Below are 65,308 nucleotides of genomic sequence, written 5' to 3'. Positions count from 1 at the left end.
CTCTAAGGTGTTGAATGACTGTCCCACTTCTGTCACCTCTCTGACCTCATCTTCCCTGTGCTCCCACGACTCACTGTGTCAACCCCTCTGACCCCAAGCCACCCCTCACCCGTACACGCTCGCCTTGTCTGGGGGCCTTTGCAGTCACTATTCCGCTGCCTGGGACGTGCTCCCCCCAGACGTCCACCTGGCTAACTTGCTCACAGCCTTCACATCTGTCCTCCAGGAGGCCTTCCCTGCCCATGCTGGCGGAAACTGCATGCCACCCTCTTGGTGCCATACTCCTCTAACAATGCCCATTCTCTTCGCTCTACTTTTAAATTTTGCCATGGCACTTACTACTTCCTAAGATATAATGCAATATACTATTTCTGTGTCTATTCCTTGCTATCTATATCCCCTACTCTACATGGGCAAGGATCTTTTATTTTGTTCACTTATAAATCTAATTGCCTAGAACAGTGCTTGGCATATAGGAGGGGCTTGATAAATGTTTGGAAAATGAATGAACAATGAGAAGGAATCATGGATGTGTTAAGCCAGAGGGTGGGGCCAAACACCATGAACAACAAGGTGCAGGAGAAAGCCTGGTAAACAGGGGAGATTTATAGGCAGGGGCTCAGCAAAATGCCTGCAGCCTCCCAAAGTCCCACTTCTGGCCAGGGGGGGCTGGAGGAGCTGTGGGTGTGTGCTCCAGGAGGGGTCCCCACTCTGCCCCACCATCCACTTTAGGTAAGAGGAGTTGGGGCAGACAGGGAACAGCTGGCCCACTGATCAAGTACAAAGGTGGGTTTTCCAAGCGGGGATGGCCTTATTGGCCAGAGGAACATTCTGGTCTCAGGTTGTAGTTAAATAGGGGAGACAGATGCTGCCCCAGGGCCATCCAGCCACTATGCAAAATTTCTCTCTCAGGATGGTTTCCAGTTCTTTGCTTTGAGCAAGTAGGTGAATGGTAGTGCTGTTCAGAGACATGAGGAAGACTGAGGCATGGGAAGGATGGGGGTGGAGGGCTGCGTAGCCAGAATTATTCCGTTTTGGACATGCTAAGTTGAGATATCTGTGAATTGCTTGTATGAATGTGTCAAGTAGGTCACTGGATATATGCATCTGAAGTGCATGGATTTACTTCTGCATGCGTGTGCTTCTCTTATGTGCCAACTTGCTTTTGGCATCCTAGGCATGTAGCAGGCTGGGGGCAAACAGTCAAGCCACCCCTCCCCATCCTCACTCCCCAGCTTTCATGCACCGGGAAACATTCATTCATTCATTCATTCCACAACCATACACTGAGCTTTTGGCGCTCTGCTGGGAACTGAGAGTACAGAAATAAATAATACTAAATATCATCACTCAAGAAAATCATGTCTAACTGGGGAGATGTGCTGACACATAGTTGAGACTCATGTGCTTGAAGTATGTGTAACTTGAAGGAGAAATTAATACTTCCCTGCCCCTCACCTTCCTTCCTACTAGAAAGAGACCTCAAAAAAGGGTGTGGATCTTATCAATTCCTTATAAGCCCTTCCAAGTGATTCTTCCAAAACGTTTTCTATGTCTTTGTATCCTTAAGAGAGGAATTATGTGGTGTATGTATCAGTAACGAACCCATTTCTTCTGCATGCCCGAGGGTGACATTTTGAAAGGAGATGAGATAAACAATTAAGCCAAGAAGACTGATGGACTGGACATAAATACTTGTGAGTCAACACGGTCATGGGTGGTCACAGAACCCATGTGTATGATCTTCAAGGTCCTGGATGGGCTCATCGTGGGACAGGGTGCAGAGTCACACAAGGCAGCAGTCAGAGGAGACAGTACACGCCCCCCCCCCAGGGGGAACACCAACATTGAAGGGCTGGGCAGGGAGAGGGGGTCTCTGAAGGAAATAGGGGAGTGGTCTGAGGTAGGGGACCTGGAGAATTGCAGGTCATTGGTACCAGAGGAGAAATGCAAGGGAGAAGGAAAGGTCTCAATGTCAAATGGCCCAGAAAAGCTATTCAACCCGATAAAGACCAACCTGTGCTGGACTTCATGAATGATGATCAATTTCAGAGAAAGTAAATGTCAATGAGTGGAGTGAATGGGAGGGAAGGACGTGAGCACTGCATGGAAAGTAGAGAAGGTAAATGCCAATAAGTGGAGTGAATGAGAATGAAGGGTGTGAACACTGAGTGTTAAATAATTTGCAAAGGCAATTTGTAAAGGTAATGAGAGATCTGGGGCGAACTTGGAAAGCAAGATCGGATTGATGGAAGCTTTCTTTTTGTTCTCGTCACAGAGACGTGAGCATGAATTTATGCGGAGAAGAAGGAGCCAGGGGTGAGGGAAAGATTGAAATCACAAGACAGAGTAGATGGCAGAATGAAATTCTCAAGGAAGTGAGAGACCTGGCCCCCAGTACAGGTGACAGGATTAGCCTTGGGTGGAGGGTGGGAGGGAAGGAGTCAAGAGTGGCATTTTCCAATGAACAATAAGCTTCTTCTCCTAAGAATTAAATCGACTCCTATAACCCCACTTCCTCCATGGCAAACACCTCTTATGAATTCACAATCTGGTGGCCTCCAAGAAAGGACTCTACAAAGAGCAGAGACAACACGATGATGAACAGACATTGTCTACTCAGAAGCAAGCTCTAGACATTATCTAAGGAGGGGCAATAGCCCTGCATTTGTACGGGTGAGGTAAGAATTTCTTTCACTTGAGTTTTTACGCTGTAGGGAAAACAAGGGCAGCCCATTTGACAAGAGGCAGTTAGGTTGCAGCCGGGTCTCCGTGCTGTTTCTAGGGTTCAAACTCATGGAGTTTGCTCATCTAAATTCCAGGCAGCAGCATGTACCCTAGGGACACAGAGATTATGTCATCGCCACTTTGCTGAGCCATCGAGTACATTATAAAAGGAGGAGGAAGGACCCACCCAGCGCACTCACTGGTAGATTCACACCCTGTGTTTCCTTTCTTGCCAGCCAGGGAAACCAGCCGTCGAACTGAGTGTTTAGTGCACACTGCAGAGCGCATAAGAGCATGGGCTCAAATTCGGGCTCTGTCTCGTACCACCTGCGTAGCCTGGAACATGCGAATGAACCTCCCTGAGCCGCCCCCGTTCACCTGCAGAGACGGCTGTGCCAGTGAACACCTCACAGGGCTGTCGCGTAGGATGACTGAGGCAGTTCATGCAACGAGTCTGCACAGTGCCTGGGACATGGCGAATGCTCAATAAATGTTAGCTATCAACAGCTCTTATCTTAAAAAATTCCAGCCAGTCTACATTAATAAAACTGAGCAGCTACTGTGCACACATCCTTGTGCTATGGGGTGAGGTGGGGATTGTAAGTCACAGAGGAAGAGTGGTGTTCTTGGAGGGATCGGGGACAGATTCAAAGGCTTTAGGCTGGACTAGAGGGATGGGTGGAGGGTGGATGGAGAGGGACAGAGGATTCCAGGTGTGGGTAAGAGCGTGCAGGAGGGACAGTGGGAGCGTCCTAGGGGCACTGACAATGATCCAGGGCTCCTGGAGGATAAGGAACCCGGAAGAGAGGAAGAGGCATGCTACGAGAAGAGGCTAGAGTTTGAGCCAGCTCATAAAATGACTTTGTCATGAGGGTCTAATGAATTCATTCCCAAAGACAGACGAGGTGTTTTTCCCTGAAGTTTGGTTATGAGCTAGCTCTACACAACCCACACCAATTCTTGCCATACTTTTAGTCCATTTCTGCCCTACACTGTTTGATTCTTGATTCTGCATTTGTGGATATTGTATGGGTCTGTCCCCAGATTCCCACAGAATAATGTTGCTATAGAAACCAAAATATTCCTAAAGAAAAAGCCTAGAGCTAGTAAAAGATAAAAATTAAAAGCCAAAATCCATGGCATTCAATCAAATACACACCCATCCGTGTGGCACGCTATAAAACGTTAATTACTGTGCTCAAGATCAAAGTAACATTACTCAAGAGTGAGAAGCCAAATGTAAATTAAGGTCTTTCTTGAACAAGTGACGACTGACTACCTCCCTGAGCTCAGCCTGGTGCTCCGTCCCCTGTATTTACACACACATTCACCCTGGGACTCTGAAGCACCACGCAGGCATGTCAGTGTGGTTCTGTGCTGTGGCACATACAAATGTTACTGCTCCTCAAAACATGTGAGGAATATTCGAGCCCCAGGAAGAGGGCTTCTGGGGAAAGGCAAAGCCTCCTCTTTTTTTGTTATTATTTTTTTCTTTTTTTGAGACAGAATCTCACTCTGTTGCCTGGGGTAGAGTAACATGGTATCAACCTAGCTCACAGCAACCTCAAACTCCTGGGCTCAAGCGATCCTCCTGAGCAGCTGGGACTACAGGCACGTGCCACCATGCTCGGCTAATTTTTTTCTATTTTTAGTTGGGCTAATTTCTTTCTATTTATAGTAGAGACGGGCTCTCGCTCTTGCTCAGGCTGGTCTCGAACTCCTGAGCTCAAGTGAACCTCCCGCCTCGGCCTCCCAGAGTGCTAGGATCACAGGTGTGAGCAAAGCCTCCTTGTAAAAGCAAGTCTGCAGAGGCTGCGGCTTTAAGGCTGGGGTCCTGAGCATTAAACCCAGGCTGCAGTTTAGATATTAATATTTGTACTTTTCTGGTTAGTTTTCCAACTTAATTATAGAACGATCTAAAATATTAGCCATCTGCTGTACTCCAGACCCTAGGGAGAGGAGGAGTGAGATGCAGCCAGAGGGTTTTTTCATCAGCTTGTATTTGGGGAAAGATACTGGCAAGAAAATGGGTGGGAAAAAAAATCACCTTACTTGTCCACAGATGGGCAGTTAGAAACCCTGGTCTCTCTGGTTCTGTTTTTCATTATTAAAATCCAGAGTGAAGATAAACTCCCTTCATTTCCTTAGCTCCAGACACCCCTTTCTGTTAATTCACCCTCTTATTTTCAGTCAGTTACCCACTGTGGCCTCACTATGGGGTGGGGACTGAAAACCACCCTCCCTTCTTCTTGCTGACCGTGCTCCACCGTTTTGGGTTTTCAAAGGGGGAGGGAGGAGAGATGGGGGGAGCGGGAGCCCCAGAGCCACCTGCCTGGGCTCAGAAGGGAGACTGTGGATTTAAAGTCTTTGAGGTCCCCAGTGATCTGGCCTCAACCCATGTCTCCAGCTGTCTCCCACCGTCCCAGACTCTAGCCCCCAGGAACACACAACTTTTCATCGTCCCCTTGCAGAAAACTCTGTTGATTAGTGACCCGGAAGCCATTCTGAACATCCGCCTCCCCTGCTGCTCCTGGCTGTGGAGCTGCAGAGCCCAACACGCACTGTCTGCACCGTTCTCGCTGCTGTAGGTGGCCCTGCGTGTCAGTTTTGGCCCGTGATGGGGGGACTTCTGGGAACGCCTCTGTTTCTCCATCAAATGGGACAGCTGCAGCTGAGACAGCCTTTGCTCCTCTCCCCATGTTCACTGAACACGGATGGGACGGCAGGAGCCACACCGGTCATCCTGCAGCCCGGAGGGAAAGAGCAAGTGGGATGTCGGCATCTACCCGCTGACCCTACCTCTGGATTTCTTGCCGTGTGGCGGAAGAAAACATTCTTGGTTTAAGCTACTCGTGGTTAAGTTTTCTGTTACAGCTGAGTGCGTTTCTAAATGACACATCCCTGAGCTGCGTGCTGGGCACACAGGTACGGGCCTCCTTCTTACCAAATGCACCAGCTAGCAGGACAGACAGAAAAAATGAGGGAAACTCGAATAAGCCCCAAATTATGGATGGTGGTTTGTGTTATTAAGATAAACAAAAATAGGCCGGGCGCGGTGGCTCACACCTGTAATCCTAGCTCTCTGGGAGGCCGAGGCGGGCGGATTGCTCAAGGTCAGGAGTTCAAAACCAGCCTGAGCTAAAGCGAGACCCCGTCTCTACTATAAATAGAAAGAAATTAATTGGCCAACTGATATATATATATAAAATTAGCCGGGCATGGTGGCACATGCCTGTAGCCCCAGCTACTTGGGAGGCTGAGGCAGTAGGATTGCTTGAGCCCAGGAATTTGAGGTTGCTGTGAGCTAGGCTAACACCATGGCACTCACTCTAGCCTGGGCAACAAAGCGAGACTCTGTCTCAAAAAAAAAAAAAAAAAAAAAGATAAACAAAAATACAATGCTGTGATGGAGAGCTATACGTGGTGTCCTACTTTAGCTAGAGGGGGCACTGAAGGCCTCTTTGAGAGCAAGGGGGCCAAGTTAGGACCTGTGGGGGAAGAAGACCCAGCCATTTGGAACGGAGGTGACAAGGGCTCCAGGCAGACATAACAGATAGTGCTGGGACCAAGGGCAAAAAGGGCTCGGTGTGTTCAAAGAAGAAGTTCTCTGTGGCAGGAGGGTCGTAAGGGAGAGATGGGAAAGAAAGTTGGAGAAGTGGTCGGGGACCAAATCACACAAGCCTTGCGGGTCATGACATGGAGTCTGAATTTTAGTCCAGGTGCAAAATGAAGGTTCTCACGGAGACAGTGGACCACGGGGAGGTAGGGGGAGACGTGGAGACCAGTGAGGAGGCTGATGGAGGAGTTCAGGTGAGAACGATGGTGACATGTTCTGGGATGGACCAGCAGAGACGGGCCCAGGATTATTCAGGACTCAGGTCAGCAGCACATACCAGGTAAGTGTTTAACACCCTCTCATGGCCTCTTCCTTTGGATTTTCTGACATCTCTTCTGTACCACTAGCTGTTTCTTTTTGATCTTCGCCAGGCTCGTTGCCTCTGCTTGTCTCTGAATATGAAGGTTCCTCCAGTCACAACCTCTTCCAGTCTATTTTCCACACTGTGGACAGAATCTTCCTTTTATTTTTTTTTTTTTTTTTTTTTTTTAGAGACGGGGTCTCGCTATGTTGCCCAGGCTGGAGTGCAGTGGCTATTCACAGGCGCGATCCCACTACTGATCAGCACGGGAGTTTTGACCTGCTCCGTTTCCGACCTGGGCCGGTTCACCCCTCCTTAGGCAACCTGGTGGTCCCCCGCTCCCGGGAGGTCACCATATTGATGCCGAACTTAGTGCGGACACCCGATCGGCATAGCGCACTACAGCCCAGAACTCCTGGGCTCAAGCGATCCTCCCATCTCAGCCTCCCGAGTAGCTGGGACTACAGGCGCGCGCCACCGCGTCCGGCTAGAATCTTCCTTTTAAAACGTGATAGTATTATCACGTTCCCGCTCGAAGCCATCCACGTACTTTTCATTTTTCTTAGGACGAAATTCAAACACTTCGATGAGTCTTTTAAGGCCCCTGTGGCTGCAGTTCTGTCTTGGCCCCGAGTGCAGCGTGGGACCCGGGACCCCTCAGCTCCCTCATCTGTGTGTGGAATGGCAATGGTCCCTCCTTCCTAGAGCCGAACGTGGCCAAGCGGGTGACACAAGCTGACAGTCAAGGCTTGTGGCCGGTGGTCTTTACTTCTCATCGTTTTCTTTTCTTTTGTTTTTTTAGGCAGAGTCTCACTCTGTCGCCCTTTACCCTTGATCTTGAAAAGGTCACGGCAAACCTCTCAGAAGAAACCGCTGAAAGGCCTCCAGGAAAAGGTGATGGCAGCTGTCATTCTTCTCCTTAGGAAACCCCACTTTATGCTTAGTAAGAACTCTTCATGGTGAGGATTAAAGCTCATTTTTCTGTTTCTCACAGTAACGGCAGATGGGCCACAGGGGGTGATGAGGTGGGTTCCCCCTGGAAAACCTCTGCGGCTGTCCCAGGGAGAGCTTGCGGCTGGGCTGGGCCCTGGAGCGCCCTCTACATGCTCTGGGGCCCACCCCGCTCTCCCGTCCTCGCCTGCTCCCCACAAACTGCTCCAGCCCAGCTCCGGTCCCCTGTGCCTCTCGCAGCCTTGCGTCCCTTCTCTGCAGGCCAAACTGCACACTGTTCCTCATTTCTGTCCTCTTCAGCTCATAAAACTGGACCCCAGGTTCTTACCCCGCTGCCCTAGTCCAATCCTTCTAGCAAATTCCCCACCTCCAGGGTCATCTGTATGTCAGAGTGCAGTGGTTTTTCTCCTCTGTGTGCTCTTGGGACCACAGCTGCAAACATGATCCTCAACTTATGATCACGTAATGGTATGTAACAGTCACAGTAAGTGTCCAGTTTAGGGACATTCAAGCTTGTGGTGCATGTCATCCCTCCCCGGGACCTTTGGGTTTATATTCTGAAGGACTTTGGAACTGTAAATGTAAGATCCCTGCGGTAGTAAACGCATCAATAGTACTCATATCTGTGTGACTTATAAGACTGTAGAACCTCGGAAATAATTACACGTGGGATTTGTCTCAGCTGTTTAAGTCAAAGATTTTTATTTCTGTTTTCTTTTTAGACAAAGCTGTTGTAAGAATCACAGAGGAGAGATCACGCACAAATCACAGTTGTCCCTCAATGACAAAAATACAAATTCAAAATTTTTTTTAAAAATCAGTTTTTAGTGACCCAGATGGCTGGGAAAATGCTGACAGGGTTTTCTGGTCTACCACAGAACTTTCTGAATCAGTGAGAAGGATGCTGCCTGTCCTGGCTGTATTATTTCCCACCATGCTTCGAACAGCCTCAGTAGTACGGAACATGCTTATTTCAGAAAATTGGCAGGAGATGGCTTTGAAGGGAAGGCGGTTAAGTTGGGATTGCTGTTGGAACTCAGGGTGCACCGTCCCCACCGCCCCCCCCCCCCCAGTCGGGGACACAGAGGCACACTTCCAGGGAGTTCCCGGCCCAGCGTGTCACTCATGTCTTCAACAGCCAGATCTCGTTGCGCCGCCCGTAGGGCTTCATGGGAGGGTCGTACCCGGTGCAGAAGTAGACGTCCTTGTGGTAGGAGGCTGTCCCCTCCAGGGCGGCACGCAGCTGGGCAGCGTGAGCCACGTAGTCTGCTTCCTTGGCATAACCACCAAACTGCCTGGGGACACAAGAGCAAGGGCTGGTCAGGAGAGGACGTGACCTCTGAGAGAGGCGGAATCATTAGAACAAAGGAGTCCCTCACCATGCTTGTTGGGGCAAGCACGCTACAGTGGTGCCATGGGGGACGGATTCGCCACTTCCCAAGCACGGGTGGATTTGACCTCTCTGAGCCTCAGTTTCCTCATCTGTTAAAAGAGGACATATTTTCTCTTTCCTCCAAAGTGGTTTCGAGCATCAGATGCAATAATGGATGTGAAAACACTGACACAGGGCCTGAGACACAGTCGTCACCCACTAAATGCAAGCTTCCCTTTCCTTCCTGCAGTCTCCCACGGCCACGGTGCGCTGGCTGCCCCACGGCCGCGCCTTCTCCCCTCTCTCTAGCTCCCTCTACAGCCCTGCTTCTTCTCTGCCTCCGCCACCCGTCTGGGGAAAAGGAAGAACAAAGTGGGGTTAGGGCGGAACCGCGGCGTAAGTGAGGTTGCTGATGCTCGTTCCACGGCAGAGCAGCTGTAAGGACCCCGCACTTCGCAGCAGTGACATGTGCAGCAGCTTCACTGGATACCAGAGCTAACGAAGGCGAGGACCCAGGGAAGTCTCGGGAGGGACCCTGTGCAAGCTTTAAACATGCCCCAAATAAAGAGATCACTCGTAATGAATCCCTCCTTCTGCTCAAATCATGAAAGCCTGAATAGGAGACATTTTCTAAATGTGGCATTTCTCCTGATGGCAGAACTTGGGGACAGAGAACCAATAAAGCCTTTCTTTTCAAGATTACTATTCTCCCTCTTATGTCATCTGCCTCCGTTCCAAAGTTCATCCCGTAGCCTGCCCTAAACATGCCACTCTAAATCTGGGTCGCGCTAAAATCTTTATTAGAGTCAAATACATCCCCATTTCTAATGAGCTTTATGACTCAAAAGTCTGAATTTGCACCAGGCCGAGATTAGGCCAAATAATGCGTTACTTTTGGTGGAGCCCTCTGAATCACGCTTTGCTCTTTTATGAGTGGTTAGTCATTCTCGGCAAGCATTCAGCACGCTGGGTACAGGATCACCGAGGTGAAAACACCCAGGATTGCATTTGCAAGAAATTGGTTATTCTAACGTCTAGACCACAGCTACAGAGCATGGATGGAGCCGAGACCAATCTCGAATAGAGGAGGCTCGGTTCTTCAAACACACTGAAGAAAGATCTTAAGGCAGATGAAGACAGTTGGGCTAGAGCTTCACTGAGGCTCAAATAAGAGGAAATGGATTAAGAGACAGAGAACGAACATTCAGGAAGGATTGTTCTGGCAATAAAAGCCTGAAAGACAATGGAGTATTTTTTGTTTTGTTTTGTTTTGTTTTTTACAAAGAATATCTTTAGACCAAAAACCTCTGTCCAAAATGAAGCAGACGCTGGATGGGGAGCAGGTGTGCAGTGCTCCCCACTTCTGCCGTGACCCTGAGCTGTGCTCCTTGAAAAGGGACAGTGCTGGCTCTTTAAGTACTGATTTTGTAAAGGTCCAAAGAGCTGGTCCCCAGATCTCTTCACCCATCAGTGGGAGGCAAAATGGCTAATGTGTGCTCAGATCCTAGCTCTGCCCTTTCAGGACTATGATCTTGGGCAAATTCTTTGATTTCTCAAACCTTCAGGTCCTTCATCTGTTACAGCAGGATGGTGACCGCATCAATCTTCGATGGCTATTGTATAGTTTAAAGAGAAGACTGTGTAAACTGCTCAGCCTGGTGCCTGTGACATAGTGAGCTCACAGCAAGCCGGAGCTATTATTGTTACTTTGCGATTTGCTCAGAACAGCCTTTCAATTCCCCGACTCTGAGCTGGAGGACATGATGGTCATCTAAAGTAGTACCAGGAACCGGCTCAGCTAACAATTCTCATGTTCTCAACAGGCCTGCTCTCAAAACTCGTAACCCCACGCCCCAACCCCATTCCCAGTCTCCTTCCTTTGTTCTACTTTTTCTTTCTTTCCTTTTTTAATTTATTTTATTTTATTTTTTATTTTTGAGACAGAGTCTTACTCTGTTGCCCGGGATAGAGTGCCGTGGCATCGGCCTAGCTCACAGCAACCTCAAACTCCTGGGCTCAAGCAATCCTTCTGCCTCAGCCTCCCGAGTAGCTGGGACTACAGGCATGTGCCACCATGCCCGGCTAATTTTTTCTACATATTTTTAGTTGTTCAATTAATTTGTTTCTATTTTTAGTAGAGACGGGGTCTCGCTCTTGCTCAGGCTGGTTTCGAACTCCTGACTTTGAGCGATCCTCTCGCCTCGGCCTCCCAGAGTGCTAGGATTACAGGTGTGAGCCACTGAGCCCAGTCTCTTTCCTTTTTTAAACAGCACCTATCAGCACCTAACACACTATACACTTTACTTACTATGTTCATTTTTATGGTCTGTGTCCCCCTGGTAGTATACAGGCTCCACAGTGGCAGAGATTTTTGTCATTTTGCCCACTGCTGTATCGTGAGCACCTAACACAGTGCTGAACACGTGTTAGACCCCTCAGCTAAGGAATGATTCTGAAAGAAACAATAAGAGTGACTGCCTTCAGGTTGGCAAACCCAAAGATGATAGCACTTAAGACCTACTAGTGAGTTAAATGTTTCAATGAGTCTGTCTGCCCCCACACTCACTCACTCACTCACTTGCATAATAAATGTCTGTGCGTGTGCTACAGGGCCTGGGTGGGAACGCAAACAGGACAAGTGCATCGGCTGGAGCCAGATGGCAAGAGCCTTGAACGCCAAGCTAAAGCATTTGAACCAGATCCTAGATGCACAGGGGCCCTATGAAAGGGCTTTAAAGTAGGACAGACTGTGTTCAGAAGGCAGTGGAGAGACGGAGCAGTGGCAAAGGACTGAGAGATGAGGAGTCGCTGGAGCACAGGGACAGCCAAGGATGGCGGCCTGGACAGAGGAGGGGAGGTGACAGAGAGGAGTCAGGGCTCTCAGGGGCTCCCAGCTAAGCCTCCAGGTGGAGGCAGATGCCTCTGACCAGAACAGGGATTGTGAACAGGAGGGGTATATAGGGGTTTGGTTTGGGGGCATGTTGATATTAAGGTGCCTCTGTGAAATGCATTCATGCGCCAATTACTGAATACATAAATGTGTGTCTCCTTAAGACTTGGGACAGCTCTGGGAAGCCAAGGCGGGAGGATTGCTCAAGGTCAGAAGTTCAAAACCAGCCTGAGCAAGAGCGAGACCCCATCTCTACTAAAACATAGAAAGAAATTAGCTGGACATCTAAAAATATATAGAAAAAATTAGCTGGGCATGGTGGCGCATGCTTGTAGTCTCAGCTACTCCGGAGGCTGAGGCAGTAGGATCGCTTGAGCCCAGGAGTTTGAGGTTGCTGTGAGCCAGGCTGATGCCACGGCACTCTAGCCCGGGCAACAGAGTGAGACTCTGTCTCAAAAAAAAAAAAGACTTGGGACAGAACTGGCATCAGAGCCATCGATTGGAGAAAGTGATGATCTAGGGAAAGAGAACCTGGGAGCCCCAGTGAGCAGGTACTGGCTATAGTTATGGTAAGGAGTGATACGAGGGAGAGATGCACAGACAGAGGGTCAGAAGGTCGCTCTTTGCACAGTGGTGCATTTGCACAGTGGCACACACCTGTAATCCCAGCTACTTGGGTGGCCAAGGCAGGAGGATTGCTTGAGGCCAAGAGTTCAACACCAGCCTGGACATACTGAGATCCCATCTCTACAAAAACTAAATAAAATTAGCCAAGTGTGGTGGTGCACACCTGCAGTCCCAGCTACTTGGGAGGCTGAGACAGAAGGATCGTTTGGGCCCAGGAGTTTGAGGCTGCAGTGAGCTATGATCATGCCCCTGCACTCCAGCCTGGGTGGCAGAATGACACCCTGTCTCTAAAAAAATTTTAATTGCTCTTGGGAATCCTAATACCTAAGTGGTGGGTGGAAGAAGAGGACTTGGCAAGGGACACTGAGAAGGGGCTGTCTAAGAAGGACAAAGACACTAGTAGAGAGCATAATGGAGAATGTCATCATTCAGGGGTTCCTAAAATTCCCTTCTGGAAAACCCTTGACTCTTGCTATTTATTTCCAGGCAGACGGAGATGCTTGTAATGAAGACAAAAATTTCCCTATTGCTTCATCATGGGAGCATTGTACTGGAAAACACACAGCTGGGGGGGCTGTGGGACAGACACATGTGCTCCCCGCTCTGCTAAGTCAACCGCCTCCCCCCGCCCTCCCCCCACAGAGCCCCACACATGCCAGGAAACCAAACCCTCCCAGGAGCATAAAGGAGCCCAGCTCTGGCCGACTCAGCTTGTGTTCACGGACCAGCTGCCTCTCTCCCTCCTGCCTCAGCCCCCAACCTGTACACGCGGGATGAGCAAGCGCCCGCGGCTCCCCAAGCTCGCGAGCATGCTGAGCGTGAGGTCAGGGATGCTCGTAAAGTGCTTTGAGGTCCCAAAAGGAAATACAAACTATGCACATTATTTTTTGTGAGCCTGTTAATACGTTTCCATCTAATCCCTCATCTTCAAAGAAGCTCTCCTCCAGGGAGCTGTATTTTATGTCACCCAAGGTCAGAGCTCCATATTCCGAATAAAGAATTTGGTTACCATGGGAACTGAGAAATCGCACACGCACACACACGCGTGCTCTCTCACATGCACACACACACACGTGTGCACATATGCTCCAGATTCCAGAAACCCAAAGGGGGCTGGGAGGGTTAGAATGGGAGATGACAGAGGGAGGGGCTTTGGGTCCAAAGAGGCAGAAAACCCTAACGTGTTATTTCCAGGGAGTGTCTGGTGCAGGCACAGTGAGGAAGAAAGAGAAATGGTATGACTGGGCTTGACTGTCCAATTCTGCCTGGAACTTTAACAGCCAACAGGTCAACACAACCCAGTGGGGAGTCGCCCGTGCACGCAGCCCTGTGCCAGGCGAAACCAGCCTCAGACTACGAACTGACAGCCTCGTGGCAACTGGAAAAAAGGCTGAACACAACGAGCGTTTCGTTCAGCCCGGCGGGGCCAGCGCTTACCGAGCTAAATGTCACTGGGCACACAGCACAGCCAGACACGCCAGGGTTTGGGACGATACAGACGCCTCCTCGCCCTTGCGAAGTGTAAGCGTAGCAGTCAGGACAGAAACACGACACGCAAAGATAATGCTGGCACAGGGAAAGACTGGAATGCAGGTGGAAGGCACAAAGAGAATGTTCTGGGGGCAGGGAATAGGAATGATCAGTTCTGACTTGGAACATGAAGAAGCAGTATTAGGGAAGACATGATATTAGGCATTTATTGAGCACCTTCTTGATGCTGGCAATGAACGGCACGACAGCGTTCCTGTCCTCACGGAGCTCCGAGCAAGCAGAGCCAGGGGAGGGGGCTGCAGAGAGCCGGGGAATATGGGCGAAGGTCTGAAGTGGATGTATGTCCAGGGCAGAGGGGAGGGCGTGTTGGGAGGCAGCGGGTGAGATGCTCTGAGATTGGAGGACAGTTGGAAATGGGGCTCTGTTGTGCTTTGACAAGGCATTTTTACTAGGCTTTCCTGCCTGGTTAAACATTGGGGGGACCCAAAGTTTACCCACCTGTCTCCTCAAGGGAGTGGAGTGTCTCCATCCTAGCTTGAGCTTTGGTCCAAACCCTAACGTGTGCCAAGGTCAGGGACAGCCCGAGGGCCCCAGCCAGAGCTGAGCAGCCTCCTGGGAGGCTCCGTTTCTGAGCAGGGGGAGGTGGTGTGAGTGGTCCTGAGCTTCAGGCTGGTGGTGCTAAAAGGACAATCCAAGGAGGGGTAGAGGCGGGAGAACCTGAAACCAATCAGGAGGCCACTGCAATCGCTCCGGCAAGAGGCGACATCGGCCTGTGATGGTGGGAAGGAAGAGGCAGCCAGGAGCTAACGGGGACTGGGCCGATGATCAGATGTGGGAGGTGAAGGAGTCAGCATGACACCTGACCTGGCTGGGTAGGAGGAAGGAGGAGACCACAGTAAGAGGGAGAACACAGAGAGGGTTCGGATTTCGGGAGGAAATCTGAGTTCTCTTTCGGGCACCTTGAGCTGGGAGACGCTTGAGGAGGGAGTTGGAGACATGGGCCGGACCCGCTGACCCGGCATCATCCATATGGTTTAAATGGCGCCTGAAGCCCCTGTCTAGTGTGAGATTATAAAAGACTCGTGAGACAATTGACAGCTGTGGGAGGAGATAAAGTGGTGACTAATTAGGCTTAGAGACAAAGTGTTATCATTGGCAAGGCTTTCAGAGGTGAGGTGGATTAAATATTAGAGATACTCCACAGATGTTTATCAAATTGGTCCCCACTTCCCACCTAGTACAAATGTCACATGGTATAACTGTCACACGTCTCCGGCTGGTGCTTCAATCCCTCTGGGAACAAGGACTTCATTCCTTCATAATGTCTATTTCACTGCTAGACATCTTATGCCAGAATGTTTATTTTTGCCTAGAAATATGCCTATAATTTCAATCCACAGATACCAGGGGTTTTTTTTTTTTTTCATCTCTGGAACAATATAGTCCTTAACTATCTTCAGGCATTGAGGTTTTTGTTTTTGTTTTTCTACTCTTTTTCCCAGTAAAATTTCCCCCACTTTTAAGGGCAGAGACTTTGTTCCCTGTTATGTCTTCAGCACCTAAAACAGCTCCTGGTTCGGAGTGGGCGAACACTGAATCCATTCTCTTTTGAATGAAGGAACGAACGAACAAATGGGTCCATGACGTTGCCTCAGTCTCCACGTTGAGTCTGATGGGATAAGACATTCAAGGGAGGCAGACACGGGTCAGGCTGCAGAGTTACCAACACAGAGGGCCTAGCTGAAGCCAAACGAGGGGACCAAAATCTTTAGGGGAGACAGCAGGGAGAGGGAGACACACAGGAGAGGCAAGGACCAAGACCTTGCATCCATTTACCCACTCACCACCTTCCTACTGAGCACTGACTTGGGTGCTAGCGGGAGAGAGGACGATAAATAAATGAACAAACACACATATAATGCAAGTGATGATACGTGATGCAAAGGAACATACAGCAGGATAAGGGGACAGAGAGGGACAAGGTGCCATTTTTGATGACAGAATGGCCAGTCAAGGCCCCTTTCAATGGAAATAAAGGAGTGGAACAAATAGGTGCTGTATAAGACTGAAAACCCTCGGCCCAAACTCCTGTGGTTACAAACAAGGGACGAAACATCTAAGAAGCTGGCAGGAACCTGGCCAACACTGGTCTGCAGATCTCCTGAGCAGTAATGCGCCAATGCCTAAGGGTTTAGCGGACGGGCTCTTTCTTCCAAACTTCTTTTCCTCCAGGCTGAACTCCCCAAGCTGCTAGTGGCCCTCACGAGGGCATGGTCATGTGGAGGAGAAATAACTTCAGCAACCTCTCGGTGCCTACAGCTGACAAAGTTTCTTCACATGCACAACGTCACTGGCCTTCACGATAATGCATAATACATCCTTCTCTATGGATGAGAAAACTGAGACTCAGAAAGATATAAAAGATATATCTTCCAAAGACTATATCTCCCAAAGATTTATATCTCCCAAAGATATAAAACTCATAATTATTAGAGTCAAGGTTCGAAGCATATCTTTGTAACTTTGATTTTTTTGTTGTTGTTAATTCTAGCAAAATCTCATTTAATTCTCAAGGAAGGTGAAGCCAGGAAGAGGAGAAAGGGCTAAAGTTTACTAAGTGTCAACCTCCTGCTGAGATTCCACAGGCATTTACAGATATTATCAGACTTCCATCCTTACCCTCAACCCTGAAAGCTAGGTACTCTTATCCCCATCTTACAGATGAGGAAACTGAGGCACAGCGAGGCTTGGTAACACGCCAAAGGTCTGCCAGCCATTCAGGCATCAGCTGGGATTGAAGCTTTGGGTCACCCTGACAATGAACCCCTAGTTCTCAACTCTTTCTTTTATACCCAGACATTTCCCATCAAAACTGTGAAAGTTTCATTAAAACCATCAAAACTCTCCTGCTGTTGGTCTCCGTTGAGAACCCGGTGTTGAAATGAGCCAAGAAGGCCCAGTTCTAACCTAAGTGTCCTTTATAGACCACCGAGTGAGGACAGTGGTCTAGAACATTCCCACTGGCCTAAGTGTGAGGACAATTCTATTGCCTCTCATGAATACTAAAAATATTCTTTTATTTCTCTCTTTTTTTATTTTATTATTTTTCATCTCTATTTTTTTCTTTTTTAGACAAGCAAACACCGAGGGAAAAATATTCTGATAGTGTTATTCTTTCCACAGCATTCTATTCATCCAAACAGCACTAATAAGTAATACTGCTAATAAATGTATAATCCCTTTGTAGACATCCCTTCACAAGGTCATAAAAAAAAGGAAGACTGAATTAAGGATGCAAGGCTTTCATTTTAGAATTAATTTTGCCATCTAATGCACTATCTGCATTATTTGAAAGAGCACTTTTGCATTTGAAGCAGCACACTTGCCTTCTACCGGCTCATTAACGCTGCTTTCAACTGAATCAGAAATAGCGCGAATTACCATAGGGTACTTTCAGACACACACTTGACTGCGCAGTGACCCCTAGTGGCGAGCTGGGGAATGATCACATGCTAAATTAGAACTACATGTTAAGTGAAAAACATTTCACAGAGCCAGGTTAGACACCATTATTTGGCACTTTCATCTGTTTAGATTTCAGAGAATTAAAAGAAAATTGCCACAGACCTGGATTTAATATTTCCCTTTAAATAGATACCTTTCCCCACCATAAGGAACCAGGGTTTCCTAGAGAAATGGCTAATTCCAGCTCTGAGCAAGAAATGTTAAGATGTGCTCAAAATGTCTTGTCACATCATAAAGCAAGGATGCTACCAAAGAGTTCCAGAGTTGTGTCAAAAGGACTGAGATTCCAACTTGAAGAGCCTCCCAATGGTCAAAGCTAGGACAACTTGAGCTTCAGTAAGAATAACTGCAACAAACCGAAACATATCAAATATGTTTAAATTCTTGTGTTTATAATTACACTCATAAAACAGAGGTGCAGACCACCTCACCTTCAAAGGATGTTGAGGAATGAAATTGTTATTTTAAAAACTGGTCAATAGGCCGGCCCCGGTGGCTTGTGCCTGTAATCCTAACACTCTGAGAGGCCAAGGCGGGCGGATTGCTCAAGGTCAGGAGTTCGAGACCAGCCTGAGCAAGAGCAAGACCCCCGTCTCTACTATAAATAGAAAGAAATTAATTGGCCAACTAATACATATAGAAAAAATTAGCTGGGCATGGTGTTGCATGCCTGTAGTCCCAGCTACTCGGGAGGCTGAGGCAGGAGGATTGCTTGAGCCCAGGAGTATGAGGTTGCTGTGAGCTAGGCTGACGCCACGGCACTCACTCTAGCCTGGGCAACAAAGCGAGACTCTGTCTCAAAAAAAAACAAAAAAAAAACCTGGTCAATAAAGAGAAGGTATTAAGTATGTGTCTTACTTTTTCTATAAGACTCAGGGAAACCAAACAGTAGATGAGGGGAAGTTTCTCTTCACTGAAGTATTTCAACTAATAAACGAAGAAGGAAAAGCAGAGAACATTATCATTTTACAACCTCCTGTGACACTAGGCATCCAGGCAACGATGATCCACGGTGACTAAAACGAGAAGCAACCAGGCGTTCGGAGCCCCTGACGGAGGTACACCCCACCGCCCAGGCAATGTTCCCACCCAAAACTCAAACAACTGAATCTGATCGCATCTCTAGTTCCAACTCCTAATTTACAGGCAATACAGGGAAGGAGGATCATGGCAAGATGCCATGGAAACACAATCGGCAAAATCCAGACTGGGGGAAAGAACAGGACCAACGATCCCTAAATGGCAAGGGAAAATGAAGGGGTGCATTGGTGAAGACATTCACAGATTCATAAAAACTTAAAACTGTGGAAACCAACTGAAATGGATCGACCTCCATTGAATCTAGATTCAAACAGAATGTTAAAACAAATTATAAGATAGTCTAACAATGGATATTTTATACCATCATAACATTAATGAATTACTGTAAACATTTTTAGAGAAATAAGGTATTGTGATTATATATATATTTTAAATCTTCAGTAGTCACACCAAAATATTTATGAATGAAACAATATAATGTCTGGAATTTGCCTAAAAATGCTCCAGGGTAGGGGCCGGCTAGAAGCTGGGAAGGTACACAGTGACAGAGCCTTGGGCTGATCATCATTGCAGGTCGGGGATGGGTACATACAGTTTCATTATCTTACTCTCTCCACCTCTCCGTAATGTTTGAAAATTTCCACACTACAAAGTTAAAGACAGAAGAAAAAAATTGTACCACCTCAATACTCTCGATCTGATAAAGCAAATGATTGGAAACTTAGCCCCACCTGCCTGAAGTCTTTTGCGAACTGATTCAATTATGCCAGTGTCATTGCTTATGAAATAAGAATGAGCAAAGAGAAGGAGTTAAGTTTTGAAACCCGCTACAGGTCATAAACATTAAGTAACTTATAAATAGTATCTTAGGCTGGGCACAGTGGTTCACCCCTGTGATCCTAGTACTTTGGGAGGCCAAGGCAGGAGGATTAGGAGTTCGAGACCAGCCTGGGCAACACAGTGAGGCCCTGTCTTTACAAAAAAAAAAATTTTTTTTCCAGCATATTATGGGGGTACAGATTTTAAGGTTTCCATAAATGCCCTCCCCCCCCCCCCACTACAAAAATTTAAAAAAAATTAGCTGGGCATGGTGGTGCATGCCTGTAGTCCCAGCTAATCAGGAGGCTGAGGTGGGAGGATTACTTGAGCCCAGGAGTTCGAGGCTGCAGTGAGCTATGATCGTGATACTACACTCCAGCTGGGCGACATAGTGAGATCCCGTCTCCAATTAATAAATAAATAAATAGTATCTTAATAAATACTGAAAGATACTCTTTAACAATAATCCTATGAGATTATATTATATGCCCCACTCCGACACACACGAGGTTATTTTATCAACACTTAACAGATGGAGAAACTAAGTATTACAGAGGCTAACTTCCCAAGCATCATCCTGCTAGTGAGTAGCAGAGGTGGATTCGAACTATAAAACGCCTGCTCAGTGTATCACACCTGGATACTTCCCAAAGCACAGGAACGAGAACAGAAAAGACGGCAGGTGCTAGGGTGAGACCAGCAGACACCCAGCCACAAGGTTTATAGAGACGCTCACACCCAGTGCCCACCCCGCACTTGGACGATGTGAGAGTGAGCATTCCCTTATGGTCTGCACCTTGGGTGCCTCGCTCGCCCAACCGAGGAAAAGACACCGTGCAGTGAGTTTGCTTTCTCTGCAGCCTCTGCGGCAAAGCTGCGGAGTCAGAGTGAGGACTGCGGAAGAAGCCTGGAACTGAGGCTCTGGTTCCAGCTCCCAGGTGCATGACATTCACTGTCCTCGGGGAGGCCCTACGGTCCCCTGGCTGCCCACAGCAGCGAGGCTCACATTCCCAGCACCTTCACACAGCTCCAGGGAAAGCTCAGGTGCAGAGTTGGAGCAGGGCAGCCAAATGACTAAGTCTGGAGGTCCCTGGGAGTGGACCAAAACTTCATCCAGTGCAAAGTCATGTGTATATTTATCTTTCATGAGCTTGTTCCTGTTCCAGCTGCCACCTATGGTTACTTCTGGTGAAGATCCTAATCTTCCCCTGTGTGCTTTGGTGCCTGTCACATAGTAGGACTTTAACAAATGGGGAGTCATCAATGATCTAGAAGAGACTTGGTTTCCAAGAGGAAGCTGGAGACCAAAGGATAGAAACGTGCAAGTGTCTGCACCTGCTGTTCTCCACGGCCTGGGGAACATGACCCCCAGTGAGGTCCTGGCGACAGGGACAGAATGACAATGGGATGGATGTGTGCTCGGCTCAAAGAACCACAGAGCAGGAACAACAAGAGGGTGGGAGCCCAGCTCTGGCAGATGCTCCCTGCCGAAAGCACTCAAAGGGTGGGAGCATGGGATGGAAATCCCATATCCCCAGCCCTTCGTGGCCTCCCACGTGTCCACCACCCACACCACAGTCTGACTTAGATACCTGCTGCATCCCCCAGAGCCCTGCCGTGGCTAATGCAGCGTTCACCTTAAGCTCAAGCTATGGGGTTATTCTCCCGAACCACCAATTTGGCAACTGGCTAAGGCACTTATTCAGGTAAAATGCAAATGTTAGTATGCTGCAACCTGCAGAAATCAAAATGAGAAACCATCAGGACTCAGAATTTCCTACTTAAATTACACTTAACAGATGGAGAAACTAAGTCTTAATTAATTAAATTAATTCAGCGACCACAGAAGTTCAGGGCGCATGCTCGCTGGAGATGCTGCGAGGAGAGGTTATGGGAATGAACTGAGCGCCGGCCTGGGAAGCCCAGAGCCGCGTTCCCCTTACGTGGAATAGACGGTGATGCTGTCCCGCTCCTCGATCTTGATGCTTTCGTCACAGGGGATTGGCGGGTTGCTCTGAAATTGGTTTGGAATCCGGAACCAGACTTTTATTTTCTTCTGCAGGGAGCCATCTTCACTGGGGAACACGGCGAAGGAAATAGGGACTGTCATCCCCATCCAAGCTCCTGAAAATGTAAAAACACATAGTGCTTGCTCAGGGCTGGGGAAGATACGCCAGTCTCATTCTTCTTCCAGGGCCATGTTTTTTATTCTTGACATTAACAATGAACATTTCGGGTGTTTAAAAATACACAGTGAGGGCTGGGTGTGGTGGCTCACACCTGTAATCCTAGCACTCTGGGAGGCCGATGGGAGGAGGATGGATTGAGGTCAGGAGTTTGAGACCAGCCTGAGCTAGAGCAAGACCCCGTCTCTACTAAAAATAGAAAAATTAGCTAGGTGTGGTAGCACACACCTGTAGTCCCAGCTACTCGGAAGGCTGAGGCAGGAGAATTGCTTAAGCCCAGGAGTTTGAGGTTGCTGTGAACTAGGCTGACACCATGGCACTCACTCTAGCCTGGGCAACAGAGTGAGACTCTGGTCTCAAAAAAAAAAAAAAAAAAAAGAAAAAAGAAAAAAAACCAAAGCCACCATAGTGAGACATACATGAACACCTTTTATTTTTATGCCTTGGAAGTAGGACTATAGTGGTATGACTCTTGAGAAAATTATCTGGCAATATATATCAACACTGTATATTATCAGTACCTACTTATTTCCTATCTAAACATCTATTTTAAGGAAATAATCCAAAATATGGAAAAGGCTATAGGTAATAGGACATTCATTGTAGCAGAATTTATAATTCTGTTCAAAACAGTAATATGTCCAAGTAAATTAAAGGCACATGATGCAGCATAATGTAGATATGAATAATTATGCTTAAGAAGACTATTTAGCAGTAGTAGAAAATAATTATGAAATAATAAATAACAGAAGCAGGATATGCAATTGTAGGAATACTAAGATTACATTAAAAAGCTCTAAAGAAATCTAGTCAAAAGACAACAATGATTATATTAAAATGGGGGAGGGATTAGGGATACTGTTTTGTTATTTTCAAGATTTTCTTTAATGAGTTTTATAATTATTATACATATTTACATATTAAAAACATTATGACAGTGTTAAGAAGGCAAAGATTTCTTCTTGACCTCCTACTGGTCAACTCATCTTCCAATGCCTGATTACTTTGGTCCTATAGAAAATGCTATTAAGGCTAATATCAATTTCTAACTTTCTAAATGATTAGCTTGGAGAAATATCTTAAAAATTAAATACATCTCTTTTCTCACCTTGGTTCTGACCCATTTTTCGGTTTGCAATGATTCCAAAGAGCCGCCCAAATTGAAAGCTTCTTAAGAGACAAACTCCTATTTAAGTACGGTTTACGTGCTAACGGGTATACCTTTCATGAAACTTTAGGCCTATCATTTTGAAAACAGGGAGGTAGTCAGCAAGAACTGCCAAGTCTGCAAGAGCAGGACGGCCTAAGAATTCTCAGACCCTTTGTTTGCCAGAACGGGGTCTGGGCCCTGCCTGCTGCACTGAGCCTCAGTACCCTGCAGAATCGGAGCTGCCCGGGCCGGTGCTGGGGCTTCCCAGCCGGGTGCTGGAGGTCACACGTCAGATGGCACCTTGCCTTGCACTGTGGCTCGGCTTACTGTGGGTTCCTCACCCGGTCAACCAATCCGAAACCACAGTAAACACTGTAAGGCTGAGAAACAAAAATAGAGCAAACGGCCCCAGACCTGGGAGCAAGGCATGAATTCAGAGACGGTGAGCAAGGACACCTCAACGTGAGGGGCAGGAGTGGCTTCCCCAGAGCTGCCTGCGAGGAGCTCTTGTGTGCACGGTGCAGGAAGTTCGTGTGCCACCGAAATGGGTAGTTTGTAGCCCCTTCCTTGTGTTTCTTTCTGACGAAGGGAGACCAGGGCCACGTCCTGCAGGGAACTCACCCTTGTCGTTGGTGCCTCCCACGTACTTGACGACTTTGGGCATTGCCTCCCGCAGAGCCTCATCCACAGGCTTGTCAGTCACTTCCACGGTGGCAAACTTCCCGCCCTCACAGGTCCTTTCCTCATAGGTGACCTTTTCCTAGAGAGAGAGAAGACACAGTGCCTAAGAGGGACATCTCTAGAAGCAGCAATCGTTCCGCGACAAGAGGTACAAGCTGCTAAGAAACTTTCCACAACCGGTCTGGTGACGGGGGCAGAAGGGACAGGCTCAAGAATCAAAGGCCATGGGAAATACATCCTGGGATTCTTATAAATGTAGAGACAACATCAGAAGTAGAAAAAACTTTTCATAATTGATATTCTCAGGAACATAAGAGAAGATATTACATCCCAAAACACCAAAATGCTATAAAAATGAAACATTTAGAGATCAAAGGAGCTATTGCAAATTACAAATATGATAACAGAAATGAAAAATTCACTACAAAGTTTGGAAGATAAAGTTGAAGGGAATCTTGCATAAAGTCAACTAAAAGAAGTCATAGCCGGGCATGGTGGCACATGCCTGTAGTCCCAGCTACTCGGGAGGCTGAGGCAGCAGGATTGCTTGAGCCCAGGAGTTTGAGGTTGCTGTGAGCTAGGCTGACGCCACGGCACTCACTCTAGCCTGGGCAACAAGCGAGACTCTGTCTCAAAAAAACAAAAAAAAAAACAACAAAAAACAAACAAACAAACAAAAATAAATAAAAGAAGTCAGAAATAGAAAAAAAAAAAAATCAGAGGATTGAGCCAGGAGATCTGACATCTGAATAATACAAGATCCAGAAAAAGAGAAGAAAAACCTGGAAGGGAGGAAACAAAAAAATACAACAAAAACAATCCCATAAGAAATGTGAAGTCGCCAAGATTAGCCTAGTTCTAGTAGCAGTGCTGCAATTCAAGAAGAAAAAGGCCGGGCGTGGTGGCTCACGCCTGTAATCCTAGCACTCTGGAAGGCTGAGGTGGGCAGATTGCTCGAGGTCAGGAGTTCAAAACCAGCCTGAGCAAGAGTGAGACCCGTCTCTACTATAAATAGAAAGAAATTAATTGGCCAACTGATATATATAGAAAAAATTAGCCGGGCATGGTGGCGCATGCCTGTAGTCCCAGCTACTCGGGAGGCTGAGGCAGGAGGATTGCTTGAGCCCAGGAGTTTGAGGTTGCTGTGAGCTAGGCTGATGCCACGGCACTCACTCTAGCCTGGGCAACAAAGCGAGATTCTATCTCAAAAAATTAAAAAAATAAAATAAAAAAGAAGAAGAAGAAACAGAGTACGGTTGTTTCTCAGCATCCATGGGGGATTGAATCCAAGACTCTCTTGGATATCAAAATCCACAGATGAACGAGACCAGGGGTCCTCAAACTTTTTAAATAGCGGGCCTGTTCACTGTCCCTCAGACTGTTGGAGAGTGGGCACTGTGGGCCTGGGATGAGTCGGCTGCTAAGCAGGACAGGCAGCGGTGGCAAAAAATCAGGAAGGCCGGATAAATGTGCTAGGCGGCCTGCATGTGGCCCACAGCCGTAGTTTGAGGACACCTGCACAAGACCCTTATGCACAATGGCATAGTGTTTACACATCTTTCTGTGTACTTTAAATCATCTCTAGATTACTTATAACACCTAATACAATGTAAATAGCTGTTATACGATGTTGTTTATTCGTTTTATTTTTTATCGTTGTACTACTATTTTTTTGAACATTTTCTATCGGTGGCTGAAAACAGATCCAGAACCCACAGATATGCAGGGCCAACTGCAGTTCTGTCCACACTGTGCTCCCAGACATAACATCCTCCCCTAACTCCTACATCACTAAATCACAGCCTCCCCATGCTCCTAACACTCAACTCCACTGTTTCTTTCTGCACAAATCCTTCTTCCTTCCCCTCGTGCCACTGTCTACACTGAGTGTCTGCCCTTTCCCTGGTGTTTAGACTCACAGGCCCCTCCAGCTCTCCCTCAGCACCCCGGCCCCTCTGCACCATGTGAAGTCTCATATAATTTTGTATCCTTGGATATATGGTAAGATAGTGTTTTTCAAACATTTAAAAAATTACAGTCCAGCCAGGTGCAGTGGCTCACTCCTGTAATCCTAGCACTCTGGGAGGCCGGGGCAGGAGGATTGCTTAAGCTCAGGAGTTCACCTACAGTCCCAGCTACTTGGGAGGCTGAGGCAGGAGGATCGCTTGAGCCCAGGAGTTTGAGGTTGCATGAGCTATAGTGAGGACACTTCCCTTTACCTGGGGTGACAGAGTGAGACTCTGATTCCAAAGGCAAAAGAAAAATCACAATCCACAGCAAGGAAAATATTTTTATATCATGCCTTATCACGAATTTATACTTATTGAAACAAAGCTTCAAAACATATATGCCTTATCATGAATTTATACTTATTGAAACAACGTTTCAAAACATAATACTTTACTCTTATGAATGGGGTACATTCTGATACTTTTTTTTCCTATCCTGTTTTCTTCCCTTCTACTCTACCTGAGTGAATTTTACTCTATTCCACTAGAAAAAGAAAAGTTGGTCTATATTAATTTTACTGTCTGGTAATGGAACACTACTGTAGTCTATAAAATCTGCAATAAAGTCTTTGTGGACAGGAACTATACCACAGCGCTTTACATGTTACAGACTCAATAGATATTTATTTGATTAAGGAGCTGTCTCTCCTAATGATTATGAAAAACAGACACAGGATAGGGAACCTGATGCCCCAGGCTGGTCGAATAGGTTTTCCTATAATTCCCTAGACTGGAGATTGCCAACTAGGGATGAGGGTGTGACTCCCTTGAAGAATCTGTGGAGGAGGGTAGGCGTATGGGGCGAGCGGCCAGTGCAGTCTGAACAAACATATTTAATATTATAATGTTATATTTGGAATACAAAACTACCTACTGTTTTTGTAATGCAAAATTAAAGGAGAGTAGTGAGAAAGGCTAGGGAAATCTGAAAGCAAACCCGAGTGCCAATTTCGTATTTAAACGGCCCTCACATGGGGTAGGGGAATTGCACCAGGCCAAGAATCGGGGGCAGCAAATCGGCCTTGACGTTGGGGCACTGTGCCTATGACTCCGAGGACTGCTGCAACGCCCTCCACTTGTCTGACACTCCAATAAGCCTGCAGGAGCAAACTGTCCAGCAAAATCAGGCTGTTCTACTCTTTCTGGCTCTGTCCGTCTTAGCAGAGAATTCCAGAACTCCCCCTCCATTCGAGAGACCCTACTGAGGCTTGCCACTTGTAATGTTTTAAATTCCAGAAATGCTACTCCGTGAATCACGGGATTTCGACACTGAAAGAGGTTTTAAAGTTCATCGATCTAACTAATCTTACCAAAGAGGAAATGAAGAAATGAGATTGAGTTGCTCAAGATGACACAGCTACTAAATGGTGAAATTGAAAACAAAAATTCCACTCCCCAAACTCCAGTCTAATACTTGTTGCAAGACTGTCTACAGCTATGAGGGGGTGAAGTGAACATCTGAACCTCTCTTTAGCCACTGCATTAGATATTTGGGGCAGACATCTGTATCCCCAGGTCCAATTCAGAACAAAGGTATCAGAAGTCATTTTATGCAGTGACTTCTTATTTATTTATTTTTTAGAGGCAGGGTCTCACTCTGTCACGTAGGCAGGAGTGCAGTGATGCCATCATAGCTCACTGTAACCTCAAACTCCTGGCCTCAAGTGATCCTCCCACCTTGGCCTCCCAAAGTGCTATAGAAGTGAACCACCACACCCAGCCTCATGCAGTTACTTCTTTTAGAAATGGGAAAACCGATGACCAGATCTTACTGGAGAAAGAGCCAACCAGCTCTTTCCTTGGGTCTTTCTTTTCTTCTTTTGCTTATTCAACCAACAACTACTGAGCGTCTACGATGTGCTGAGTATTGCCCCAGATGATACAAGACAGAGATGGAAGACCTGGTTTCTGACTTCAGGAAAGGCAGGGTGTAATGAGGGGAGCCAGGAACACAGAAGATTGTCCTCTGATCATATGTCTAAGGGGTAGGAGTGCCAGGGCAGCAGGGGGACAGAGGAGGACTACTCAGGTTAGTCTGGGGCACTGGTGTATTTGCGGACATGTTCGGGTAGGTCAGTCCTTACGGATCACCCAACTGGGCATTCAGTCACTGCTCCATGGATTCACTGAATAAACATTATTGAAAACTTCTGCTGGGTGCTACAGATTTGGAGATTAACACAATGGAGATAATTAGGAGAGTGGAGGGAAGAATTACACAAATTACTACATGATGTTGTAAATGCTTCTATAGTTTAGGGAGGGGATTCCAGGTAGTGGGTAGCATGAGAGCAAAGGAGGAGAGATCAAGAACAGTATGATGACAGGAACAAATACAGGCAGTTCATGCGGCTGGAGTGAAGACTGTCAAACAGGGCACACAAGGGAGGCGTCCAGAGGTGCTGGCAGGGGCCAGATCCCGGAAGAATTCAAAGGCTGTTGTGGGGAGTTGGACTTTATAACCATTAGTCCAGCCAGGCAGAGAGATAAGAACCTCAGCTGGCCGGGCGCGGTGGCTCACGCCTGTAATCCTAGCACTCTGGGAGGCCAAGGTGGGCGGATCGCTCAAGGTCAGGAGTTTGAAATCATCCTGAGCAAGAGCGAGACCCCGTCTCTACTAAAAATAGAAAGGAAAATAATTGGCCAACTAAAATATATGGAAAAAATTAGCTGGGCATAGTGGTGCATGCCTGTAGTCCCAGCTACTCGGGAGGCTGAGGCAGGAGGAGCCCAGGAGTCTGAGGTTGCTGTGAGCTAGGCTGACGCCATGGCACTCTAGCCCGGGCAACAGAGTGACACTCTGTCTCAAAAAAAAAAAAAAAAAGAAAGAAAGAAATATATGTATATAAGCATTAGTCCAATGACAGTGACCTGATAGCAAGTCAGTTTCACCTACCCTAAGTTATTAATAGTTCAAGTGACTTTTGCCATCTAAACATAGGATTTTGCAAATATGTCCGAGTCTTGAGTGGAGGACTCCCTGGAGCAGAAATGAGCTCTAAGGAATGGCTCAGTGATCTGTGCTTGCAGCCTGTCCCCCAGGTGGAAAGTCCACAGCAAGGAAGGGAAGGCTGCCATGAAAGGAATCTGACATGATTCAGAGTGCCAAGGACCCCTCAGTAAGTCTTCTACCCTTTAAGGCTTAACTCAATTCCACCACCTCCTCCTGAGCGACCCTCTCTACGAACTCTGAAAGCGAAAGGCTCTGACATATCCGTCAGTCCAGCCGCTCCCTGATACAGAGGAGCAGACTGTCCCTTGGGCAGCTGGACACCCAGGTCTGGGGCTCTGCAGGAGACTGGCACAGAGATATCAATGTGGGAGACCAAGGCTGTGGACGAGGTGGAGGTTGCCCAGCGAGCACACGGAGCCTTCTATCCCAATCTAACCCCTGCCTAAAAGCCTTCACTCCCCAAGTTCTTGGCCTACCCTTGATGATCTAGGCACGACTTGTCTTCCACCTACCTTGCCAGCCACACCCCGAGCACGGCCTCTGTGGCCTCCTGCTCTTTCCGTTGATGCAATGGTCACTCCCAGCCCAGGCATCTGCACCTGCTGCTTCCTCTGCCCAGAGTGCTCTCCTGCCTTTCCTGACGACTTCCTACTCATCCCACAGGTCCCAACCTAAAAGTTACTTCCTCAGGGAGGATTCTAATTTAAAACAGCTTCCCATGATATTCACACAGGCCCTTACACTTTCACAACACAGTACTTACTGTAATTACAATTGAATAATAATGGATTCCACCCCCACCCCCAATCATAGCCCCATGGGGTCAGGGACCACCCCTACTCTTCACCACCCCATCTCTCTGTGTCTTGCATAGAGCAGGCACTCCACTAATACTTGTGGGAAAGGAGGGCTGCAGAATGAAAGAAACCTGGTTTAACTCTAGTGACAAGGAATGCAATAGCCATAGACAGGCAGAGAGATAAGAACCTCAGCTGGCCTGGTGCGGTGGCTCACGCCTGTAATCCTAGCACTCTGGGAGGCCGAGGCGGGAGGATTGCTCGAGGTCAGGAGTTCAAAACCAGCCTGAGCAAGAGCGAGACCCCATCTCTACTATAAATAGAAAGAAATTAATTGGCCAACTAATACATATAGAAAAAATTAGCCGGGCATGGTGGCGCATGCCTGTAGCCCCAGCTACTCGGGAGGCTGAGGCAGGAGGATTGCTTGAGCCCAGGAGTTTGAGGTTGCTGTGAGCTAGGCTGATGCCACGGCACTCACTCTAGCCTGGGCAACAAAGTGAGACTCTGTCTCAAAAAAAAAAAAAGAACCTCAGCTGACAAGATCTTCTGCAAGAAAGCTGGGCCACAATGTCTTAAACCAGCTCCACTGCAGGGACCACCTGTTTTTACAGCATCTGCATCTATAGCCTCTCATTTGAACCTCTGGAACACTGTGAAAATTTAGGTTTGAGAGGTGGATATTTTAAATCTATTCTAGCTCTCCAGGGAGCTCTATTTAAATTTAACCAGAGTTTTCTATTTCTGCAAAGAATAAAGCACCTATATTAACACAGTCTTGATTCTTAAAACTTGACATTTTTAGTGCATTTGCCTGTGATAGAACATAATAACAGCCCTCCTTCACCAGGTAGCCTATGCTCCCAATCACGTACTAGATGAGGACTTTGGCCTATGGCCACAAACACCAATTGTCAACATTCATGGGAACCTTGGTCAAGTCCAAGTTTCAGACAGAGGTGCCTCTTGCTACTGGATCTGCAAGTCCTCTGCAAGGTCGGTTTTTTTCTTGCCACTCGATGTGGTAGGTATGTTATGTTGATTCTGGAAGCTCCATTCTCATTACAGGAAAAGACTGATCATAATAATTACCCTAACAGAGTACTTTCCATGTGTCTGGTGTTATTTTAAGCACTGTACATGGATTCATTCATTCAGTTCTTCCAACAGCCCTGTGAAGAAGTTAGTGCGCTTTAACACATTAACTGCCACGTGAGTTGTATTTAACTCACACTAGTTTTGAGCCCGGGGCCTCATGAAGCTAAATGTGGGCAAAACCCTGCAGTTGGTTTGTGAAAATCTTACTTGTTGATGTTCTTATTGTTACAATTAATATTGACAAATTAATTCTAAAAACATGAATTAAATCAATAGTCAATAAATTTCATTTTTCATTAAGTTTTTCTTTAACTTAGAAAGGATCATTTTGTTTTCAAAGTTTTTATTCTATTTTTGTAATAAGATACTGTGGCCCCAAGGGGAAAAAATTTTTTTTTTGCTAGTGTGGCAGTCAATGTGTTAATCTTCATTTTCAGAAGAAACTGGAGAACGAGAAGTTAAGTAACATGCCCAAGATACAGTCGCCAAGTGGTGGCTATCAGGTCCTAGCCAATGTGCACAGGCTGGACACAAAACCGATAAGGATGTCAGTTATTAATATCAGTCCTGCTCTGAGCATCCACGATACCTACCAATCCAACAGAGAGCTGTCTACCCTCCTCCCTCCTTGAGCAACGAGGAAGGCACCTGATAAGTTCTGCAGCAGCGCTGGTCTCCCTGACAACTGCCCGGAAACATCTGATGAGCATAAAGCCCATGCTATGCGGGGCACGTGGTATGCAATCCACTAGCCTAGGAGAGTGGACAAGAGTTTCTGACACAGACTCTCTGTCAGAGTAAGAGACAGAATTTCAGGTGGAGGCTCTCTTTGAAATAATAACATCCTGAATTTGCATATTAAAAAAAGGTTTAAGGCCGGGCGCTGTGGCTCACGCCTGTAATCCTAGCTCTTGGGAGGCCGAGGCGGGCGGATTGCTCAAGGTCAGGAGTTCGAAACCAGCCTGAGCAAGAGCGAGACCCCGTCTCTACTATAAATAGAAAGAAATTAATTGGCCAACTGATATATATATATAAAAAAATTAGCCGGGCATGGTGGCACATGCCTGTAGTCCCAGCTACCCGGGAGGCTGAGGCAGAAGGATCACTTGAGCCCAGGAGTCTGAGGTTGCTGTGAGCTAGGCTGACGCCACGGCACTCACTCTAGCCTGGGGAACAAAGAGACTCTGTCTCAAAAAAAAAAAAAAAAAAAAAAAAAAAAAAAAAAAAGGTTTATAGGCTGGGTGCAGTGGCTCACGCCTGTAATCCTAGCACTCTGGGAGGCCGAGGCTGGTGGATTGCTTGAGGTCAGGAGTTCGAAACCAGCCTGAGCACGAGCAAGATCCCCGTCTCTACTAAAAATAGAAAGAAATTAATTGGCCAACTAAAAATATATAGAAAAAATCAGCTGGGCATGGTGGCGCATGCCTGCAGTCCCAGCTTCTCTGGAGGCTGAGGCAGGACTGCTTGAGCCCAGGAGTTTGAGGTTGCTGTGAACTAGGCTGACGCCACGGCACTCTAGCCAGGGCACCAAAGTGAGACTTTGTCTCAAAAAAAAAAAAAAGGTTTATAAATATCTTTGGTTATTTAATTAATTGTCACATCGGCATTGTCATTCTCATCTTAGAGTTAAGAAATTTGAAGGTTCATTGTAGTTGAGATGTTAAGTAACTTATCCAAAGGAACCTGCAAAAGTAAGGGGAAGCTAACCGTTGTTACTGTGCCCAAGTGCTAGGTATTCTGTTGAATAATTTATAATTGGTTATATCATTTAAACTTTAAAACAATCTATTAAGATATGATTATTTTCTTTCACGATTAGCTTCAGAAAGGCTAAGTTTTCCTGTGAGTTAAGAGTGAAGTTGAGATGAGTATTGACATATGGCTATTACTATATTGGTAGAGCATACTGGTTTATAAAATATTTTAAAAGAACTTAATTTTTCATAGTAATTCTGGAAGTAGATGAGAAAGATATTTTTGTACCCATTGTACAGCTGTAGAAACTGAGGCTCATTCAGGTTATATGATTTGCTTCAGCCTGATAACAATATCCCATATGGCCCCATGTTCCCATTCAATGTTGAGGGAAGATGTTTATCAGGGAGCTGCACTTATTCCAGAGGTACCACATTAGTGGCAGGTGACATTGTATCAATAAGAGGCTAACAGGAAACAGAAAGTACTACAGTATTTGGAACAGAGGAACCTTGATGCAAGGAATTGGTTACACAGATAATAAAAGGGCTGAGGTACCAGAAAGGAGACAGGGAAGCGACCTAGAGGTTAACAAGCACCTTAGGAGAGATGGCGGAAGAATTACCTGTTACCTGAGATCAGATACCTGGGTCACCCAGTGGAAGCTAGAACCATGGTGGCCTGTGTAGCTGGAGCCACAGAGAAGCTTGCAGGAGTACAGCCCTGACAGGGGAGGGGAAGGAATGGGGAGAAATACTCTGGTCTCTCCCTTTTTCCTATCTCCCATGGGGCACACCTAGCTAGGAGCCAGGTGACACAGCCTGGGAAACAGCCGACAGGGGCCAGCCCCCATGCCACACCGAGACAGACGGCAGAACAGGGAAGGGCAGAGGAAGGAATCAGAGGGCAGAGGCCACAGACCAGCCCAGACCCTCCTCCTGCATTCGCCGTCGTCATTAACCAGAAAGACTAAGTGAGCCCCGCTCCGCTGCAGACAGGAACGCTCTCTGGGAGCTGGAGCTCCCCGAGGGCAGGGATTTTTCCTGCTTTTCTTCGCTCTTTATCCCCAATGCCTAGGAGAGTGCCTGGCACACAGCTGGCACTCAAAAAATGGTTGTTGAATTAATTAATTTTAAATTGGGAGATTTTACATGAAGAATCTGGATATCTGGTTTTCCTTCAAAACTGGGCAACACTGGCTGGCGTGGCCCTTAGTAGCGGGGACCTGAGTGCTCTCTCTGATTTGCCTCAGTCCCCACCGGGCCTTAGAGTCTGAAACAGCCAGCTTCGCTCATGTCCATCACCCGCCTGGCTGCTGCGGGCATTCGGATGTGTGACCATCTATGGGGCTGAACTGCTCATTCTACATGGAGCTGGAAAAACTGAGATGGGAAAGGCCTCTGGCTGCCTGAAGAGTCCGGCCGGAGGCTTTTGGGTGATGATCCTGGCAGTAGGCACCAGAACTTGGCCTCCAGGCAACAGGGTTCTTAACAAGTGGGGCGCCATGCTGGGAGCCCCATACACAGTGGCGGTGCACAGAGCTCCTGTCCTAAGAACCCGTCTGCAGGAGATCACAACCTAGTAGCAGACTCCGTGTTTTCAGGAGTGCAGTCCAATTTGTCCGTGTGAGGATTCATGTAAACTCGGGAGAATACAGCAGTTACACTGTCCTTATTCATTCTATATTCCAGATGCCCAACTCCAACAGATCTATTGGCCAAAATCCATGGTACAGCTCTGGGCCTCTGTGCACACCATTCTCTGTCCTGTGCCCTCCTACACATCCCCAAGGCCCAGCTCAAGACTCCTGTGAAGGCCTTATTGTGGTCCCTGGCAAAACTGACAGTCCCTCCCGCTGTGCTCCCTGCCTGGCACATTTTACGTCTCTGCAGCACAGATCTTGTTCTTTTATACAGTAGTCCCCCTTATCCTCAGGGATGAGTTCCAAGGTCCCCAGTGGATGCCTGAAACGAGGATATACCTGAAAGTCTGTATACACTACATTTTCCCCATACCTATGATAAAGTTTAATTTATGCATTAGGCACAGTAAGACATTAACAACAATAACTAATAACAAAACAGAACAATTAGAACAACTGTTGGTCCGGTGCAGTGGCTCATGCCTGTAATCCTAGCAAACTGGGAGGCCGAGGCAGGATGATCGCTCAAGGTCAGGAGTTCAAAACCAGCCTGAGCAAGAGCAAGGCCCCATCCCTACTAAAAATTGAAAGAAATTAATTGGCCAACTAAAAGTATATAGAAAAAATTAGGCGGGCATGATGGCACATGCCTATAGTCCCAGCTACTCGGGAGGCTGAGGCAGAAGGATTGCTTGAGCCCAGGAGTTTGAGGTTGCTGTGAGCTAGGCTGATGCCACGGCACTCTAGCCCGGGCAACAGAGTGAGACTGTCTCAATCAATCAATCAATCAATCAATAAGAAAAAATATTAACAGAAAAAAAAACCCAACTGTTATGCCTCCTCTTGCACTTCGGGGCTATTAGGTAAAATAAGGGTTATGTGAACACAAACACTGCAAACCAGGGCAGCTCATCCGATAACCCAGCTGGACTAAACGACTCAGCGGGGGTCGGGGACAGCATACGCAGCCTGGATGAGCAGGACAGAGGGGGGATTCAGGTCCCAGGTGGCGAGATTTCATCAAGTCTCTCAGAAGGGCCCAAAGTTGAAAACCTAGATATTGTTTTATTTCTAGAATCTTCTGTTTAATAGTTTTTGGAGGCAGTTGACCTCTGGTAATTGAAACTGCAGGTAAGAGGGAGGATTACTGTACCTAGTCTTCCGGGACTGGGTAGTTTCTTGCCAACAAAACAGGGCTATTGTCAGTCATTTCTGCCACCGAGTGTCTCTCAAAAACCAAAACTGTTCAGGGCGTCTCAGTGGATGACGGCATTCAACAGGCTGCGCCCGACTCGCCAGGCTTCTCCCCACAGATCACCCTCTCCCCTCTGCGCCCCCAGCTGTGCCCCTTGAACTGTTGCTGTCTCGCTGTCCTCCTTCCCAGCCCGGGTGCTGGGCGGCGGAGGGTCGTGCCCGGCAGAAGCCCGCACGCACAGCGCGGGCGCGTTCGCGTCCCACGCGCCCCTCGGACCCCTCCAGCCCGGCCAGGCTGGGGGCGGGGCGCAGCCGTCCTTCAGGTCCTCGGCAGCCCTGCGGGCCTACCTTGTCCCCTTTGCTCAGGACCTGCCAAGGCCATGTCTCTACGCCCCCGAACAGCGAGTTCCCGATCATGCCCAACATGTTGTCGCCGTCGCGCTCCGGACGCACTGGCGGCGGGGCGGGCGCTCCTCCGGCTCCGCCCAGCGGCGCGGCGCGCGGGGAGGGGCGGGGAGGGGCGCGGGGAGGCGGCGCGGGGAGGCGGCCGGGGAGGGGCGCGGGGAGGGGCGCGGGGAGGGGCGCGGGGAGGGGCGCGGGGAGGGGCGCGGGGAGGGGCGCGGGGAGGGGCGCGGGGAGGGGCGCGGGGAGGGGCGCGGGGAGGGGCGCGGGGAGGCGGCCGGGAGGGGCGCGGGGAGGCGGCCGGGAGGGGCGCGGGGAGGGGCGCGGGGAGGCGGCCAGGAACCGACGGGGAGGGGCGCGCGGAGGCGGCCGGGAGGCGCGCGGGGAGGGGCGGGGAGGGGCGCGGGGAGGCGGCGCGGGGAGGGGCGCGGGGAGGCGGCCGGGAGGGGCGCGGGGAGGGGCGCGGGGAGGCGGCCAGGAACCGGCCGGGTGCGACAGGGGCCGCGCCCCGCCTCCTCCGGGCTCCCGCTGGGGTCCGGCGAGGGAGCCGGGCTGCGGGCACCCGGCCGTCCCCTCCTCTTATTCTGAGTCTCACCAAGTCTCTGGGGACCTGGAAACAGATTCTCAGCCGGACAGGATTTAGCCAGCGGTGGTGGGGAGCTTGCTAGCACCTTCGCCCCAGACCTGTGTCTGCCCTCCCAGGGACCTGGGCTCCAAACTCCTTCCCGATTCTTCACGTGCTTCTCCAGGCCCCCATCCTGCCCTGGCAGGTGCTGCAGCGGCCAAGTTCAGGGTCCTCGTAGCCCTCCTCCCTCCGTGCCCCACCCCTCTCCGCGTCTCCACCCACGGAGACCCTCGTTTACCTCCACCCCTCGCAGGTTACCTCTCATTGAAAAAGCATCTTAACTAATTTCCTGCTTACCACTTTCTTTCCTACCATCTGTTTTAATCGCAGGTTCCACGTTACTTTCCTAAAGCACGGCTTTGCTCATTCACGCCTTCTATTCAAAAACCCAATTAATTTTATCACCACCTATTGAGTTGAGTGCCTGCCTGCTCCCTGGCAAGTATTAATATTTGTCAAATATTATCTCTACTCCTCACACCGATTAAAGGAAATATTCTGTAGCCATTTTACAAAGGAGGAAACTGATGCCCAAAATAATTAAATAACTTTTCTAAAGTCGACACCACTATGTACCTTGGTCAGGATTTGAACCCGAGTCTCTGGCATCCATGTCCATAGTGACCTGATTGTACTCTGTCTCCCTGGCCTTTACAGACCTACTCGTACATCTACATATGACACTACTTATAGAGATGTGTTCCCGAGTCTGTGCCACACTGGTCTCTCCACTAGGGCAGCTTCCCTCTCACATTTACCCCTTGAAATATTTGTTTTTTTAGAGACAGGGACTCGGTCATGCTGGCTAGAGTGCAGCAGTATCTTCATAGCTCACAGCGACCGCAGACTCCTGGGCTCAAGCGATCCTCCTGTCTCAGCCTCCCAAGGAGCTGGGACTACAGGCGCGCCACTACAACCAACTGATTTTTTTTTTTTTTGTAGAGATAGGGATCAGGCTATGTTGCCCTGGCTATTCTCGGACTCCTAACCTGAAGCAATCCCCTCAGCTTGGTGTCCCAAAGCGCTGGGTTTGCAGGTGTGAGTCACAGAGGTGGCCAACCCTTGAAATCAGACTTCTCTGAAAGTGTACCTCAAACTCTGTGTCCCATGAACACCACATGGCCTTTCTGTCTGAACTTATTTATTTTGTTTGTTCTAATATTCTGCCTATATGAGGATTATTTACGTACTTTTTACTTATTGGTTATATTGTCATTTGAAATTGTTAATTTCATTGTTAAATTGCAAAGGCTTCTGTCACCTGCACTGAGGGACCTCTTGCTGTCCTGTCATCCTGAGAAAGGGGAAGTTGAGCCTGAGCCAGGCAGTGGCAATCGATAATCGTGGCACTGATGACCTCTAGTTTTGTAGTAACAGATAGTGACTTTATCAACCAGTCACAGAAAAAGATTTGCTTTTTAACAAATATTTGTTCATGGCTATAAAATAAATTCCCATTTAACGATTTCGTATTTTCTTTTCTCTAAGATGCTATTGATTTTAAGAGGCACCGTTATTAATATTTGTGCCGCCAAGAAAGAAAACAAATACTACCAAGTAAACTATGACATTCAATTGATTTTAAGTGCATCCAGAGACAGTAAAATGTGAAATAGCATGCAGCTTGCAATTCATAAGAGATTGTTACATGGCTTTGTAAGAATCCCTGAGTATTTTTTCTGCCCACACCCATGTCTCTTTTATTACAAACTTATCTTTGAGAGGGCAAAGATCTATTTTTCTTTAGCTTTTCCCTCACTAGCCACACTCAGGGGTTGCTTCATAAGTCTGTAATGATTAACAAAATTATTCTAGATGTTAGTTCTAATCATCTATGTTAGTTACTAAGCCAGATACAGTGAAATTCGGCCTGTGACTCAGCATGGTCACGTAGCAAAAGCATTTGGAAATCAGAAGACACTGGGTCAGCAGATCTGGATTCCCATCTGGCTCTGTCCTAGCAGTGTGACTAGTGTCTCTTCTGCAAATTTCCTAAACCCTGCAGAACTTAGTTTCTACATCTGCAACGCTGGCGTAATAATGCCACCTCACAGTGCCCTCGGGAGCAGTAAAGGAGCTCAAGCTCTGAAAAGCACTGTGTACCCTGTTGAGGGCTGGACTGTCCCTGCCCCATGGTCAGGTTTGTTCTGCTATCAAGAAGTGAACACTTGGCTGGGCGGCGGTGGCTCATGCCTGTAATCCTAGCACTCTGGGAGGCCGAGGTGGGCGGATTGCTTGAGGTCAAGAGTTCGAAACCAGCCTGAGCAAGAGCGAGACCCCGTCTCTACTATAAATAGAGAGAAATTAATTGGCCAACTAATGTATATAGAAAAAATTAGCCGGGCATGGTGGCGCATGCCTGTAGTCCCAGCTACTCGGGAGGCTGAGGCGGGAGGATCGCTTGAGCCCAGGAGTTTGAGGTTGTTGTGAGCTAGGCTGACGCCACGGCACTCATTCTAGCCTGGGCAACAAAGTGAGACTCTGTCTCAAAATTTAAAAAAAAAAAAAGACGTGAACACTGCTGCTTCAAGAGCACTACATGAACACATCATTTTAAAGTCCAGATTATTAGGTGTTTATCTGAAGACTTTGATATGTTGTGAGATACTTTCCTTTGCAATTTATTATATAGGTATTATGACTGAATAACATTGAGTGTGTGTGTGTGCGTGCACTGTAGGCAAAAGGTATTGTATGTATTGTTAATGCAATGGTTTTAAGAATAAAACGTTATTATGATGAAGCCAAATTTGGTGGCAGAGAGATAGAATAACTTACACTCATCTGGGGCTAGATACGAGTAACACTTGAAAGAAAGTGTTAGAGCCAGAATCCGCAGTACCACAGAACAGAGAGACAGAGTCACTGAGGCTGAAATCACCAAGAGGAATTTTCTTGACTAGCTCGAGCTAGGGTCTGAGTCTCAGAGTACCAACGCAGTGGCCTCTATTCTGACAAGGACCCCCCTCCCCGCCTTGGGCTACAGATATCTCTTAAATACCTTTTCTTTTCTTCCCTCCTCCTGCAATTTCCCCCAGCATTTTATTGCATCCCTTTTCTGGTTGGCTCTGGTTGGTCCCAGGCTGTCAGTTGATTGGTTCTAGAACCAGGGCTTTTTCTCTGCATTTTATTTCAGCCTTTTGTTGCGTTATCTTGGCTCCCCTGAGACTTTCTATCCTCTTATCAGGAAATGACCTGCGGTTACCACCCTTTTGGGGCCCAGCACCCGCTGAAGCCTATATGGCTTCACTCAAACTACATATAGCAAGAAAGCTTAGGGAACAGAAGCTAGAAGAAGCTGTTAGCCTTACTTTTTCTACAGTTCCTATTTCCTACAAAAGGTAACTATTATTTCCCCAAGGTTACAGATTAGGAAATTGAGGCATAGAGGAGTTTGGTAATCTATCCAAGATCAGACAGCTAGTAATGGTGACAGTAGGGTTCAGTGAAGGCACTGTAGGGCCAGAACCCTGCAGCTCTTAAGGCTGATCTAAGCACCTAGAGCGGTAGGGTAGAAGTGAGAACTCAAACTCCACCAAAATGCTCAAGAGAGTGGGAAAGATGGTGCCAGGGGATTTGACAGTTAATCAGAGCAATTGCTATGACTGCTTGTTTCTGTTAGGTTTGTCCCAGGTGGAAATCTGAAAAGTATGCATAGGACAAAATGCAGTTAATGGAAAATTTAGGCTTGTAAAACAGTAGCCGCAGGAGTCTGGAGAGTCCCCAGGAGTTGTAAATCTACCAGACAGCTGCAGGCAGCATTCCTTCCCCTATATAGGGAGGAAGCTTATCCCTCCTATCTCTCCTGATAAGGATGTCACCAGAGCTGAAGAATGGATGTGACTGGGACAGGGGTCCTAGGAGCTGATTGCTTGAAAAATAATTTATTACAAGTGGCTGTTCTGGCCGACTTACTTACTCCCCCCTGAGAAACCCTCTATAAAACCCAGGGCTCTCCCCTCCCTGGGTGTGGACACTTTTTCGCCTCCAACCATCTGCACCCAGGTGCTCAAAATAAACAGCATTTTGCTACACATGAAGCTTCACGTGTGTCTCTCTCACCTCCAGACCTAATAGTTTCTCTGGAAATGATACTCAGGAAGAGATCTAAATTCCAGAGTTGGGGGGCAGGGGAGGAGAGTTTGATATTCACAGCAGAAGAACCAGCTCAAAATAGAAGCTTTATGGGAGGAACATTTATAAACAGAGTTTAACTAGTCCAAGAATGAAGTATTGGATGTAGTAGATATTTATGTGTAAAGTAGGATGAAGCAGAATTCTACCAACTAAGTTGTCTACTAAAAATTTGCAAAGGGAAGAAAGCAAGACCAGGAGCAATGGGAAGAGAGGCTGGTGAGGTAAGTGTTGTAAGGAGAGAGAGAGAGAGAGAGAGAGAGGGAGAATGTTCAGCTATTGAGGAGGGAGGACTGTTTTGGGGAAAGAGACTTTAAAAGGGAAGTTTTCCTTTCTGATATGAGATGATTCTCTCTCCCGTCTCTGCAGGAAATGTTTATTAAACCAAGATATTTCCTTGAGTCAGAAGGGTTTTGTGTGTGACCAGGGTTGAGACTTAACGCCTGTAATCCTAGCACTTTGGGAAGCTGAAGAGGGAAGATTGAAATCAGCTTGAGTTTAAGAGTTCAAAGCCAGCCTGACCAACAGTGAGACCCCCATCTCTACTAAAAATAGAAAAGTTAGCCAGGCTTTGTGGCACATGCCTGTAACCCCAGCTACTCGGGAGGCTGTGGCAGGGGGATCACTCAAGCCCAGGAGTTGGAGATTGTGGTGAGCCATGATGATGCCACTGCACTCTACCCAGGGTGACAGAATGAAACTCTTGTCTCAAGAAAAAAAAAAAAAATGAAATGAGATGAACAAAGAAGCTTCAATTATTTTGGGGTTACATTTGGTTGATCTTGATTTTTACCTTTATTCTTCCCTTGAGTTTGTTGGGGCTCAGAAAATGATTCCCCAAAGTATGGGGCTTTGGCATGTCTGAGTCCTTCGAACCAAAGGACACTGGAAGGGCCTCAGAGTCTCTTTCTGCCCTTCTCTTGCCCTTCTTTTCTCCTGCTCTCCTTCCTCCCCACGGCAGGCCATGGAAACTACAATTCCTCTTCCCCAAGACCGTTCACAGAAACCTGACCCCCTCTCCCCAAAACCAGCCATAAAACCTAGAAATGTTACTCTGTCCTGCCCCTACCTTTCTGTGTAAGAGTTGGACATAAGGAAATTCGCTGGCATACCTTGTCTGTTAGTAGGTCATAAGACCTCATTCCAGAAGGGGGGTTGCCCTATGTCTGGGAGGAAGGAAGGCCACATGGAGAGGGAGAAGACTCAGAACGGACTGGTCTTTTGGCGTTTCCTCACTCAGCTGTCACTATTAGATCATTCCCTTTCTGTTCAGTTGCATTTCTTCGTGGCTATCCACTCTTCATCAAATCTAAGCCTAAAAATCGGCCGGGTGCGGTGGCTCACGCCTGTAATCCTAGCACTCTGGGAGGCCGAGGCAGGCGGATTGCTCGAGGTCAGGAGTTCGAAACCAGCCTGAGCAAGAGCGAGACCCCGTCTCTACTATAAATAGAAAGACATTAATTGGCCAACTAATATATATAGAAAAAATTAGCCGGGCATGGTGGCGCATGCCTGTAGCCCCAGCTACTCAGGAGGCTGAGGCAGGAGGATTGCTTGAGCCCAGGAGTTTGAGGTTGCTGTGAGTGAGGCTGACGCCATGGCACTCACTCTAGCCTGGGCAACAAAGCAAGACTCTGTCTCAAAAAAAAAAAAAAAAAAGTCTAAAAATCCACAGTTTTCCCTTGGGGCTTTGGGTCTTCAATTCTAAATGCTCCCATGTCAGGTAAAATCTTGATTAAATACATCTGTTACGCTTTTCTCTTGTTAACCTGTCTTTTGTTATAGGAGTGTCAGCCACGACCCTTATGATGGGTGATGAAAGGCATCACACCTTTTCTGTACCCGTAAGTTGAAGTTCAAAATCATACTTTACTTTGAGGGTGTGCCATTTCATACAGTCCCCAAAGAGGAATGAGTCACAGAACCTTGTTGTGCCATCGTTGTACCTAATTGCAGTCAGGTGTTACAGAAGAAATTATTCCTAACACTTACTAAGGACTTCAACAATCACGGATGGTCGGCTTTATTCAAGGGGAAGCTATAATGATAGGTGTAGGGGCCACTGCAGTGAGGTCTTGTAGGGAGAGAGAGAGTTGGGCTTGACCCTGAAAACAACAAGAAAAAGTGGAGATTTAAAGCCAAGGTAGATGTGGAAACAACCCAAGTGCCCATCAATACATGGTGGATTAATTAAATGTGGTCTATGTATACCATGGAGTTCTACTCAGCCACAAAAAACAATGGCGATCTATCATCTCTTGTATTATCCTGGATAGAGCTGGAGCCCATTCTACTAAGTGAAGTATCACAAGAATGGAAAAACAAGCACCACACGTGCTCACTGTCAAATTGGTATTAAGTGATCAACAGTTAAGTAACATTCATCGAGTGTCCGGCAGATGGGAGGAGTGAGGAAGGGATGGGTATATTCACACCTAATGTGTGCGGTGAGCACCGTTTGGGGGATGGACATGCTCGAGGCTCTGACTTGGGTGGGGCAAGGGCAATATACGTAACCTAAACATTTGTACCCTCGTAATATGCTGAAATAAAAAAGAAAAGGAAAAAAAAGCTGGAGTCAGGATGGTTATTATAATGTGTGAAAAAATAAAAATAAAGCCAAGGAGCAGGGGTCAGAGGGCAGAAAATTACTAAGAGAAAACATTCTGGCTACACCGCTCTGTAAGGCTGGTGGTGGGCCCCCCTCTCCTCCCTAGATCAAAAAGAAAAGGTTCACGTGACCAGACCCACCGAAAACAGCTGCCAGGCACCGCCAGCCCCGCCTCCTGGAATCTGCAAATACCGCCAGCCCCTCCCATTTCTCAATAACAGACAAAGGCCGCAGTGGAAAATCCCCAGCTCTTCCCGCCAAAAGTCCCCAGCCTGCCTCAGACAGCATAAAAGCCCTCACCCCTTTCAAACAGGCACGACTTCTCTGGCCCCCTCTCTCGGGACCTGTGAACCTCTCCCGGGAAAGCACAATAAATGCCATGTTTGTTTGGCTCTATCTTGTCTGTCTTTTTCTTCCACCTCTTCAAACCTTACACACCCTAGCAGGATTCTTGCTGAAGGTAGGCCAGGCGATGAGGGGTGGTGAGGACTGAGGAACCTTATTAGATATCGAGGGTGATCAGATGGGGGGGTTGCTGGCTAAACTGACTTAGCAGGATTCTTGCTAAAACTGGATAATGCTGAGATGAACACAGAAGCCCCACAGTCAGGGCCTGGTACAGAAGAGAGTTCAGAACAGCCTGAGCAGAGTTTGGTCAATAAGAGCGTTTAAGGAAAAAAGCCAAACTCTGTAATTTTAAAGAGATTTGCTCTGAGCCAAATTCGAGGACCATGACCGGGAGCCATGCCCAAGGAGCCTTGAGTAAGTGGACTTGCTGTGGCTGGGTTACAGTTTGGTTTTATACATTTCAGGGAGACAGGGGTTACAGGTGAAGTCACAAATCAATACGTGGGAGGTATACATAGGTTTGGTCCGAAAAGGTGGGCCATCTGGGGGGAGGGGGCTTATAAGCTATAGGTGGATTTAAAATTTTTTTGACTAGTAATTGGTTAAAGACATGAAGCTTTGTCTAGAGGCTTGGAATATTTTAACATAAGGAGCTGTTTATCAGAGATAAGTCACCAGACATAGATTTGTTGTATAAATTGAGGACCTACAGGTTTGTCTTAAACATCGTTAGGCCAGTTAATGAGTTACAAAGGATGTCCCCAAGAAGGGAGGCATGTCTGACCTACCTCCTCCTGGCAGGAAATTTAGTTTTAGGATATTTCTTTGGCCACAGGGGTGTCCATTTAGTCAGCCGGTGGGGGGATGAGCCTTAAGATTTTATTTTAGTTCACAAGAAAATCTTTGTCTTCTTGAGCCACTTACCCTTTGGCTTCCCCCCTTGCAGAATGAGTTTCCATTTATTGTTGTAAAAATCACTCACACATTTAAAAATTGGCATTTGGGCATGCTTGTCGGGCATTGCAAAGGCAATTTATGTAACCAGAGCATTTGTACCACCGTGATACTCTGAAATAAAAAAATAAAAAAAATTGGCATTTTACTTAACTATATCTGGTTTGGTGAGTACGCTAACAATACCACTAATAACATCACCGCAATGAATATAGCTCCTAACATCTCCAGAGTCTTTACTAAGTGACAATAACTTAATTATTCCTGAAAGATAGTCATTCTCAGTGTGCCAGTAAACCAAGCTTTTGAGCCTTAAAAACTGAGGCTGAGAACTAGGCTCAAGACTGAGGTGAGACATATACTCACCAGCAAATTGGTATTAACTGAACAGCACCTAAGTGGTCACATAGGTACTACAGTAATAGGGTATTGGGCAGATGGGAGGGGGGAGGGGGGCGGGTATATACGTATACAATGAGTGAGATGTGCACCATCTGGGGGATGGTCATGCTAGAGACTCAGACTTGTGGGGGGAGGGGGAAACGGGCATTTATTGAAACCTTAATATCTGTACCCCCATAATATGCCGAAATAAAAAAATAAAAAAAAAGAACAACAACAAAAAAAACCCAAATAAATAAATAAATGAAGAAAAAAAAAAGACTGAGGTGAGGTTGGAGAAGCAGGTATGAAAGTGATCAGAGTCTTTCGCTCATCATCGGCACCTTGGAAGTGATGAAATTGCCCAGGCAGGGTAGGTAGAGTAAGAAAAGAGAGTCCAGGACAGGACAGTGAGGAACAGCAACATTCAAGAGGACAGGCGGTGGGAGGCAGTTGCCCTAGGAGAATGAGGATGAGTGTGGTACAGGGAGGGGGAGCCACGGACCCAGGAAGCCAAGAAGACCGTGTTCCACGAAGGGACGGACCGTGTCAGATGCTGCCAAGAATGGGAGTAAGAGAGAGACTGGGAAGCATCTGCTGCATTTAGGAGCAAGAACGCCTCTGCCCCTGGTGAAAACAGTTACCGTGCAGGTAGTGGGGTGCAGAGAGCCGTGATGAGTGAGTGAGGAATGAATGGATGGAAAAGGAGCAGAGACAACACGGTTTGGTTGGTAAGAGGAGAAAAGAAATACACACACACAACAGCTAAGTGGGGAGGGCAGTCAAGATATATTTTGCCAACAGTAAAGAAGACAAACTGTAAAATAATTTAAAGAGGTCTATTCTGAGCCAAATTTGATGACCATGACCCAGAGCCACACCCAAGGCATGCTCATGCCTTGAGCATGTGGACTCGCCATGGCTGGGTTATGGTTTGGTTTTTTACACATTTTAGGGAGACAGGGATTACAAGAAAAGCCATAAATCAATACATGGAAGGCATTACATTGGTTCAGCCGGAAAAGGTGGGACATCTCAAGGATGGGGTGGGGTAGCTTATGGGTTATAAGTGGGTTTAAAGACTCTTTGAATTAAATTGGTTAAAGAAATGAAGCTTTGTCTAAGGGATGTTTTAAGTTAAGATAAGGAGGTCTGTTAATCAGAGACAAGCTACAGGCCATATACTTATTATGTAATTGAGGACCTGAGGTTTATCTCATAGCCTTAGGCCTGTTAAAGAGTTACAAAGGATATCTACAAAGGGGGGGCATAATGAGGCATGTCTCACCCCACTTCTCATGGCCAGAAAAACAGTTTTAGGGTATCCTCTTAGCCAAGAAGAAGTCTGTTCAGTCAGCTGGTGGTGGGAGCCTTAAGATGTTATGTTAGTTCATAATTACCCCCTTTGGTCAAGATCTGCCAGAGGCAGCATTTATAGCCAAACTCTTATTTTGTCAATCCATTGCCGGTGTGGTGGGGCTACCTGCCCTGTCCATCCAGGCCCTCAGTGGGACCCTTGTGGCCAAGAGGACTGATTAGCCAAAGAACTTCCAGTCATTTAAATGATTTAGGCCAGATGGGACTGGAGGTGGGCAACACTCATTAACCCTTTAAATCCTTGTAGGCAACATAAGAGTAAAAACCAAAATATCAAAGACAAGGCCACACAATTAATTTATCTGTAAGTGTTGAGTTGCTACATTCTTGGGTTTAGTTGCGAACTTGTAGCAAACATAACCATTTAAGCTAAGGAATTTAGAGACTTTTATCGTGTCATATTTTACTCTCTTGTAATTTGTACTAAGGTGGGTGATAAATTACTTGTTATATCTAATTTTGCATAAACCCCATTACTGAGAACAATTATACTCAGGAAGTTCTAAGTCTATGGGAAGCAGGAAATCTCTAATGATTAGGGTAGATATCTGTACCACGTGGCCTAGAAAGGCGAAATCTCTCATTTGGTATTTGTTAGGCTTCTGTGTGCTCCTCCTTGATCTGAAGGGTCTAAACTAATTCTGTCCCTTCAATCAGCCCTTACAATCAATCTCACATGCTCCCTCTTTCTCACTAGGCCCTGGGCCCAGGGGGAGGATGTTTGCATCCTAGTAACAGGAAGTTGGCAGTGAATAACAGGTTGGGCCCAGTGGGATTCAATAGTTTTAAATTCTGGAGATTCAACATGTTATTTACTTAAAAATAAGATAAACATGTTATTCACTTAAAACTTGTCATGACTCTGGAAAACAAAACAAGAGAATCAGTTATGTTTTTTAAATAAAAAGTCGTAACAAATTTATTTTGGTCCTATGTAATTAATTTCTTTTTTTTTTTTTTTTGGAGACAAGGTCTCACTCTGTTGCCTGGTCTAGAGTGCAGTGACATCATCATAGTTCATTGCAACCTCACATTCCTGGGCTCAAGTGATCCTCCTGCCTCAGCCTCCCAAGTAGCTGGGGACTATAGGCACGCACCACCATGCCTGGCTAATTTTTCTATTTTCAGTAGAGACAGGGTCTTACTCTTGCTCAGGCTGGTTTTGAACTCCTGACCTCAAGTGATCCTCTTGCCTTGGTTTCCAAGAGTGCTAGGATTATAGGTGTGAGCCACTGTACCCGGCCCCATGTAATTAATTTCTGTTCTGTTTGAGGTTGAGTTAGTAATACTCATGGACATATCAACTTTCTAATTAAAGTCCTGGAAGTTTGTTTTGTTTTAGTCCAATGGTATATAATCTCCAAAGTTATCAGAAACCTGTTTTCAAGAGAACTTGTCAATCCTTTCCATTGACTTTCCTTGAAGAAACAAACTTTGGACTTAGCCATTTAAAAAAAAAACACTTTCTGGGATGAAGCAAGGTAAAATAAAAAGTCTTAAGACTAGTCATGATTAAAGAGACAACTGACAAACAAAGTTGATTATTTTTATGGCATAGGGCAATTTAACATAGTAACCATAATTATAACTGATAACATATACCAAGGCATATCAATATTTTACAATATTGGAACATATATTATTACCATGCTTACACAAATATAATCTAAAGAAAGTTAAACACCATTTCATATTTGGCAATGCTTCCTGTATGGTTTTAACAGGCCAAATAAGCTTAATACGTCTTTCTTAGACTTTCAGTGGTTCTAATATGTAAAAAGCTAGTTTGAGGTCAAAATGCTGATTTAAAACACCTGATGTTTTGAAGTATATACACACTGTGGATGACTAAATCTAGCTACTTCATATATGCATTACCTCACATAGTTATCATTTCATGGTGAGAACACTTAATATCTGCTCTCTTAGCATTCTTCAAGAATACAATATTTTGTTATTAACTACAGTCACCACATCATACAATAGATCTTTTGAACTTATCCTTCCTATCTAACTGCAATTTTGTATCCTTTAACAAACACAGTCCCAATACCCAACCCTGGCAACCACCTTAGCCCCTGGTAACTACCATTCTACTCTCTACTTTCATGAGATCAAATTTTTTAGATTTCAGATATGAGTAAGATGATCAGTATTTGTCTTTCTGTGCCTGGCTTATTTCACTTAACACAATATGCTCCAGGTTCATCCATGTTGTTGCAAATGACAAGATTTCTTTATTTTTTATGATTGAATAGAATTCCATTATATATATGAAATATATATATATATACCACATTTTTTTATCCACTCATCTGTTGATGAACATCTAGGTTGATTCCATATCTTGGCTATTGTATATAATGCTGTGATGAACATGGGAGTGCAGATACCTAAATATACTGATTTCATTTCCTTTGACTATATATCCAGTAGTGGGATTCGTGGATCATATGGTAGTTATAGTTTTAATTTTTTTGAGGAACCTCCATAGTGTTTTTGTTTTGTTTTGTTTTTTGAGACAGAGTCTCACTCTTGTGGGCTAGAGTGCCATGGCATCAGCCTAGCTCACAGCAACCTCAAACTCCTGGGCTCAAGCAATCCTCCTGCTTGAGCCTCACGAGTAGCTGGGACTACAGGCATGCGCCACCATGCCCAGCTAATTTTTCTATATATATTAGTTGTCCAATTAATTTCTTTCTATTTTTAGTATAGATGGGGTCTCACTCTTGCTCAGGCTGGTCTCAAACTCCTGAGCTCAAACAATCCGTCCACCTCGGCCTCCCAGAGTGCTAGGATTACAGGCGTGAGCCACTGCCTCGGACTTCCATAGTGTTTTCCATAAGTGGTTGTATTAATTTGCATTCCCACCATCAGCATACTAATGTTTCCTTTTCTCCACATCCTTTCAACACTTATCTTTTGTCTTTTTGATAATAGCCATTCTATCAGGTATGAGGTGATATCTCACTGTGGTTTTAATTTGCATTTCCCTGATGATTAGTGAAGTTGAGCATTTTCTCATAGATCTATTGTCCATTTGTGCCTTCCTTTGAGAAATGTCTATTTGGGTCCTTTGTCCCTTTTTAAATCAGGTTATTTATTTTATTGCTATTGAGTTGTTTGAGTTCCTTATGTATCTGGGTCATTAACCACTTATCAGATGTTTGGTTTGCAAGTATTTCCTCCCATTCTGTAGGTTGCCTCTTCCTTCTGTTGATTGTTTCCTTTGCTGTGCAGAAGCCTTTTAGTTTGGTGTAATCTTGTTTGTCTAGTTTTGTTTCTGTTGCATGCGCTTCCAGTAAGCATTTCTCACCCAGGACAGGCCTCCTACCAGTGTGTCTGTCTGTGGACATGCTCCTCCCTTCTGGAGAGACCCACTCATTGCCCACAGTGATGTTCTTTCCCTCTGCCTCCTATCAGAACATGGTAAAATCCGTACCAGCGACATTTACTCACCAAGGAATTGTTTCCTTTTTTCTTTCTTTTTCTTTTCTTTCTTCTTTTTTTTTTTTTTTTTTTTTGAGATAAAGTCTCACTCTGTTGCCTGGGCTAGAGTGCTGTGGCGTCAGCCTAGCTCACAGCAACCTCAAACTCCTGGGCTCAAGCCTTCTGCCTCAGCTTCTCGAGTAGCTGGGACTACAGGCATGTGCCACCATGCCCGGCTAATTTTTTCTATATATTTTTAGTTAGCCAATTAATTTCTTTCTATTTTTAGTAGAGACGGGAATCTTGCTCTTACTCAGGCTGGTTCTGAACTCCTAACCTTGAGTGATCTGCCCGCCTCGGCCTCTCAGAGTGCTAGGATTACAGGTGTGAGCCACCGCGCCCGGCCCCTTCTCTCTTTCTAAATTATAAAATTAAAGATCAGCTCCTTCAATTTCCGACATTTTCAAGGTCTGATTTGTTTGGTGTTAAATTCACTCAACACCTTGTTTATCTATTACGTACCCAGTTCCCAGATAGTCTCTGGGGTTCTAAACTGTAGTAGTGAGCAAAACAGACAGAAATCCCTGTTTTACTAGAGTTTATATTTTGGTGTGCGAGTCAGGCAGTTAAATAAACACGTTAATAAATATATAATGTGTTTTGAGTGTGCGCTGAGGCAGATGTGTCAGGGTGCTCCGCTTTAGATGTTACTGCCCAACCAGGTGCATTGCCCACTGCCCAAGAGGAAGCCAATACTCCAAGACAGCAGGTATTACAGCAGAGAAAGGGTTTAATTCTGCATAGCACCAAGCATGGAGATGGGAGGAATGTATCAAATCCGCCTCCCTGAGAATCTGGGAGACAAGGTTTTTAAAGACAGTTTGATGGGCCAAGGATTAGGCAATTAGGTTTGCTAATTGGCTAGGTTTGGGGCAAAATTATAGGGGTGTAGAAATCATGCTTCTGTTCCTGGGTTCACAATTCCAGGTGAGTCAGTTTCTTGGAATGGGCCACTGGTCTGTTGGGTTAGCCAATCCACTGGAATGCAGGACCTGGAAGATATCTCAGAAACCACCTTTAGGTTTTGAAAAGGTGATGTTATCTATGGAGAAAGTTAAGAACCCTTATGAGCATCAGCTATGTGACTCCAGAGTAGTGATTACAGAGAAGCAAACAAGGGAACAGTGATAAATTATTATCTCTATTTAGCTCAGGCGTCCTCACACTACGGCCCACAGGCCACGTGTGGCCCGCCAAGGACATTTATCTGGCCTGCCCAGTGTTTTTGCTGCCGCTGCCTGTCCTGCTTAGCAGCCGACTCGTCCCAGGCCCACAGTGCGCATGTGTGGAATGTGCGCCGCACTCTCCCACGGCCTCCAACGGTCTGAGGGACAGTGAATTGGCCCCCTGTTTAAAAAGTTTGAGGACCCCTGATTTAGCTGTTCCTGTGCCTTCACAGAGTTTTGGGGTCTTTACCTCAGTTCTTGCCTTGTACCCCTTTCTTAATTTCTAAGTGATGGTTTCAATTCCTCCTTGGGCTTTTACTCAACCTGAATCCTGAGGAGCGGCCAAATGAGAAGAGAAAGGGCAGATGACTGCTCTGGCTTCTTCTGGCTGACAAGGGATGGGTTTGGGGCTCAGCCCTGGGTAAGAGGAGTGAAACCTTTTTGCAGTCATCTGCAAACATCCACTGGTGCTGGGTTTCAGACCTAAGGTTTGCATGATGAGAACATTAGTACCCTTATTTACAGCTTTAGCACAGTACTTAAGTGAACAGTGGACTATAAGATAGATAATGAGCCCCAGAATGAGGAGCGAGAGTGCAAACTTCAAAGGTCCCTATAGAACTGATCTGAAGTTTTGGGGAATCCAAGTGAACATTCCCAAACACCAATCAGGTATGGGGTCACTAGTGGAGCCCTGTTGTAGCCCCACAGCTTGTTGGAAATTTTTTTTTTTTTTAATTTGGGTTTCAACCTCTCCTGAAGTATTTATGTAGACACAGCAGGTAGTGTTTAATACTGCATAGACTCCCCCTTGTTTAGCCAACAGGAAATCTAGTGCTGCCTGATTATCTAAGACTACCTGGGCTAGCACGTTGAGGGGCTTTTGTTGAGCCCTAAGGCTTTTTGTAGTTTTTTCTGCTATCAGTCCTAGAGTTGCAGACAGATTTCTAATCACGTCTCTGTTGGCGTATACCGTGTACACAGGGACTAGTATTCCTAGCTACTTTTACTACAAGGTGTCCTGGTATCTTCCTGGCAACCCTCTCTTAAGAGATCTGTGGGGAATGCTATCTGGAGGCTTGTAGCCAGGAAAGAATTCAGGATTCAGTCGACATTGTAGGCAAATATCAAAACAGTGAGCAAAGACTAGAATCTCATAACAGGTGGACTATAGTTTTTTTTAAAACTTCTGAACCATATTTTTTTCTCTCTCGTTTCCCATTTTTATTAAAGATGAATCATAGTGGGATCAATTTACTCACAAAAATAAACTTTGCTCTCATTATACTTGGCCTGATTATTTGCATAAAGTGAAGTAAGAGTAATTATTAACCTTAAGCATATAGGCTTTTCTTTTTAATTGGTTTTGCTGGAACTTTTCCATCTCGGGTTAGACTTGAAAGCTTCTCAAGTCAAGCTGAAGATTTATCTGTGCCATTAGATAACTGCATGAATTGGGTAAATTCCTCTTTTCTCGAGGTCCCAAAGTAACTTAGGGTTCCTAGACCTGTCAGAAAGTGACATTCTTTACTCACCACAGATCAGGAAATGTTATTGAGGAGGTACCTAGCCAGTTTTCCAAAGGGCTTTTTATTGGCCTTATAAAGTCAACCTTAACTGGCAACCTCTGAAAATACACCATTCCAGTCAGAGCCTTGGTGAAATAACAAGTGTCTTTCACTGTGTCCTGTCATAGAAGGAAACAGATTCTTATTGAACTTAGGAAAAGAACTATATTGCCATAGATTAAGAATACTTACAAATAGTTTTCAAATTCTGGAGAAATCAAGTAGAGAGAAAAATAAATGCTTCAAATTTTGCTTACAAATATATACTTTGTTGTAAGCTATAAATAGCTCAAAAGAAGGAAAAAGTTTTTCTTGACTTCTGGAAAACAAAACATACAAAAAATCAGCAATGTTTCAAACAAAAAGTTATAAAAAATTAGTTCAGTCTCATGTAATTAATTTCTGTTCTGTCTGAGGTTGAGTTAGCAATACTCATGGACATATCAGATTTCTAATTAAAGTCCTGGAAGTTTGTTTTGTTTTAGTCCAATGGTATATAATCTCCAAAGTTATCAGAAACCTGTATTCAAGATAATTTGTGAGTCCTTTCCATGATTTCCCTTGAAGAAGCAAACTTTAGACTGTAGCCAGTTAAAAAAACCAGTTTTTGAGAAGAATTAAAATAAAATAATAATTGTCTATGGATGACAAAAGTCCTAGAATAGCCATGGTTAAAGAGACAATTGACAAAGAAAGTTGGTTATTTTTGTGGCATACAAACATTTAATATAATAACTATAATTATTACTAATAACACAAACCAAGACATATCAATATTTTTTAATATCAGAACATATATTAATAACATGTTTATACAAATATAATCCAAAGAAAGTTAAATACCATTTCATATTTCACAATGCTTCCTGTACAGTTTTAACATAGAAAATAAGCCTAACCTGTAATCCTAGCACTCTGGGAGGCTGAGGCGGGCGGATCGCTTGAGGTCAGGAGTTCGAAACCAGCCTGAGCAAGAGCGAGACCCTGTCTCTATTATAAATAGAAAGAAATTAATTGGCCAACTAATATATATAGAAAAAATTAGCCGGGCACGGTGGCGCATGCCTGTAGTCCCAGCTACTTGGGAGGCTGAGGCAGGAGGATTGCTTGAGCCCAGGAGTTTGAGGTTGCTGTGAGCTAGGCTGATGCCACGGCACTCACTCTAGCCTGGGCAACAAAGTGAGACTCTGTCTCAAAAAAAGAAAGAAAGAAAAGAAAAAAAATAAAATAAACCTAATATGTCTCTCTTAGACTTTCAGTGGTCCTAATATTTTTAAAGCTAGTTTGAGGTCAAAGGGACTGGATTTAGAATTTTGATTTTGGAAAGTTTGTCAAATATCAAAGGCTTAAAACATTTGTTCAAACAGAATCACAAGTCACTATAAAATAATGGTCATTTATTTAACCAAGAGTGATAGTCATCAAAAAACTCTAAAGGCAATACCGAAAGTTATATGGGTGTAAACCTTAACCCTTTTAAAGTTTAGCTTTTCCAGTTAGTCAAAACCTAATAGAGACAACACAGAGATTATCTTGATAAAGCATAAAATCTTTGTTTCTTTTAGGCCAGTTACCAAAAAGATAAAGAAAACCTGTAGTGTGATTTTTTTCAAATTAATTAAAAAAAAACAGGTTATAGAATTAAAGTTAATACATCATGTAATTTCATTAAGAGCAAATTAATATCTTAAGAAAACTTTGTTTTAACCAAAACTTTTCTTTTAATTATAGCCAACTGGATCACATACAAAATTCCTTTATAAATTTCCTATTATGAGCTTTATCCCAACGTGCACAGACCATTTACAACATACTTCAAACTTTCTGTTTTTGTCCCAAATTTCCCTTTTCTTAAATAACCAGTCATTTTAGGTCAAAACATTTTCAAAGAAGATCTTTTCTCATACAATATTATTCTCCTTTCTGTTTAATCTTTCTTACCAAAAATATATTTCTATAGTCATTGCCTTTTTACATCTCTTTATCTTACTCACTAGTTACTTTCTATCTTGTTTTTACTTTCTTCCCAAATTTGTAATTTGAATTAACCTTTAAATAACCCCTGAATTAGACAAAATTACATATATTTAATAAAAATGCATTTTATGCTTCTTTTCTAATTTTTCTTATTAAAAACATATTTTATTCTTTGGTACATTTTATATATAGAATCACATGTATTGGCCAGGCATGGAGGCTCACGCCTGTAATCCTAGCACTCTGGGAGGCCAGGGCAGGTGGATGGCTTAAGGGCAGGAGTTCGAAACCAGCCTGAGCAAGAGTGAGACCCCATTTCTACTAAAAAAATAGAAATAAATTAGCTGGACAAATAAAAATATATATTGAAAAAATTAGCTGGGCATGGTGGGTAGTCCTAGCTACGCAGGAGGCTGAGGCAGGAGGATCGCCTGAGCCCCGGAGTTTGACGTTGCTGTCAGCTAGGTTGATGCCATGGCACTCTAGTTGGGCAATAGAGTGAGACTCTGTCTCAAAAAAAAAAGAATCACCTGTATTCACTAGAATTCTTATTTTTAGTAACTTTAAATTTTAGTGAAAACTCAAGCAGGAAATCATGAATTGTCTATCATAAAATTATTTGTCATGAAACAGGATCACAGGTTAATATAAAATTATAGTCATTCACTTAGCCAAATTGATAACTAAACAATTTTGAAAAGCAAAAATCTTATTCTTTGGTAGAGAGCTGATTCAGTTTTCCAAACCATCATAAGACCTACTATAGACAAACTGAAATACAAGTCAAATCTTTTTTTTTTTTTTTTTTTTTTGAGACAGAGTCTCACTTTGTTGCCCAGGATAGAGTGAATGCCATGGTGTCAGCCTAGCTCACAGCAGCCTCAAACTCCTGGGCTCAAGCAATCCTCCTGCCTCAGCCTCCCGAGTAGCTGGGACTACAGACATGTGCCACCATGCCCAGCTAATTTTTTCTATATATTTCTAGTTGGCCAATTAATTTCTTTCTATTTTTTTTTTTTTAGTAGAGACAGGTTCTCACTCTTGCTAAGGTTGGTTTTGAACTCCTGACCTTGAGCAATCCGTCCACCTTGGCCTCCCAGAGTGCTGGGATTACAGGCATGAGCCACGACGCCTGGCCAACAAAAATCTTTTGTTATTCCTATTAATATCATATGAAAATCTTGTTCAAAAAAAGAAAACGAAATTTTACCTTAGTATTGGTATATTAATGGTAAAGCTAATTTTAATAAAATCTTATAAACCAATCCATCTAATTTTAATCAATTTGACTATAAGTTAAGATTTTTATGAACCTTTTATAACTTTCGTTTTTTAAAATTTTTACATCCATTTAGTTTCAATTATCATTTACTTATTTAACTTAAAACAGCTTTTAAAATCTATAAATTAGATAAAATTATCTTTTTTAAACAGAAACTATATTTCTATGTATTATAACCTTTTTATTTAAAAAAAATCTTACTTTTTATATAGAATTGTTTTTCTTTTATCTAGTAGTTTCAATTACATATATTAATTATAATGCCAACTCCTAGAAGAACCTAGGGAGTTAAAGTAGCTTTGAACTGTTATCAGTTCCTCATTTTTATTAGCACAACTAAATATATTTAGTTATCTATATCATATAAAAATAAGATATCAAGGTATATAAATTTAAACTTATGTTTGACAAATAATGTTTGAGTATTAGTGTTTTATAAATGACTCAGACATTTTATGATTATCTTCTTTAACTTAACATGACTTTAAGATTTTAAGTTACTGAAGAGAATTTTGAAACCACAACACAGGTACCATCCCTAAGGTTTTTCCCTGTCCCCCTAGGTCTCATGTAGCCATGTGGCATCAGAGATGGCTACAAGGGACAGGGCCTATCTGTGTCCTCAATTTATTTACCAGGGGAGAGTTCAAAGCAGAAAACAGGATGCCTGGAGGATCCAATTTCTCCCAGAATAGCCAGGGGGGAAGCTGGGGCAAGGAGGAAGGGACCATACTGGGCTAGATTGTGCCTCATAGTTGCTGGTCCAGACACTGAGAACATGTCCTCAGGCCTTGCCATGGCCACCTCTCTAGACCTCAGAATCTAGAAGCTCAAAACCAAAAATGTAAACTTACAGTCAAATCCAGCAAATATTAAAAATATGACAGAAGCAGCAGTTTTATGACCTTAAAACATTAAAACTTTAATAACAATTTTAAAACTAGTTTTATTTATCAAAGATTACTAAAGTCATGTGAATTAAAAGGCATTTGAGTTCTTTCCTGTTTTTCTTATAAAATACTGGATTTAAGCACTTACATTTTCTTAAGCCACTTCATTAGAGCTCTTTTACATATTTTGGTAGTGAAATATCACATACAAATGACATGTATAGACACACAAACATACAGACATACAGACAGAAGCAGAATTTTTATTTGCTGGCTTTTAAATATATATACATTTTTATTCACACTATCAATCTTTTAATTACCTATTTCGTTGCCCCACGCAAGTGTTAGCTAGGCAACAATTTGCTTCTAAAAAGATGACTCATAGGTGAAACAAGGCAGAACATTTATATTACAAAAGCACAGAGCTAGGACTTTAGGCCTAAATGTTGTACCATCATTTGCTCATTCCGGAAAAAAAAAGGTTGTATGTGAAGTCCAAGTGAAGACAAGATGGCCAGGAAAAGTACTCTAAATGAAGGCAAGACTTGTCTCGTAAATTTAGAACAATGGTAAGAGTTTCTAGTGACTCTGTCCTCCCTCTAAGACAGAAATTTTCTTTTTAAAAATAGATATAAAAATTTTTGTAAAAGGTTTTTTTTTTAATAATTTATTTTTTCTTTCTTTTTTGTTTCTTTTCTTTTATTCTTTACCATTGAAAAGATTCAACACATTCTTCATGTAAAAGAGTTTTAAGATATCCAATTAAGGGCCAGGAATGGTGGCTCATGCCTGCAATCCCAGCACTTTGGGAGGCGGAGGCGGGAGCACCATCCCAGGCCAGAAGTTCTAGACCAATCCAAGCAATAAAGCAAGACCCTCATCTCTACAAAAAATAGAAAAATCAGCCAGGTATGGTGGCGCATGCCTATAGTCCCAGCCACCTGGGAGGCTGAGGCAGGTGGATTAAGCCAGTTAACAATCATATCCAGTATGATCCCAGACCCAGATCTAATCTGATCCCAGACCCAGTACAGTTTCACTTGCAACTTTCAAACCGATTAGGATCAATAATTTGCTCAAAGAAACTTGGAGAGCTCAAAACACAAATCTGTGGGGCTTCAGAATCCGAGAGAGAACTTACGAGCCCTAGTTGCGTTGAGAAAGTAATGGGCACAGCCCGGCTTGTCCACTTGGTGCTCTTGCGGGGGGTCTCTGGGGGCTCTATTACAGAACCCACTTCTGACAAATTAAATGTAACAGAGTTTAATTAAGCAAAGAACAATCCACAAATCAGAGCAGCTGAACCAGAACAAGTTCAGAGAGATTCTAGGGGTGCCCCATGGTTGAAGGAGATTCACAGTACACTACAGGACAGCACAGTTCAGCTTGTGCCTTAAACAGTTTGAACAATTGGCTGCCTTTGCTTGGCCAAGACTCGGTGATCAGCAGAGAGGAAGGAATAGAAAGGACTGAAAGTAAACGGAGCCAATTCTAGCCAGGACAAACAGCTGACATTTTTGCTTTTGAACGTTTTAACTAAAGTACCACTCTAAGCGAAATCAATAAGCCTCAACCCAGGTTATAACTTAATCAAGGAAGCAAGAGGTGTCTCCAAAGAGGTGGAAAACAGTTTTTATGAGATCCAAAAAGTCACAAAAGTTTCACTATAAGTGGATATAGCTATAACTGGATATGCCCCACAATTCTGTCCAGTCTTATTTTTCTGGGCTCTCAGCTTCTCAGCTGAACATTTATACAGAAATATCTAAAAGCCCTGCATGTCCCCACAAAGTACAGGGAATCAAAAGCTGTGCGCTGAAGGGGAAAGAATCAACAAACTGTACAAGTGACATGAATATGAACTAGAACAAGTTCATTCCCTGCCTGGGATTTGAACCTAGGTTGCTGAAATGAAAGCATAGGACTTTAACCATTAGGATATGAGACAAACCAGCCTCTACCATTATTCCCACCAACGTAGTGTTCAAAGGATTTTTATCTTTGTTTTAGATCAGATATTTATTCTTTAATTTGTCAAGAGAATTTTTAAGGCTAGACATGAAATTGCTACATGTTCTTCTATTAGTTCTGGTCTTTTCATAAATACAAATAAGGCAATTGTTTAGAATAAGAGATCTCTAAAATCTATATTTTAGAAATTGCTTTAATTTAAAGGGTCCATTCTTGGCCGTTAATTTTTAACGAAGTACTTATTTTCCAGATTCCACCATTCCTAATAATCTTATTTAAATATTATACAGTCAAATTTCAGCTAGGACTTAAGTTCCTCTCCACTGCAGTAGCCATTGCAAAGAGTAAGTTCCCCCACCCCTGAGGTAATGACAAAGAAAGTCTGTTTTCCTCCATTTTATACCTTCTCAGCCAAGGCCTTGCTGGGACTTTGGCTGTGTCAACGTTTTTCAGCCCTGGCCAAGCTCTTGTTCTCACCAAAATCAAGATTTTAGAGTCTGCTGAGACCACAGCATAGTTGCTACCTGCAGCAGAATGAGACCATGTGTGTACATGTGAGCAAAGTGAGGACCCGACAGCTCAACAAAAATTTATGAGTTCAGAGTGCCAGGTGCTGGAAACAGAATAACAGCCTTGCAGTCTGTGTCCTAGAAGCTTCTTAATCATGCAGTTTCACACTGCAAGGATTGTTAAGAATTTATGGTTCTCTGTCCTAGACCGAAAGAGACTTCAGAGATGTAAGGCCGGAACATATCGTATGGACCGTCTTTGGATGCTGCTTTAAACAACCTAAAGTTAAAAAAAAAAAATTCTAAACAATGCACAAAATTGAACCCAGGAATTATTGTCTATTTTGCTGGGTGTTTATGTGTTTATATTTAAAGAATTCCTTTAATGAAGGGCAAGATATTTATACTCTTTCAAAGTCTCTCTCCATAATTAATAGCAGCACAGTGGAGAAACTGAACAACATCATCCCCAAATGATCAAAATGACAAATCTCCATCAGCAACAAGGGGCAATGTGCCTTTGAATTGAGACTATGAAAAGGACAGAAAATTGCTCATGTCACTTTCCATCCAAAAATATGTAACCTAATCATAAAGACATCAGAAAAACCCAAATTGAAACAACTATTTCAATATTACAAAATGACTGGCCTGTATTCTTTTAAAATTTCAATATCCTAGAAGACAAGAAAAGGCTAAGGAATTGATTCAGATTATAGGAAACTAAAAAGAGACATGACAACTAAATGCTGTCTGCAGTTATGGACTGGGCCCTGTACCTGGAGAAAAATGCTGTAAAAACATAAAGAATATTAGTGGAATTAAATTGGTTAAATTGTAATAAGGACTATAGATTAAAGTATTGTATCAATATTAAAGTTCCTAAAACTGACAAGTGTATTATAGTTGTATAAGAGAATATACTTGTTCTTAGGAAATACACATTGAAATATTAAGAGGGTAGAAGTGTTGTGGCCCGTTTACAGGACAGAGGATGAATACAGAACACAAAACAAAAACGCAGGACACAAAGAAAAACACAGACACACATACAGAAGGTTGACTCGAGTAATAATACACTGGGTCCATTTTATTTTTATACTTTAAAAATTTAAAGTTAGTTCCTTGCACGTAACCACCCAGGCATTGCAGCAATGGCCATAAATTCCGGAATAGCCTTAGGGAAGCAGATGTCCCCTGACTCAGAATCTCCAGGTGGTTGCTCTAGGTGCCATAGATCACAGATCGAGATTAGTACGGATGAGCAAGGCAAGCCACAGGGGGCATTTCTCACCCCCAGCTCTCTTAGTGTGACCCCCTAAGATCTTCGGCTGAACCCTGGTGGCTGTGCCTGGCTTAGGTCGCCCCTCCCTTGAGGGGTCTTACCCATCATTGACTAACCAGCCATCTTATGGGCTGTTTATCGTGTGGCCTCCAGACCCCCAATGCCGTGGGGCGGGGGCAGCTTAGCTTGCTTACTTGCAGCTCAGGTCCTTTGTTATGCCTCTAGGCAACAGCTTTGTTTATCACAGGGAGCCTGTCTGGAACACATTACTTTCAAAATCTCTGGGCAGAACACATACATTACTCACTAACTTTAATTCTTAAACTAGGAAAATATATGTCAGCCCCCTACCTAGAAGGGAACAGGATATATGCAACTCAAGTGTTGCAAAGATAAACTGTGACATGCGCGCACACACACACTGCCTGCTTCTTTGACCTAATATGTTAGTGTCCTCCTCCTAGTTTACTACACTCTAGCCATACTGGTCTTCTTTGTCTTCCTTAAGAATACTGGCTTGTTCTAGAACAGGGCCTTGGAACTCTGCCATTCCTCTTCTTGGAATGTTCTTTTTTGAATGGCTCATTGTCATCATTCAAGTTTCAGATCACCTCTTCAGGGAGAGCTTCCTTGACTTCTCAACCTAAATTGCTTCCCTTCCCTAAAGCCCTTATCATTATCTGAAAATACTAGGCTAATTTATGTCTGTGCTGCTTTTCCCATACATGTCATAAGAGGAGAGACCTTGATCACAACTCTGTCCTCAGTTCCTAGCATAGTGCCAGAAACATAAGCTCTCAATGTGTGTGTGTGTGTTGAACGAATGAAGGCGAGATGAGGGGAATGGTGTGGGTGGGGACAGGGCTCTGGGAGCAAAGCTGGAGCAGGAACACAGTTATTAGAGAAATTGTGCATTAGTATCTAGCATTCTATCCTGCTGCGAGTACAATTTTTTAGAAGTAAGGTATGTTTATTTGTTTATTTATTTTTTTGAGACATAGTCTCACTCTGTTGCCCGGGCTACAGTGCCATGGCATCACCTAGCTCACAGCAACCTCACACTCCGGGGCTCAAGCAATCCTCCTGCCGCAGCCTCCCGAGTAGCTGGGACTACAGACATGTACCGCCATGCTCGGCTATATATATTTTTCTATATATTTTAGTTGGCCAATTAATTTATTTCTATTTTTTAGTAGAGATGGGGTCTTGCTCTTGCTCAGGCTGGTTTCGAACTCCTGAGCTCAAATGATCCTCCCACCTCGACCTCCCAGAGTGCTAGGATTACAGGCGTGAGCCACCTCGGAAGATATGTTTAAAAAGGGTCGGGGTGGGGGAGAAAAAGAAAGAAAACACGGAGAAGAAAAAAAATTGTATAAAATATGCTTATTTGAAATTTACAGGTTGATCATAATCAGCAATTTTGGAGAAAAAGAGGAATCAAAAGAAAGGAACTTGTTGACATGTCCATAAGAAGCGTAATGTCAGCTATTTCTTTTTGATGACATAGTCCATTTTAAAATTTCATCTTCGATGGGAGGAGGATCTAGTCCCCAGTTACAGCTACATGGGCATATTCTCCTTTATTATGGAAAGTTCCCTTTCCGTCTTCTTTAGGACAATGTCCTAAGCTTCCCACTCTATTGGGTTTAGCACCTGGATTTCATCTTGGGCTCTCTTCATCTTCAATTCCTTTTTCTTTCTAAATCCTCAATTCTTTGTGATACTTCTCTTATAATACTCTTACATGTGGACCTGTGACGAGGGTCACTGTTTCTTTTTTTTTTTCTGAGACAGAGTCTCACTCTGTTGACCATGCTAGAGTGCCGTGGTGTCAGCCTAGCTCAAACTCCTGGGCTCAAGCAATCCTCCTGCCTCAGCCTCCCGAGTAGCCTGGACTACAGGCATGCGCCACCATGCCTGGCTAATTTTTTCTATATATTTTTAGTTGGCCAATTAATTTCTTATTTTATTTTATTTTTTAGTAGAGACAGGTCTCCCTCTTGCTCAGGCCGGTTTCAAACTCCTGACCTTGAGCAATCCTCCCACCTTGGCCTCCCAGAGTGCTAGGACTATAGGTGTGAGCCATCACACCCAGCCTATGTATTTTTTTTTGAAGTACAATATACATATCAGAAATTCAAAATATACTGAAGGATAAGAAAGAAAGAATTTTTCTCTCAGCCTCTGTTTCCCAGCCACCCTCGGAAGCAGGCATGCTAATGTTACTTCCATATATATTTTTCCAGAGATTTTTTTTTTGTGCATGAACACACAAATACATGCTTCCATTTTCCTCTTCACTTCCTCATTACACAAATGGCAGCATCCTATATTCATGGCTTCTGTACATTGTTTTTTTGTTTGCATGTGCCAGTATATTTTGGAAGTCATGCCATGTTGGTGAATGAGGAATGCCTTTTTTTCCCCAGCTGCATAGATTTTCACGTCGGCACATGCCATAATTACTTAACATGCAGCCTATCAGTGGACATTTACGTTGTTTTCAATCTTTGAAAGTAAAAACAACATGGCCGCCAATAACCTCTTACATATATCATTTCCCACATGTGCGAGTATATCTGAAGAAAAATTTCCTGGGCCAAAGGATATGTACATTTTAAATTTTGGTAGATATTGCTAAATTATCTTCCATATAGATTGGTAAATTCACCAGTGAAACCATCTGGGCCTTGGGATGTCTTTTTTGGAAGGCTATAAATTATTGATTTAATTTCTTCAATAGAGATAGAGCTATTCAGATTATTTATTTCTCCTTGTATGAGTTTTGGTAGTTTGTTTCAAGAAATTGGTCTATTTCATCTAAATTGTCACAGTTGTGGGCATAGAGCTGTTCATAGTATTTCTTTATTATCCTTTTAATGTCTATGGGATCAATAGTGATAACCCCTCTTCATTTCTGACATTGGTAATTTGTGTCTTCTCCTTTTTTTTTTTTAGTTTGGTTAAAAACGTATCAATTTTATTGATCTTTTTCCAAAAAACAGTCTTTGGTTTTGTTGTTTTCCTATTCTATTGTTTCCCTGTGTTTAACTTCATTGATTTGTTCCAATTTTTATTATTTCCTTTGTTGTTCTTGTTTTAAGGATTAAATTACTGTTCTTTCTCTAGTTTCCTAAGGTGGGAATTTAGGTCATTGGTCTTAGATCTTTCTGTTTTTCTAGTAAATGTACTGTTTTTGCTGCATCTCACAAATTTTGATAGGTTGTACTTTCATTTTCATTTAGTTCAGAATATATTAAAATTTCTCAAGATTTATTCTTAGACCTATGGGTTATTTAGAAGCATGTTGTTTAAATTTCCAGATATCTGGGGGGTTTTCAGCTATCTTTCTGTTATTGATTTCTAGCTTAATTCCATTGTGGCCTGAGAAATTCTTTAGTACGATTTCTATTTTTTGAAATTTGCTAAAGTATGTCTTACCAGTCAGCATGTGGTTTATCTTGATGAATGACCTGTGTTGGCTCAAGAATAATATGTATTCTGCTGTTGTTGGATGGAATAATCTATAATGCTAATTAGGTAAAGTGATTTATAGTGCTGTTCAGGTCAACTATATCCTTATTGATTTTCTGCCTGCTTGATTTATCAATTACTAACAGAACATTGTTGAAGTCTCCAACCATAAATAGTGGATTTATCTGTTTCTGTATTCAGCTTGAACTTTGGCATGGTTAATATTGTTATGTTTTCTTGGAGAATTGACACCTTTATCATTATGTGGTACCCCTTTATTCCTGAAAATTTTCCTTGTTCTAACGTCTATTTGTCTGAAATTAATATATTTCCTCCAGTTTTCTTTTGATTAGTGTTAGCATTATCTACTAATATCTATCTGTCCATCTCCTTTCCTTTATTTTAATCCAACTGTCTTCATTATTTTTTTATTTATTTATTTATTTTTTCTAACAGAGAAACAAATGAACAAATGTCTTCATTATTAAGGTGGGTTTTTTGTAGACAATACACAGTTGTCCAGTTTTCCTGATCCACTCTGACAGTCTCTGTCTTTTAATTGCTGCATTTATTGATATATTTGGATGAATGTCAACTGTGTTTGTGACTGTTTTCTCTTTGTTGCCAGAGGCTTCCTTTTCTGTCTTCTCTGGTTTCAATTGAGCATTTTATCTGATTCTATTTTGTCTGTTATCTTGGTTTATCAATTATACTTCTTAAAAAAATTGTAGTAGTTTCCTTAGACTTTATAATATATACATTTTTGACTAATTTAAGTCTATCACCAAATAACACTACACTGTTTCACATGTAGTGCAGGTTCTCTCTTTGGACTGTAATCTAAAGCAACTCTGGAGAGTTTTAGAGGTAAAGGTATGAGGAATGAATGATCTACTTTCTCTTTCATAGGTGGAAAAAGGTTAAAGATTCCCATCTTGCCTATTTATTCCTGTATTATGTACAGGTTTGTTTTCATGACCATTGATTCTATGGGATTTGATGCATAGATACTCATAGCTGATATATCTTTACTGTGAATTACATCCTTTACCATTATAAAGTGCTTTTAAAAATTTTGTTAATAGTTTTTGCTCTTAACTTTGATATTTAAGATCATAGCTCTAGCTTTCTTTCCAGTTGAATTTTCTGATATACTGTTGCTATCTTTTTATTTTTAATTTTTTTGAATTTTGAGCACACATATTTGAACTATGGGCAAAGAATCCTACCTCTGTCTATATGTTCTTTAACGAACTCTACATCTGATATCACACTTTTCATATGCAGAGATGCATCTGTATACATATGATCTGTACCAGAGAAATTTCCAAATATATTGTGACAGATGAGGATGTGTATTCAAAGGTAACATAGTGTCAGGGTTATCCTGAGGGGTGTCATACTGCTCTGGACTCAGTTCCTACCTGACAACTCAAGATTCATTTCAAGTCGTCAAATCACTGGAAAATAGAAAATCTCTTTTAGTTGTGCCCCAAACAGAGTTTTGCTTTGTGATCCAGTCTGAAACCTTTTCATTTGAATGGTAAATTTAGCCATTTCACATTAACTATAAGACAAATGTTTGGGTTTTTTTTATCATAAAATTTTAAATTATATTTTCTGTTTTCACAATTTACAACTTCTTTGTTTTTTGTGTTTCCTCTGTTAACACTAAAGTATTTATATTTTTGTACAAGTGGTTTCCTTTATTACTGTAATTTATAACACCCTATTCACCTGTTTTCTTGAGATAATGCCAGTTAACTCCCTGCAACGACCAATAATAAAGTTAGCATATTGGTTCTTCCCCCTCCTTCCTTAGTTTCTTTTTTTTTTCTTTCTTTATTTTTCTTTTCTTTTCTTTTCTTTTTTTTTTTTTAAGTCATACACTCTAGATGCAGTAGAACCTCCTTAGTTTCTAAGGGGCTGCTGTCACAAGGTACCAAAACCTCGGTACACAAATTTACTGTCTCACAGCTCTGGAAGCTAGAAGTTCGAGATCAAGGTGTCAGCAGGGTTGGTTTCTTCTGAGGTTTGAGAGGGCAGGACCCGTTCCACACCTCTGTCCTGGCTTTTGGTGGTCTCAGATGTTGCTTG

The 65,308-nt window shown here is 44.4% G+C and overlaps 1 protein-coding gene across 1 annotated transcript; it reads right to left on the bottom strand.

Moving 5' to 3' along the window:
* Window positions 1–8,280: 8,280 nt before the first annotated feature.
* Window positions 8,281–35,258, bottom strand: HEBP1 (heme binding protein 1). Its single transcript, XM_012774419.3, has 4 exons — window positions 35,114–35,258; window positions 23,318–23,456; window positions 21,304–21,484; window positions 8,281–8,890 (listed from the first exon to the last, which is right to left on the bottom strand). Exons 1-4 carry the CDS (start codon window positions 35,189–35,191, stop codon window positions 8,719–8,721), a joined length of 570 nt encoding a protein of 189 aa, XP_012629873.3. The 5' UTR covers window positions 35,192–35,258; the 3' UTR covers window positions 8,281–8,718.
* Window positions 35,259–65,308: the final 30,050 nt, after the last annotated feature.

This window comes from Microcebus murinus, chromosome 10 (genome assembly GCF_040939455.1).
Source record: "Microcebus murinus isolate Inina chromosome 10, M.murinus_Inina_mat1.0, whole genome shotgun sequence".
Lineage (NCBI taxonomy): Eukaryota > Metazoa > Chordata > Mammalia > Primates > Cheirogaleidae > Microcebus > Microcebus murinus.
This window is presented reverse-complemented; position numbering and strand designations above follow the sequence as displayed.

Bases quoted from the DNA above. Each gene is read 5' to 3' on its own strand.
- HEBP1 (XM_012774419.3), bottom strand. From the start codon at position 35,191: ATGTTGGGCATGATCGGGAACTCGCTGTTCGGGGGCGTAGAGACATGG. The intron at 21,485-23,317 runs GTGAGTTCCCTG...TTACATTTTCAG, and splicing joins GGGAGGCACCAACGACAAGG to GAGCTTGGATGGGGATGACA. The intron at 8,891-21,303 runs GTAAGGGGAACG...TTGTGTCCCCAG, and splicing joins AGCATCACCGTCTATTCCAC to GCAGTTTGGTGGTTATGCCA.